Genomic DNA, 61,550 nt, shown 5'->3' with positions numbered 1-61,550 from the left:
CTGCGGCCCCTGCACTGTGGCTGCGCGCGCTGCCCGTGCGGCCTCCAGGAGGTGGGCCGGGGGGCGGGCTTGGGGGGGCAGGTCGTCGTGGGGAGGGGCCCCTGACCGTGCACGGTCCGCTCGGAATGAGGCGCGCTCGCGGGGTGACGTGCGGCCCCGGCGGGCGCGGGCGGGTGGGATGCGAGGTCAGCGAGCGGGGTGACAAGGGGTCTAGGGAAGGGGATGGGAGGTCTTGTGAGGGCAGACAGATGAAAGAGCCTGGCCGGTGAGAGCGTGGGCCGGCGTGCCCTCTTGGCAGTGACCCCGTCCGCCTCCCACTCCAGATGGAAGTCCAGGCTCCCCCCGGCACCACCATTGGCCACGTGCTACAGACCTGGCACCCCTTCCTCCCCAAGTTCTCCATCCAGGATGCGGATCGCCGCACGGTCCTGCGCGTGGTGGGGCCCTGCTGGACCTGTGGCTGCGGCACGGACACCAACTTTGAGGTACCAGGAATAAGGGGAGATTCCTGGGACCGTCATACACCAAGATGGCAGCGTCTGTGAGGCAGGATAGCCCACGCAAAGGTCAAGACCCTGAGCTCCTCCATCCGATTCCACTGTGACTCCTACCACACTTGCAGTGATCCTCCATATTCAGAAAGGGATGCCCCTGTAGTCTTAAGAAACGGAAGCTTGGCAGAGAGGGTCTCATCTTAAGGACCAATGCTGATTGTTGCCTACAGCCCTGTGTGCAAGGGAAAGAGTCTAAGGCCGGGCCTGATTTAGGGCAAGTCCGCTGTGGGCTGGACCCATGTGGCTGCTATGCGTGAGTTTGGGAGCCCAGACCTGGAAGCGAACACCAGTTTAACTTGCTAAGATCCTGCGGCTTGCCCCGCCAACCTAGAAGTCCAAACAGCCTCCCCTCTCCCGCCAAACCTGGAATCCAGGTGCTCTATATCCTTGTCATCATGCACTGCTATCATCAGCCTGGACAACCTAAGTGGTGACACTTGCAGGGGGAGGCTGGGGAAGCACCTCCATTTCTAGAAGACAGAGGCATATCACAGACACTTGAGTTCTTTAAGGGATAATCACCAGGGCAGATGAGGGAGAAATAACAGGTAGAACCCTACAGACCTCCCAAGGCTTTTGATGAAGTGTCTGGACTAAGCCTGCTTTTAAAAAATCGAGTCACCTTGGTAGGTGGGTGGAGGTTCCATGATGGGAAGATCACCAGGTGAGCTCTGGTTGGGAACGTGGAGACTGTGGGGCCCTCCCAGGGCCAAGTCTCCCTTTCCTTTTACGTGATTATGAAGGATCCCTATTTGGGGCTGCCCTTGGGAGAGGCCCTGCCCAGCTTGAGACTGGTCTGCAGGAAGTGCCCCAGCGCTGTTGGGACAGTGGGGGACAGGGATGGGAAGGGCATCGTTCTAGCCACTGAAGATTAAGCCAAGGAAAAGGACCAGGGAATCACCGTGAATTACCACCCACAGCGGCAGGGCCTGTTGCTGCTGGGCCCAGAGAAGTCCGTGGAAATCATGGTCCTCATGGGCCACTTACTGCCGCCCCCGCCTCCCGTAGACGGGCGCGGATCTCCTCTGGATGAAGCTTGCATGCGATGCTGGACAGGGCCCTTCCTACTTTGCAGATTCGAGGAAAGGCACCCCTTTGGGCAACCACAGCCTTCCAGGAACCCGGTTGGCTGATAGCGCACGGCCTCCCTCCCCGGCCCCTCTTGACCAGGTTCCTGCGTTCAGGGCACCCACTGCACCAACCGTAGGTGGCCGGTACTTTGGTAACCAAAACAAGCCCGGCAGGCAGTCCTACGCCGAGAGGAGTAGTACCTCCCGCTTCCACGTCCCCCACCACTGATGTTCCATTCTCATGGGCGGCCTTTCAAGAGCAACACATCAGAGCCCGAATTCTGATTTTTGCTATACACACGCAGCGTGACCGAGGGTGACTCAGTTTCCCCCGATGTCACATGGAAACCCAAGGCTGTTGGAAGGACTCCCTGAGTGGAGAGCCTGCACGGTCCATGCAGGGTGGTGGTGGGGGAGCAGTCACATCCTCCCCAGTTGGGTTCTGCCCCCCCGCCCCAGGTGAAGACCCCGGACGAATCCCGCAGCGTGGGCCGCATCAGCAAGCAGTGGGGGGGGCTGCTCCAAGAGGCCCTCACGGATGCAGATGACTTTGGCCTGCAGTTCCCACTGGATCTGGACGTGAGGGTGAAGGCGGTGCTGCTGGGAGCCACATTCCTCATCGTGAGTTGGCTGCCCCGCCTCCCCTCCTGATCTCTGCTCTCACTCCAGGCTTTGTGCACTGCCTGGCTTCCTGCTCAGACAGGGTTAGGGACACGGACTTTATAGGGGCTTGCGGTGCCTGACCTGGGGTGTGAGAGCTGAGCTAGGCCCGCCCAGCCGGCTCTGTTGACAGTGCCTTCCCCTCAGGACTACATGTTCTTCGAGAAGCGAGGAGGCGCTGGGCCCTCGGCCATCACCAGTTAGAGGCCACCTCGGGGTGAGGAGACCATCACCTCAACGGGGATCCAAGATGGCGGCCTGTCCCGGCCCCTCCTCAGAGGCAGCCCCTTCCCTCGATGTGCACTGCAGGGGACAGACAGGGATGCCCGAGTCTAGGGGCCACGGCGCCCTACCCCTACCCTAATTCCCTGGCCTCCTTCACCTCGGCCCCCAGAGAAAGGTATGTAGGAGAGCCCTTCCCCTGCGACCTCCCACCCCTGTCTCTGGCGAGCCCCCAGCACCCAGGCATATCCGCTTTCAGACTCTCCCTCCCCTCCCCTTGCTCTCACCCCCTACCGGGTCTCTGCTCCACATGTGGTCTGTGGAGTCCAGGGCCCTGGGGTTTGCTGACAGAACTGGGGTGAGACAAGGGACGCAGCACCAAAGATGGCGGGTATGACTGCTGTCCCCCCGCACTGGCTCGGCCGGCGAGTCCAGCCCCAGACAGTGGCACTCCGAGGGGGTCCCCACCTCCCTGCCAACAGCTGTAGGGCCTACCCTCCGGTGCCAACTTCCTTCCCCCCTGGGCCCTGCCTACAGCTGCGGCTTCTGTGCCTTCCGCAAGCACCCCGACCTTTCCTCGCCCTGGGAAGGAGGCTGCATCTTTGTATGTTATGTTCATATAAACTTTGTAACTTTTTGGGTACTGGAAGATGTATGTAATGGGAGAGAGTAGAAGAGCTGGTGCGCGAAGAAACCAAGGGAAACAGGACAGCTGGGCTGGGGTGGGGGCCGGCCCATTTCATCATCCGCGCTGCCAAGATCCAGCGTCCTTGGGTTCAAGAGGGCAATGTCATCCTCCATCATGGCCCTGGACAGAGCCAAGGCAGTTTGGGCCACGCACCCCAAGTCAGTACGGTTGCTTCTACCATCCAAGATGGCTGCACCCCAGAGGCCAGTGTGGTAGCTGACCGCCGTTTGGGATGGCTACTCCCGAGGTCCGCTCTAGCAAGTGGAAGCTTCCCGTGCGTGTGATGTGGGGCAGCTCTGTCCCTCCAAGTTCTCTTGGTTGGGAATATGGTGGGCAGACTGGACTAGATCCTTCTATGAACCAGCCAAGGGAGCTGGAGCCCTCAAGAGGTCAAGGGGCACGGGAGGAGACGCTGGTCAGTGCCCGACGCCGGGCTCCTCCTGTACCTGCCCACCACACGATCTCCCCGGGTGGGAAATTCTGCCCTGGTAGGACCAGGTTCTGGTTCTGCTGGGTCCCGCGGGGCCAGGCCCTTGATCCAGGCTGGTATCTACGCCCAAGGGGGCCGCACTCAGGGCCGGGCCAGGACGTAGCGACTGGCAGCGGAGAGATCCCACTGGTAGCGCTCCAGGATGCGTCGGCAGTCCGCTCTGGACCGGCTACTCAGATGGAAGAGCTGGTCCACCTGCAGGGGCGGGAGGGTGGGCAGTGAGTGCCGAGGGCCGGGGCGGGAGCAGTGCGAACCCAAGAGCAGGGTCTGGCTTTACCTTGAGGTTCCGGATGGCAGAAACCACGTCTCCCCCAGTGGCCCTGAGTGCTGCCTGGCACTCCTGGTGGGTGACTCCATGCACGCTCAGCTCCACCTGCGGGGCATGAAGCCTTGCTCAGGCCACTACCCCTGCCCGGAGACCCCTCTGGACACCAGCCACTTCAGGGACAGCTCACCTCCACAATCCTCCGCTGCAACTCGGGGTCGGGCAAGAGGCCTCCAGCAGGGACGGTGGCTTTGCTAGCCCCAGGCGCCCCCGAGGCATGGCTGTGGGGGGGTTCCCTTTTGGCCCAGGGAGGCCGCTCCCCGGGGGGCTGGCTGGGCTGAGAAGGGCTGGAGGCAAAGGGAGGGCGGGATGGCAGGCCTGGGGGTGTCTGGGGCACAGCTCTGGCATGACGAAGTTCAGGGGGGCTCGAACCACCCCCTGTGGGGCGGGGGCCCAGGGACAGAACAGACTCCAGACTCTTGGAAATGACTACAGTTGAGAAAAAAGGAGCTTGAGAGGAAGCCCAGACGCGGGGCCCTGCCTTCTCCCCACTCTGTGCGCTGCTCTCAGGGTGACCCTTGGTCAGGGGTGCAGCAAGGTGTGCCAAGGCAGCGGAAGGCCCCGAAGAGCCAAGGTGGCAAGGTGGCAGGAACTGCAAGGGGGAGCGGGCAGATCCTAAAGTCCAGCGAGGTTGTCAAGTCACATATGCAAAGGTCCGGACTCGGGGCAGGGGCAGCCTCGGAGGGTCGTTCTTGATCTCCTCAGAGACCCTGGAAGCTGGGTCCCCACCAGCCACACCCACCTTTCATCCTCTGCAGGGGCACGTTCCTTCTCTGGCCCCATGCTGGAGGTAAATCCCGAAGCTTTGCCTTCCCTCTGTCCCTGTTGGAGGGAGTGATCCCGGTCACTCTCCACACCCCCACCCTACCACTGGCCTGGCAGTGTTCCTCCCCACACACACTCTTCCAGGTGCTCACCCATCTACGCTTTCCTGGTGTCGCTCCCCCTGGGCAGGGGAGACCCTGTGGACCGGACGGGTGGCTGGTGAGCCCCCCGCATCTGCCAGCGTCACTGCCGAGGCTGGGAAGCTGCCCACTTTGAATGTGCGGCCGTTCTGGCCCTTCCAGGCTGCAGAGTCGGGGCTGTGGGAAGGGGTGAAGGGGACGGAGTGGGGGCTGGGCTCGCGCCCACATTCAGCTCACAAGCTGGGTGCCGTGGAGCTGCATCTGCCTGGAGGAAGGGAAGCTTTTTTTCTCCCGAACACAAAAGGGCTCTATGGGCTTGGTGGCTCCAGCCGGAGGCCACAATGGTATTGCAGCTCTGGCGGGGGGGGGGGGGGGGGGGGGGGGGGGGGGGGGGGGGGGGGGGGGGGAGGCGGAGGCAGAGGAGCAGGGTTCAGGGAGCTGGGGAGCAGCAGATCGGGACCAGGGTCAGGAAGGTTGGCTGGGAGTCCTCCTGGGGACGTGGGGGAGGCATGAGGCTCTCACCTGCCCTCAATGATGGTGATGGGGTCACCAGTCTGCATCCTTAGGGCACCTGGCTCTGTGACATCCCGCACACAACGTCCCTCAGGAGGCCAGGCCTGCAGAGACAGGAGGAAAGGGAGGCAGGGCTTGTGGCCTGAGTCCGAAGGGTAATTTTGTCGGAGCAGGGAAGAAAGGAGACTCCTCTCTGTTAATGTACCCACCAACGAAACCCATACCAGCTATGTCCTTGGTCCTGGGCCCAGGGTGGGACTGTCCCTGTCCCCCGGTTGTGATCCAGCAGGGGGGGGCAGACCTGGAGTCCGTGCCAAGCTGGACATAGCCCAGGGGTCAGCAAGCAACAAAGGGGGGCCCTGTCTCTACCTAGGAGAACCAAGGGGAGAGTCGTCCCATGCACTGCTTTTACCCCCCCCCCCCCCCAGCTCTGCCTTTCAGGGCTCTGGAAATTGTCTGTTTCTTTTCTGGAAATTTCTCCCTTGACCCTGAACCAGACATCATTTCATTCCTGATTTGCAGCCACTGTCACCTACCTGCTCTTCCCATGTTCAGTGTCCTCCCTGCCATCCCTTCTTGCACCAAGCCAGAGTGATAGAGCATGTAAAGCTGGCTTGTGACTTCTCCCGCTCAAAACCCTTCCATGGCTCCCAGGTGCCCTCAGAGTAAAGACTGAACTTCAACAACAGAGTTCAGTGATTTAGGTCATTTGACTGGTTCAACTGACCTAAGAGGGCTCCTGCGCTTACCATATGAATTTAGGCAAACCACTTCAATGCCTTAACTGCCCCATCGGTAAAGGCCACGAAATAGCGGCCTTCCTGGGTTGTGAGGATGAAGTGGGTGATCGTGCAGATCGTGCAGGAAGATACCGTGTAAATCTCTTTGTACGGGGCCTTCCACAGATCAAGTGCCCTGTGTTAGCTCTGGTTATCTAGCTATCAGTCCTTCCATATCCCTCCGGGGCACACCCCTGAGGTCCCTGCCCTGTCCGCCCCCCCCCCCCCCCCCACTGAACTTCTTCACCTCTGCCTGTAGACCCTCACAGCAGCCTGGAGCTCTGTGCTCCCCCTTTTCTGGCCCAGCTCCAGCCCCCAACCCTTGAGCCTGCATCTGTGTGCCCCGAGCTGCCTCCCCAGGGCTCCGAGCACCCTGCAGGTAGAGCCCGAATCTGTCGGTCTTTCCCAGACCCCAGCCCAGGAATATCTGTTGGTCTTGTGCGTGCAACTCGGGGAGAAAACGGGGAAGTGAGAGGGGGTGTATGTGGGAGGTAGGGGCTCCCACCTCTTGGAGCAGCCCCTCCAGGTAGGAAAAGCTAGGCCGGTCGGCGGGGTGGGGGGCCCAGCAGCGCAAGGCCAGGGCGTAGAGCGCCCTGGAGCAGAGGGGAGGCCGAGGCAGCCGGGCCCGGTCCTGCTCCAGCCGCTGCAGGATGAGGTACGGCGGGACCCCGGCCCACGGCTCCTCGCCCCCGGAGAACATCTCCCACAGCGTCACCCCAAACATCCACACGTCCGACGCAGAAGAGAAGGCCCCCTGGCGCAGGCTCTCTGGCGCACACCTGCGGAAACGCAGCTGAAAGGGGCGCCCGGGGCCCCCTCTCCCCGCCCACTCCCGCGGCGCCGCCACCGTTCTCGGTGACCTCGTTCCCCAGCCTTTCCAGAATCCTCCTCCCGGCCTCCCTGGGGGGACCCGCGCACCCGCCCCGCCCGGAGCCGGACGGGTGCCCTCGCGATCGGCCCCCCCCTCGGCCCCTCACCAGGCGTAGGGGATGGGGCGGGGCCCGCCCATGACGTAGCGGCCCCGGGCGCCGCGCAGTGGCCGCACCAGCCCGAAGTCGGCCACCTTGATGGTGCGCGGGGAGGCGAGCAGCAGGTTGCGCGTGGCGAGGTCTCGATGCACCAGCCCGCGGGCCCCCAGGTACGCCATGGCCCCCGCCAGCTGCCGCAGGAAGAGGCAGAGCCGGGCCACGGGCAGCGGGGGTGTCGGGGGCGGGGCGGTCAGGCGCGCGTGCAGGGAGCCCAGGGGCGCCAGCTCCATCACCTGCGGGAGTGCGGCGCCGCGTGAGCAGGGGTCCGCTTCCCCCCCCCCTCCCCCGCCCCAGCACGGGACCCTGCCCCCGCCCCCTGTCGCGCCCCTGTCCTGGGAACCACTGTCCCGGTCTGCTCACCATCTGCAGGGGTTGGCCCAGTACGAGGCCGTGCAGACGCAGCACGTGTGGGTGCTCCAAGTTCATCATGATGGACACCTCTCGAAGGAAGTCCCCCAGCTCTGTGCCCACGGGGCCTTCAGGACCCACCCGGAGGGATTTGACAGCCACGGGGACCTGGCGAGTGGGGGGAAAGGACACTATCTGGCACCCAGAGCAGAGAGGGCGTGCAGGCCCGAGGGGCAGTGAACAGAAGAGAAAAGAAAAGAAGAAAGGAAGGAAAGAAAGAAACCAGAGGGGCAGCTGGCCCCAGCACCCAGAATGAAGCAGGCTCCTCGGACTCACACTCTGGCCGCCAGGCAGTGTCCACAGCCCTCGGTGAACCACTCCAAAGCAGCCAGAGCCCAGCAGCTCCCCTCTGCACACAGCACCATCCGGGATCAGACACTTGAGTCCCCCCTCCGGCTCAGGGAGGGTCAGGGGGCTGTCTGGAGCTGGAGTGGTCTCCTTCTGCTCAGGTGCAAAACCCCCAAGGATCTGAAGCAGGGGTGGGAAATCAAGTGTGTAGAACCCTGTACCACTCCTCCCTGACACTCAGCCCACCCCATTCCCGGTCCTAAGCTGGCCCTTTTTAAGTCTATCACCCCCACCCCAAAATGCACACCTTGTAGACCCAGTTCTTTGACTTGAACCCGGAACGGTGCTTCTTCAGAGCTTCGGCCAGTCTGCGCTGGGCTGGGGAAGGTCAGAATCAGGGGACATGGGTGGTACACGATGGGCAGTGGGGGGGGTGTGCAGAAGGATTTACAGGCCAGAAGAGGGCTCGTGGGGGGAAGGGAGGGTTTAGAAAGTACCAGGCTGGGGAAGAAGAGAGCATGGGGTCCCTTACCAGGCCGGCCCATGCCAATGCCGTCCAGGTCCTCGGGCCTGACAAAGTCGAAGTGCTCTGGCCGGGTAACATTAAGTTCCTCGAGGATGGGTCGGTAAAACTGTGCCAGCTGGATGTCCCGGAGCAGCCGAAGCAGCCACAGCGAACCCACCTCGGGGAGCATGTCTGCAGAAGGAATCCCTGAGGACGACGCACCCACCTCGACACCTAGCCCAGGGTAAGTCGCTGAGACACGGACACAGCAGAAACGGGGTCTCCAGCGCCACTGCCCCCACCCCTCAGACACACTCAGGTGCAGAGGGAGGGATGGGTCAAAGACAGCCAGGAATCCGGCCACTCACACAAACCCCAGGAAAAATGCTCCCCATACCTGAGACCTACATACGGTCCCCACCTCACACCTGAGATTTCAGTGCTCTGCAGACCTCAGGTATGTTCCTCTGCCAACTCTTGAGATAGAATGGCACCCTGCCCCTGCACCCCTAAGACACCAGGGGACCACATACCTGCCAGCGATGCCCAGATATGCTAACCACACCGTTAGGTGTGGTTCCGCCTCAGCCATGCAGAAGCACCCACACTCACACGGGTATACTACTTCCTACACTTGAAACGCTGCTACCCACGCACACTGAGACCTACAGACATGCTGCAAAAGAAGCCTGAGACACCCAGATACCTGGCCTTTCAAGTCCGAGACATTCCAGAATGCTGCCATGGAACACCCCGGCTTACTGCCGCATAACCTCTCACATACGCCTAGGGGTGACACTGCAGGTCACTACCTCCGAGACATACCGCCCCACGTGTCTGAGACATCAAGGTCCACAGAAACACACAACACACGAGACACCCAGGTGCCGTGTGCACACACACCCGAACTATGGCGGGCATACCGCCCCTCAGCTCAGAGATGTCCAGGGTCACCGCCTTTTTGGCACCCAAGGCAGCAACGCTTGAAATGACATTGGGCATTTGTGATTGGTGGTTAGGTGCAGGCTGAGCTAAGCTCGGGTACTGCCTACGGAGCCAGGTGCTGCCAGGTGCACAGTCCCTTCCACACCCACCTGCGCGCAGCTCCAGGTACAGGAGCCCTGCCAGCACACCTGAGTCACTCAATCTGACTTGGCTTCCAGGCAACTCCACCAATCTTTGTTAACTAAGGCCGGGTGCCCTGGGCGCTGACTGCCTGCACCACACTCTCCCTAACACGCACCTGGACCCCTCCCTCCCCCCCACTTTAGTTAAACCAGGAGGAAGGGCTGGACTAGGGACTGGGCGCCGGGAGGGGCGGGGCGGGGGAGGGAGGCCAGGACCCAGGGAGACCCGGGACCGCCTTGCAAGGGGAGGTAGGGAAAGCACGCGAAGGGGGACGGGAGGAAAGGCGGCCGCAGAAGGGAAGGACCGGGGGAGGGGAGGAAGGGGAGGAGAACAGGGCACCTGCGGACGCACCCCAAGCGGCGGCTGCTCCGCCAGCCCCAGCCCCCGGCGTCCCCGCTCCCCTGGAGCCTCACCTGGCGAAGGCGGAAGCAGCGGCTGCCGAGCCGCCCTGGCCGCCAGCACTAAATCCCGGGGGGGCGGGGCCGCAGGCCGGGGGGCGGGGCCGCCCGCACCACGCCCCTCGCCCCCCTCGCGCCGGCCCGGACCGCCTGCGGGGGCGCCCCCACCCAGGCCGGCGGGCCCTCCTCCGCCCTGCCGACCCCGAGAAACCCTTCCCCAGTCTCTTCCCTCTCCCCTCCTCCACATCCTCTTTCCCGCCTCTTTCAAAGACCTTTTCACCCCTCCGAGACTTCCTCCTGGGGGCCGTGTCCCCCATGAAATCTTTCACCTCTCCCAGCCAGAGCCCCACCCCTTACACGAATAAGCACCAGATGGAGAAATGTTGCCCATGGCCTGGGAATATAAGGCTAAACAGGACCTCGTCCCTGCCCCCCAGCCGGGGAGAGAGCGTCCCTAGCCCCCATATGGAGGAAGGCAGGGTGGCACGGGGCGCTTTGAAGTGGAACCAGGGCAGACAGGAACCATTGCTGGTGCAGGAAGTCAGCCCCCAGTCTACACAGAGTCTAAGATTGGAGGCATTGTCGGTGTCGCAGCTCCGAACGTCGGTCCAACGTGCTGCCCGCCAAAGGGACCTTTTGGGAGCTCCCCAGGGTAGAACATGTGGGAGGTCTTCTGTGTGGGTGGGCTCCTGACCCCCATCCCAGCTTGGTCCCTGGTCTCCGTGGTCAAGGGAAGCACCCCATGCTTCAGGGCACCCCTCCCCATCACTGGCATTTAACTGGCCTCATTCTGGCTCAACCCTCCTTCCCCCATGTAGTCTCTGTACACCCGCTGCCTGGATGGTGGCCACAGGACAAAGTCTAGAACCTCGGAGAAGGCTCTGAGGAGGAGCATCCCTCCTCTCCCTTTCCCTCAGGGGTCCCAGGGAGGAAGTCACAAGTCTCAGGACATCTGGCCTGTCTCCTTCTGTCCTGAGGAAGGATGTGTGAACTATCCTCAGAGTCCCTTGGAGGGAAATCTCCCCCATCTTGGTAAGCACACAGGATATTCCAGCACTGGTGGGAAAATTTTCATAGTTCACGGTGGAACCTGTTTGCTTTCCTTGCCTTTTCTTGCCCTCTAGTGAGGCCAGCTCATCACACTATAATTGCTCACTCCACAGCTGATATACTGTGGGTTCCACACAGTAGGGGCTGGATCTGTCTTGTTCATCCTTGTGTTCTTAATACCTAGAACAATGTAGGCATGTAATAGGTACAGTACATATTGATTTTGAAGAAATCTGCTCAGTCTAATTGTCATTCCTCTGTCAGTGATCTGTTCTTTCTCCCTGTTTTTAAGACATCATTGGTATTTTGTAGTTCCATCACAAAGTATCTAGGTATGGATTATTTTTTACTCATTCTGATTAGTGTCTTGTATTTCCTGTATCAATGAATTCGTATCTTTCATCGGTTTTAGAAAATTCTCAGCTAGTATCTCCTCAAATATTGTGTTTCCTCCATTCTTTGGTTCTCCCTTTGGGGACTCTGATTAGAAGTATGCTAGACTTTTTCACTCTGTTCTTCATGTCATTTAAACTCTCTTTGGGCGCCTGGGTGGCTCAGATGGTTAAGCGTCTGCCTTCGGCTCAGGTCATGATCCCAGGGTCCTGAGATTGAGCCCCGCATAGGGCTCCCTGCTCCTTGGGAGCCTGCTTCTCCCTCTGCCTCTCTCTCTCTCTCTCTCTCTGTCTCTCATGCATAAATAAATAAAATCTTTAAAAAAATTAAAAATGAAAAAAATAAACTCTCTTCTATATCTTCCAATCTTTGTGTTACTGTGATGCAATCCAGGTAATCTCCTTAGGTCTGTGTTCCAGTTCACCGATTCTCTCTTTGGTTATGTCTGATGTGCTGTTTAATCCATACTCTGAGGGTTTTTTGTCATTGTTATATTCATATGAACATTAGTATACTTTGCTGACAGTACTTTATTGAGGTATAACTTACATTCAGTAACGTGCCCAGATTTAACTGTATAGCTCAATGCGTTTCTTTTTTTTTTTTTAAGATTTTTGTTTAAGAGAGAGAGAATGAGGGACAAGTGGGCTCCCCACTGAGCATGAAGCCCTGATGCAGGGCCCAATCCCAAGACCCCAAGACCCCAAGACCATGACCTGAGCTGAAGTCAGATGCCTGACTGACTGAGCCACCCAGGCACCCCAGCTCAATACATTTCAATCGATAAACACGTGTATTAATGCAGATAAAGACCCCGAACATTTCAACGATCCCAGAAACTTGCCTTGTGTCCACTTTCAGTCGATTCCATTGTCCGGAGGCAATGACTATTCTGATTTCTAAAACCCATAGATCACTTTTGCTTGCTCCCAACCTTCTTATCAATGGAGTCACATGCTGTAATTGCATTTGACTTCTTGGACTCGACACGTTTTGTTTTTTAATTTTTTTTAAAAAGATTTTATTTATTTATTTGACAGAGACACAGCGAGAGAGGGAACACAAGCAGGGGCAGAGGGAGAGGGAGAAGCAGGCTTCTTGCTGAGCAGGGAGCCTGACATGGGGCTTGATCCCAGGACCCTGGGATCATGACCTGAGCTGAAGGCAGACGCTTAATGACTGAGCCTCCCAGGAGCCCCTCAACACGTTTTTGAGATTCGTCTTGGTGTTGTCCAAGTTCTTGGTGGGAATCACATAGCCCTGTGAGCTTCGTCAGGGAAGAGCACGTGACACCTGATTTTTCTCTGAATGTCCAGCGTCTTCACAGATCTGGGTGCACCGGAGGTCCTCTGGGAGTTGAACACATACGTGTAGAGGACGTGGGGCTATATGAAGGCAGCTGCCGCCAGAGAGGTTGGCAAAAGACAGGCCAGGCATCAATTCCTCCTTCAGCAAGCCTTCACTGTGCCAGGTTCTGGGGACCCGGGCGAACAAGCAGACATGATCCCTGGCTTGGTTAGATTCACTCTACAGGGCCTTGGAGGACACGGTCAGGAGCTTGGGCCTTACCTGAGGGCTCTGATAACCACTGAACGGTTTCAGCAGAGGAGTGACAGAACCAACCTGCTGCGTAAGCTGGACTCTGGGCCTAGGTCCTCTATACTCCGGCAGGAAACCAGACAGATTTTCCAGCAGGAAACCGGACACAGAGGCTCAGCCCCACCTTTGTCTTTAGCTTGGAAAAAACCCAGGGAATCAGAGGCCTCTTTATTCCTCCGCCTTCTCCCTATTCATGTCTTACTTCTGGAGTTAAGCTTCTCTCAACCCCACCTGTGTGGGGAGCACTGCCGGACCACCCTTGGGGAGCGCCCCTTCTAAGCTGAGATGGGGCGTCCTGCTAAACCTGGAGGCCCAGATCGGGCACCAGTCCCACTCTGAGTGCCTTTCCCCAACCCTGGCCCTGCCCCGCAGGCTCTACATCCGAGAAGGATGAGCACATTCACACCACCCGCCAAGTCTTTCCCCAAAGGGGCAGGGAACAAGAAGTGTAAGCAGAGAGGTCCCCTGTTATCTTCCGCACCTACTGCCTTGGGTTTGGGTGGGGGGTAGGGCCCATCCTTCTGCAGAAAACTCTCCTCTCCTATTGGTAGCCATATTAATGCCCCCTTAGCTCCTCCCTTCGTGCTCTGATCCCTGAGATCACAGGGCTCTCCCCTGCCATCTTAGCTACAGGGGAAAGTACCTCACTCTCTTTGGGGCCTTTGTGTGGCTGTTCCCTTGCTTGGAAGTCCTCCCGCCCTTATCCTGATCTGGCTAAGTGCAGGAAGCCTATCCCTCCCTGGTCAGGTCCCTTGCCCTGAACCCCAAGATCCCTGTGCCTTCCTGTTGTTGCAGTCATTGCTTTTCTGACCTTGCCAGTGTCTTGTCTGTCTACCCTGCTGGATTCCAAGCTCCAGGCAGAACAAGACGTGATCTTGTCTGGGTATTGCTGTATCCCTCCTGCCCAGTCTAGTCCCTGCCCACAGGATAAGTGCTCAGTAACCTTTGTTGAGCAAATGGGTGAGGCAGCGTCATCTGGGTCGGGTGATGCCAAGGAGACTTTTTTGACATCAGGAGCTCCTGTGCTGGGAGTGATGTGTATGGGAGTGTTCCGAACCCCCCCATAAGCATTCTCTGGCGAACCTGTCCCTGCCCCTCTCCCTGTTTGGCCCCAAGTGGTTGGCTCTTCCTAGACCCTGGGGTGAAACCCTCCCATTCCATCACCTCATCTCCATCCCCCAACTCCTGGAGCCCATCCTTTCCCAGTTTGGATTTGCCTTGTGGTTTTTAGAGTCACCATCCAGCCCACCACCCTGTTCGTACCTGCTGGTTTGCTTTCCGAAGTGGAAAGTGCTCCTAAATCCACCCCATTCTTTCAGGCTCACCAAGGAGCCGAGGGCCTTTCCAGCAGAGTAGCTTAGAGCGCACCTCCCGGGTCTCACTGCCTGAGTTGGAATCCCCCCCCCCCGCCGCCCCATCGCTTGCCATCCTGTGACTCTGAGCAAGTGACTTCCCATTTCTGTGCCTGTGTCCTCCTCTTCAAGATGAATCTACTAGGAGTATTTACCTTTGGAGAAGTAAGTGTGTCCACGTGTGTGTGTGGTAGCCCGAGTGGAGACTGGTGAAGCCCCCGCTCGGCATTAACGCTGGTGTACGCGGCGCCTTCCCCGGTGAACAGGGCTGATCTGGGTCCTCAGAGGGATATTGCAGAAAGGATGGTGTGTGGCCTCCAAGCGAGCTCGTCCAAGACAGCGTGGCTTCTGCCTTCCTCTCTTGAACCCCCCACTCCGGGGAAACCCAGCCACTGGGTCATGAGGACATGCAAGTGGGCCTATGGAGAGGCTCCCCACGCCAAGGGAACGGAGGCCTCTTGCCAACAGCCAACACCAACCTGCCAGGCATGCGAGTGAGCCATCCTGAAAGATGATCCTCCAGCCCTGGTCAAACCTTGGATTTCCGAGACCTTGACCGACATCTGGACAGCACCCTCGTGGGAAATCGTGAGCCAGAACCACCCAGTTAAGCTGCTCCCGAATTTCTGATCCACAGAAACTCTGAGATCATGTTTATTGTTTTAGACAATTAAGCTTTGGAATAATTTGGTACAGGGCTGTAGGTTAACTAATACGGTGCACGAAATGCTTGGAATCATGTCTGACACGTCGTTGCCATATGGGGTAGCCAGCGTTAACATTCGTTTTACAGGGAAGGAGACTGAGTCTGAGGCTGGTGAGTGACACGTAGCTGGGAAGGGCATGACGAGTTATGTCGTGAACACAGGGCCCTTCGGTGCCAAGTCTTAGGCTCCTTTATTGGTCCCACTGTTCCCGTGGCCTGCTGCCAAGTAGTAAGACCTGGTGGCAAAGAGCAACCGTTTTATCATGCTCCTGGAGTTCAAGAATCTGGAGTGCCACCAGGACAAAGTGGGGATAGATTTTCTCTGCTCGTCCTGAGGTGAGTTGACAGCTGGGGGCTCTGTTATCGCTCACATGGGGACAGTAGATGCTGCCTTTTGATGGAACCCCTCAATGTGGACTCTCCATGTCACCTGGGCCTCCTCACAGCATGGCGACTGGGTTTCAGAGTGGATGTCCCAGGAAGCCGAGGGCAGAGTCGCCAGTTTCTTTAGGACTTGGCCCAGGAAGTGGCCCAGTGTCCCTCCCAACATGTTCAGTTGGTCAGCCAGTGATAGAGGGAGGCACGCATAGACCCCACTTCTTGACAGGAGACATGTCAAAGAATTTAGGGGCCATTGTTTTAACCTGCCAGACCCCGAGTAGCCTCTCCTGTTGGGGGAGGGGCTCAGGAGAACCACACTCCGGTGGGTCGGCCTTACGAGCACAGGAGAGAGACACAAACACCACCAGCCTCCTCTGCCGCGTCCTCATGGAGAGCTCACGTGGGGAGCGCGTCACAGAGCTCCAGGGATGGGGCCGCGATTGTCAGGGATGATTCCTGGTGTCACCCTGTGCCAGGCTCTGGCGGACCGAGGACAAGACCTTAGGGAGTGGCTTTAGAAGGGAACGCATGGTCTAGAGGGAAGATTTTTTTTTTAAGATTTTATTTATTTATTTGTTTGACACAGAGAGAGTGAGCACGAGCGGGAAGGGCAGAGGGAGAGGGAGAAGCAGGCTCCCTGCTAAGCAGCGAGCCCGATTTGGGACTTGACCCCAGGACCCTGGGATCATGACCTGAGCCGAAGGCAGAGGCTTAACGACTGAGCCACCCAGGCGCCGCTAGAGGGAAGATTTTTAAGGAAACACCACCAACCTGATGTAACAGGTACCACATGAGAGATGTCTTGGGAAGGGACACCCCACGCTGCCTCAGGAGTTCAGAGCAGGCTTCTCGGAAGAGGTGACGTCTGTGCCGCGGGAGAAGGGCATCGGGGTATGCGAAGAAGCCTAGGCAAAGGCAAGGAGCCAGGAGCAAACAAAGGGTTTGGGCAACTACGAGTGATTCAAGTGTGGCTGTGAGGTGGGCAGAGCTGAGATACAAAGCTCGGGGGACGTGGCGGGGTGGGGGGCAGATTCCAGCAAGGATCACAAAGGTAGATCACTTATGGCTGAGAAGTACGCATGCGGCATGAGAGCAAGGGAATGTCCATAGACTCTTGGCACTGCCATTAACCCCGGCAGCCCGACTACAAAGCCCAAGTTCTGAAGAACCATCATTTGACGCCGGACGGGAAATCGTCCACAGCGTGGAGTTTCGCGAAGACTGCAGAGGGTGGGGCAGAGGAGAGGGGAGTAGGCAGTCGGGTGGCACCCTTGGGAGACTGGAGTCCACAGCCAGAGGGGTCGAGAGTGGGCTGGGAGCCACAGGGCAGGAGGAGGGCACAGATAGGCTAGAGTCCTTCAAGAAGGGGCAGAATCCGTTGATCCACTGGGTGTTGGGTGTGGAAACAAGGACAACTCCAACATGTTGAGCCTGGCAAGAGGGTACAGGGGGAGGGTACGAGGCAGCTGCCGCAGACCGGAGGGGAGCCGTGGGGCCTGGCTGGCCAGCAGCTGTGGCTTCTCATCCCAGCTTGGGCAGTAACGCCTTCTGGGCGCTCACTAGGCCTCTGTCAAAGGAATGGATGAATGAGTTGTATGATCTTGGGCAAGTTGTAGGAACTTGATATATGATCTCTGGGTCTCTCGCTCTCTTTTTTTGGGGGGGTGTAAAATGAACAGACTGGACTCGACTGTGTAAAATAAAATGGAAGGTACTTCCTAGAAGAAGTAGGCGTTCCTCTCTCCATCCCCAGGACCTTTATGGGCACCCCAAAACAGTGGTTCTAGCCTCGGCTGGCTGTAAGTTAGATGAACTGAGGCCCCATTTGATATCACCAAATTCAGAATCTCTGGATATAAGGCCCAGGGATGGATAGTTGGTGGGTTTTTTTTTTTTTTAAAGATTTTATTTGTTTATTTGAGAGAGAGCGAGAGCACAAACGGTGGGGAGTGGCAGAGGGAGAGGGAGAAGCAGACTCCCTGCTGAGCAGGGACCCGATGTGGGGCTCGATCCCAGGACCCCGAGATCATGACCTGAGCCGGAGTCAGACGCTCAGCTGACTGAGCTACCCAGGCGCCCCAGGATGGATGACTACGATGTGCAACTGGATGAGAACTTTTGCCCTGGAGCCTCTAGGTACCCGGTTTGAAAACCACTGGGCTAGGTGCAGGCCAGGATCCCTTCCAGGCCCAAGCCCTTGGACTGAGACTTGTGGCTGGTGACAGGTTAACTCTTTTTATGTTTCATCTTCCACCTACCCAACCCAAACCTCCTGACAGCCAGGGGACCACACGCCAGGGTTTCTCAGCCACACACAGCTGAGGTCCTGGCACAGGAGAATTGTTGGGGAGGACTCCCCTGTGCATCGTGAAGGCCAGGGAGGCCATGGAGGCCAGCACCCCCGGCTTCCACCCACCAAATGCCAGGAGCACATCCCCCAATTGAAGCAATCAAAAACGTCTCCAGATGTCACCAAATGTCTCCTGGGGTGGAAAATCCCCCCGTCCCCCCAGCTGAGAACCACTGTGCCACCCCGAGTCTCCCGTCCCCACTCTGCCCTCCCCAGTTGCAGACAGAGGCCAGGCAGGGGTGGAGGCCATTTGACAACAGGTTTACTTGGCCTTGGCAGGAGGGACGCCTCTGTGGGAGGCCAAGGCTTCACAATGTTAAATGGAGGGATAGCCTGCCAGCAGGCTGACTGATGTGGTCTCAACTCTAAAGGGAGGGAGTTTTCCAAAACACTCATTCCCGGATTCCCAATCAGTCACAAGAGGGCCTAGAGGAGTTTGTGGGGCAGGCGCCCCCGCTTTCCGAGAACAGGAGGGAGGGGGTGCGGAGGGGATTCTTTCCTTCTGTAGATATTTTCCTGGAACCAGTGACTACTCCTGTCTGATTAGTTGAAGGCTGGGGGCGGGGCGGGGGGGGGGAGAGGAGCTTCCCAGCTGCTGGAACCTGGGTCCCTGGCAGCTCTCTGACACTGGGACCGTGGGGACGTCTGGGCTTCTGGGTCTGGAAGGCTGAACCTTGGGGATTGGAACTAAGGGGCTGGCTGATCCTCTCCGAGGGAAGTGGATTCATCGTGGTCTTTAGAACTGGAGGAGGCTGGGAGGCTGTCCGGGTCTTCACTTGTCCTTTCTGCTTCGATGTAACTGGACCTGAGCAGGGAGACAGAGAATGGGAGGCCTGGGAAGGGCAGGACAGTGCGGAGACGGGGGGAGGGACGCTGTTGGAAGGTACTGGGGGGTCAGAAGTGGTGAGGCCCACCCCCTTCCCCCGCCCAGACTCACTCCACCACGAGGCTCATAACACCCAGCAGCAGGGCAGCTACCAAGACAGAGAGGAGCAGAATCTTGGCTTCCCAAAGATCGTGACTTCCTGCAGGGAACCCAGGAAGCAGTGAGTGATCCCGAGGACCTCACTAGTCGTTGCGGTAGGGGGCCGGGGGTGGCTGAGAGCTCAGAGACCTGAGCAAGGGGAGGCCAAGCCGAGGGGTAGAACCTGGGAGGCAGCGCTTTCGGGGCCAGCAGCGCACCTTGAATTCCTGGCAGGTGGAACAGTTATACAGGATGGTGCTGCCCCCTGCAGGAGACAGCGGGACCAGCGCTGGGGAGGGGGAAGCCGCTGTTCCCGCCTTCCAGGAACCACTCTCCTCCCCCAACCCCCGCCCCCCCCCCGCCGGCCTCCGCCACCACTGCCAGGCTCTCCTCGGGTACCCCAGGTGCCCCTGTCCTCACTACTCTTTACTTTTCTACTCACGGCAGGCGGGCGCGCAGAGAGCTGAAACCGAAGACAAGGGGGGTGGGGGAGGGGAGCCGCTCAGCCACGCCCCCTTTGCCGAGAGCCCAGGCACCCCCTCCCCGCCGGCATCAGTACCTTCCCTGGTGTAAGCGGGGAGCTTGGTGTTTTGCAGCCAACGCCAATACAAGGGGAGAGAGGAGAGAGACCCTTTGATCTCTGGGGAGACAGAGGGCAGCGATATTGCCCGGCGCCTGGCCAGGGCAGGCTCACCTCCACCCTTCTCCCAGCACCTCCCGGATCACGGATCACACCTTCCCCGCTCCACCTGCCCGCCCTGCCCCTGCCCCCCTCCCCCTCCCCGCTGCCCCTCCAAGCCCCTGGGTCGTGCCTTGCCCCTTGACCTCACCCATGACCCTCAGGACTCTGTGAGTCTTCTCTATGACTTTGTTCATGGATGCCTCATCTGTGGAGACGGGCAGGGACCTGTGATTCTCTCCCCACAGGGAGAGGCCCGCGTGTCCAGAGAGGGCTGTGGACTCCGGGGGCGGCTGAGGGGCCCAGCTGGGAAGCCACAGGCTGCCCCACTCGGGGTGTGGTGGCCACTGTTGCCCGGCCTGTCTCTGGATGTCTGAGCTTACCTAAGGCAAAGGCCGGGAAGCTCCAGGAGGTCCCACAATCCTTCCACAGAACCTCCACTCGGCTGCAGAGTTGAGCCAGGCGGGCCGACAAGTCACGGGCCGAGAGGTGGCAGAGGACACAGGCCTGGGCAGTGGCCAGGAAAACCCCACCTAACGCCAGCGTCCACATGAGGCCTGCTGGCGAGTGGCCGACAGGGGCCAGCCCCACTGATGCCGCGAAGGCCTCCGAATGCTACGATACTGGTTCTGACTCTTTGCCTGGAGATTCTAGCGTGTTCCAGAATAATTGGGGATTCTAGAACATTCTGGAACGGTGCCACTGTGCCCTCCCTAGCTGGGGCAAAGGTGGGGCCCAAGGAACTGACGGCCGGAAGGGGACTGGGGCAGAGAAAGCAGGGCTTCTGCTGCAAAGGGGACAGCACCCCCCAACCTGGCCCTCAGCAGCCTTGACAAGTTTGAGGTTCCACAAAGCGATTTTATTTTTCTTCTTGTAAATCATGACCAGTGATGAGTGAGCGAGCGCCAGTGAAGTTGTGCATGAGTACCCCGTTCCTCGGCGACCCAGAAATCCCACCCCTTCCCTTATCCTCCCCCCACTCTCTCCACCTCTTCTGTTCGTCCCCCCTCTGCCCTGGGCAGCCTCGGGCCTTCCCAGCCATCTCCTAGCAACGTGGCCTTGGTTGCCTTAGCCACCGAGAGCTCTCTACCAGCCTCCCAGGCCCGACCGGGCCCACTGACTTCTGTTACCTTTTGTCAGGAAGATCCTAGTGACTCAAACCTCAACGGGCCCCTCCTGCCTACATGGTGATGTGAACGTACACGCGTGTACGTACACACACACCCCTTCTGATGAAACTACTAATTCTCAGTCTACTCACGCCCGTACCACAAACATACCCGGTGCCAAAAGAGTTGCTGGGCAACCCCAAACAGGCCTGGACACGCAGGGACCACAGAAAGACCGGCACACACGTACTGTCTCTGGCAGTGCAGACGGCAGAGACCCAGCGTCGGTCAGACACGCTGGCTGACACACACTGTCAATGTGAACGAAGTAAGGCCAAGACCCGAGAAGATGCTACCCTCTTCCCTGAGGCCAACTCCATCAATATGGGGCCCTTGAAAACACTTGGCTCTCTAGAGTATGGGACTCCAGCCCCATAGTAAATGAGGATTCTCCTAGCTCCCTTATGCCAACCTAGGGTAGGGTGTAGCCTTTCTGTCTCCCTCACTAGGTGACCTGAGACACAGCAAAGAAATCCCCTTTCCCATATTCCAGAATATTCTGGCCTCTCTTTGGTCAGGCCAGGCCAGGCCCATCCAGCGGCAGGAGGAGCAACGGTCCAGGAGACCACATTACAGCAATCCAAAGTCCTTCTCTCACACTTGTGTCCCTCCAGGGTCCTGCTAGGCCTAGTCTGGGCAGAGAGGTGTCCCTACTTTTCTAGAACATTGAATACTGAGCTCCAACAAGGAGACGCTAGAGGCCGCCAGCCTCAGGCTGGAACAAGCCTGGGAACCTTCCCCACCCCTCCCAGGATTAGCACCAGTCCAGACCCTTCACGTGGCTTGTGAGCCCTCAGCAGGCTCAGACTTGGGAATTGCTGCCCACACCTGGGCTCCAGTCAGGAGCAGGGGGACCCCTGACTCTCACAGTTCCAGAGGCAGAGCTAAGAAGAGGCTTCAGGGGGGCCTTCATTCCCTTTGCTGTCCATCCTCTCCCCCCACCCCAGTCAGACGAGAGGGCCGCGGGCTCAGTGACGCACGAAGCGCAGAGATCGCGAATTGAGCAGGTCTTCGGGGTCAGGGAAGACGGAGTCTAGACGGAAGCCGTGCTCCAGAGCCACCCGCAGCACCTCCTCCAGGAAGCCTGGCGTGCCCACCACCTCCCGTAGCTCTCCAGGCCCCCCAGTCCACAGAGGCTGCAGCCCCAGTCTCCTGTACTCCACCTCCGGGAGTCCTGCGGGACAGGGAGCCCACTCCAGACGAAAGTGTGGGCCTCCCTCTGCCCTGTCCTCACTGGCCACCCCAAATCGGGCCTGCATGGCACCCAGGCACTCGGGGTCGGTGCAGAAGATGTTGGCTCGGAAGGTATCCACTTGCACAGAGCTCAGCTCATAGTGGTGTGGGCCCCGGCGAGCAGAGAAATGCACCAGGCGGGGGCTGGCATCTACATCTGCGTGGAGCAGGGCAGCTGTGGGTACAGGGGCCCCCCGAGAGGCCTCCAGTTCCCGCAGGGCATCCAGGAGGGGCTGGATCTGGTAAAAGTCGGCCTCTGCTCTGAGAAGTGCTGTCTCCCCATACCCGCGGGGCAGGTCCAGGCGGCCCAGCCGCAGGAAATTGAGGATGTGCCGGAAGGCCTTGCCATCTCTGTCAATGAAGTAGTGGCCGCCTCCCTGGGGGTTGAGGTTGGGGGATATGGGGGTGCCGGCCCTAAACATGGCCCCCAGCATGGAATCTGGGAAGCGAGTCAGGGTCTCCAAAGTGGTGGAATATAGTGTGCCCCCCACATTCAGGGTCACAGGGCCCCCAAAAGAGGGGGGCGAAGAGGGCACAGGAGGAGGCGAAATTTTGGGGACTACAGGAGACACCGAAAGAGAAGAAAAGGCAGAACTCCCTGGGTGTGGGCAGAATTGGGTCATAAAGTTCAGACTGTGTCTCTGTTGGATGCACAGGTTGGAGCACAAGGCGGTAAGATCTGGGGCTCACCCCAGCTACCTGGGTAGTGGGGGACGGTTTCCGGGCACAGACACGGCCAAAAGCTTGAGAGAACGGTTGAAATGCACAGAAGCCAGGCAAGGAGGGAAGGGAGATTTCGGTCCAGACGCATTCGATTCTGGGCGGAGGGTCAGCGACTCCTCTCTGAGGTCCTCAGACAGCGGGTTTCCGGAATCCAACCAGCAGATGACGGCGGCGAGCACAGGCCGACCCTTGGAAGGACCCCGCTTCCGAGTTCTCGGGTAGATCGCTGTCGCCGCGGCCGAGTCCACGCAGGGCCCCAGGGGCCAGTCGCAGGCCTGGCCTGGCTCCCGCGCGGGTCTCAGGAGACGGAGGCGGGGCTGACGCGAGCGGGCGGCGCAGGTACCGCCCTGTCCGCCGGGGAGCGGGGATGCGCGCTCGGCGCCAGCCGGGAGCGCCGGAGGACTCTGATGGAAGCAGCCGGGAGTCTCGGGACCCGGGCGCCGCCGCCTCTCCGGGTGTCGCCGCAGCCGCTGCAGTTCCTCTCCGCCCCCAGGAAGTGGCCTAAGGGCAGCGGCCGGGGGGCCCTTTAAGGGACAGCCCCGCCCCCTGGCGCCCCGCCCCCCGCCCCCGCGAGGCTCGCGCGGCCGGGGTGGAGGTGGGAGCCGAGAGTCTGGAACCGGAGAGACGGGGCGGACGGGCCGGACTGGGGGACGCGGGCGGGGGTAGGGTCCGGAGGGTGACTCAGGCGCGTCGCTGCGGATGTGGCCGCGACTGCCCCGCAGGCCCCCAGGTGTGCCCGACCTCACGTCCGCAGCTCGGCGCATGGCCCGAGGCCCGGCCGTCCCGGGCTTGGGGGCGGTGCCCTCCCGGTCGCTCCCGTCGGGAATTCCCGAGGGGGCGGGTGCTGAGCCGCCGCATTCCGGGGATGCCTCCGGGCCGAGGTGGCCGGAGCCAGCCTCTCCGTCCCGGCGCCAGCTGCCCCCTGCGGGAGGCCGGCCCCCCAGCCCACGCGGGCAGCCTCTCCCCGGCCGGACGCGTCTGGCCAAGTCGCCCGAGCCCGAGAGCCCCGCCCCAGGGCCGCCCGGCGCTAGGGCCCCGGCCGACGCGTTCACCTAGCTGTCCGGGAGCTGCCCCTCGCGTGACTCGAGCTCGCAAACCCTCACCGCTCCCGCCGCCCGGCCCGGCCCGGCCCGGCCCGAGAGTGGCGCCCTGCAGAGGAACCACGATGGGAAGCGCACAGCACAGAGGCTTTAATGGCCCAGGGGCCGGCGGGGGTGGGGGAGAGGGGGCCGGGGGCGCGGGACCGCGGAGGCCTGGGATCAGAGCGTGTGGAGGTCGTGACTGCGCCGGCTCAGCTTCTCCGGGTCGTCCGACGCCATGAGCGAGAAGTCGCGGAAGATGTCCAGATACGTCTCGTCTCCTGAGCGGGGAGGGAGGCAGGGCTGGGCTGGCGCCCTGCGGGCCGGGTCGGAGCGCGCTGGCTCGCCCGTTCCTCGCGGGGTTCCGAGGACGTGCGCCCTCACGTGCGCCCAGTGCATATTTGTGGAATAAGTAATGGAATTAATCAATGAAGCCGGGCGCCACCGGGCGAGTTTGCAGGGGCCAGAAACCCAGAAGTACAGTGTGGGGCGGGGCGGGGGGAACTTTACCTGCCTGGCCCTGGGCCGCTTCGACCTCTCTCATCTTTGCCAAGCGTAGCCTGAAGGGGAAGGAATTAAGGCCCGAATGACTTTGTCTTGACTGCCCCCACCCCAACCTCCCATCCTCTGAGCTGGGGTGGTTAAATTCACCTGCCCCCACCCCAACCTCCCATCCTCTGAGCTGGGGTGGTTAAATTCACCTGCTCCCCTGGGATCCAGTGCTTAAAGACGCTCACGAGCCACGAAGCCCCTCACTCGGGACGAACTCACCATCCGTGGACGCTACCCGCCCCCCTTCCTACTCCACGCCCCAGTCTGCACTCGGAACAGCCTTTCTCCGGCCAGGTCCCAGAGCAGGCCCGGGGCTCTCCAAGCTCCGCCCACACGCGGGTCCCGGCGTTTGGCTCCGCCCCAGGTGGGTAGGGCAAGCGCTAGCCCCAACCCCCAGGCATCCTCACAGGGTGACGATGTCAGCGTTGGCCGTTTCCATGGCGATCGTCAGAGGGTCTTTGCCTTCAGAGTCCCGAGCTCCCAGATCGGCCCCCCGTTTCAGGAACAGGCAGGCCAGCCTGAAAAGGATAGCCAGGTTCAGCCGGCCACTCACTCCATCCGCGCCCTTCTTTCCCGCAGCGATCCTCCCTGCCCGCCCCTACCCTACCCCGTGTGGCCCAGAATGGTTGCATGGTGGAGCGGCCCCCGGCCGTGGTTGTCCGCTTGGTTCACGTTCGCCCCGTTCTGGAGGAGAAACTCACAGGCCAGAAGAGAATTCTGCACGGAGGGGTTGAGAACGGGAGAGAAAGTGGCATCTTTAGAAGGAGACCAAAGATGTTTTAGGATGGGGTCAGGCCAGGGGCTGGGGTATGGCCGCGTCAGGCTCTGCTCCAGCCCTTTAGCTGTATTCTCACGTTAGGTCCACAGTACAACCTCATGGGGTGTGTTATCCCTATTTTACAGATGAGCAAACTGACGCACGCAGAGAGGTTCACAACCGTGAGTGGTGAGAGCTTGGATTCAAACCCAGGCCGCCTGCTTCCAAATCACACACACCCTTAGCAACCAGTCTCTCTCGGGTATCATTCCTAACAGGGTAGGAGGAGGGGTAAGAGCTGGGCCCCAAATCAGAGTAGGAATCAGAGGGAAGGAGCCCAAGGGTGGGGTGGGGGGGTCAGCAAGACTCACAGCAGCTGTGGCCTGGATCAGCGGAGTGGCGTTCTCCTGACCGCCGTTGACCCAGTTGACATCGGCTCCGTGGGCGAGGGCATCGGCCATGGTGGGGAGGGATGGAGGGTGCCCGGCAGCTCGAAACAGCAGGGCCCCGGGGTGGAGGCTGCCCAGGTCATCGGAGGGGGGCTCTGGTGGAGGGAATCGGCTGTGAGTCTGGTACGAAATCCTCAGCCCAGTCCCCAGATGCTCTAATAGGCTAGGCCATTACTCAGTTGCAGGGAGGCCTTCGGGACTCCGGGGGCTGCAGTGGGAGGCAGAGGTGCGGGTGTGTGTGCAGGGCCCCTAAGGCATGGGGCATGGATAACATCATTCACCTCTTCCTGTTCAACTACCTGGACTGCCCAGAACGTCACAAGTGAGCGGACACTCAGCCGCAGCCACCTGGTTCCCTGGGCTCCAGCCAAGCTCACACCCTCCACAGGCCTCTAGGGTGGCGAGCTCCTTCTCACTCCTGACTTTTCTCATGCTGTTGAGACCCTCCCTGCCTATCCCCAGCCCTGCTACGCTCCCTCCCATTCTTCACTGAACCCCTGAAACTCTTGCCTTGTCAAAAATACCAGCGCTGGTGTGGTCCGCCTCCCGCCCCCTGACACTGGCAAGGGGAAGGCTGGGGCCTCGTGCTCTGTGCCTCCTCACCGGGCCTGGCAGAGTGCTGGGCACACAGCCGGGCTCCGTGAATGTCCGAGCAATGCTATACCTGGCCTGGCTCTGAGGCTCCCTGGCCGGGGCCTGACGGAAGGCTTGGGGGGCAGAGGAGGCTGACCCCTGGGGGGCCCCCGGCCACCTCTTCGCCCTCGAACCTCAGGAAGCTTGGTCAGGAACTTCTTCTCCACGTACTTGGCATGAATCCAGGCCTCCTTCTCCTGCCTGGCGGAGTATGGCGGGGAAGTGGGGGGCCGTCTTCCCTCCTCCGGTCCCAGACCCTCTTCCTTCCCCACAAGTAGGCAGCCCCCGCACCTCTACCCCAACCTCACCGGGAGCAGCTGGGCCCTGGCTTCTTCACGGCCATGGCCTCCACGCGGGCCTCATAGATCTGGTTGATGACGACATTCCCCAGCTCGCACATAAGCTTCAGGCGGCCCAGGCAGGGACAGACAGGTGGGAGGGAGGTGAGGGTCTGAGCCCTCGGGGCCCTGCAGCTCTGGACTCACCCCCCTTCCCCTGCTTCTCATCGCAGCACCCCAAGTCACCTTCACCAGTTCCGGCTCCCACGAGTCAAGGGTCAGAGACCGGACTTTGGAAAAGTGAACCCCGAGGCTCCTGGCGGGCCAGAGTGGGAGTCAGGCCCTCCGTGGGGCAGCAGGCGGGTGAGCGTGGCAGCCACAGGCCGCGAGGCCTGGCTCTGCTCCCTGTTCCCTCCTCCCCTTCCTCTCCAGCCACCTCCCTTCTCTGGCCCTGCCATTCCCCTCGGGGTGGAGGGCCTCCCTCCTCTCTCTGCTCTTCGTGGGCTCCCCTGCCCTCAAGAGCCCAGACCCCACACCTCCAGTCAAGCCCAGACTCCTCCGGCCAGACCAGGACATGGTGCCCAGTGCCAGCCAGGGCAGGGTGGGAGGGAGGAGCCTGTGCGATGGGCTCTAGCCGCCCCCTTCCCACCCCCAGCAGGAAGGAGCGGGGCCCCTGTGCGGGTGGCGGGTGGCGGGGAGTGACCTGTGGATGCCGGAGCATTGGATGCAGAGGGTGACGCCCAGGTTGATGCTGGCCCACTCCGGGGCTGGCTCCCGGCAGTCACAGCACTGTGCATTGCCGTGCACGCCCTGCACCTGGGCTACCACATGCCCAGCTCCACCGGGCTCCTTGCCCCGGGCCATGCCACCACAGCCCAGGGTAGCCGAGGAGCTTGTGGCCGGGTATCCTGAGCCCTGGGGGCAACAGAGGAAGACAGAGAGTGGCCATGAGGCCCGGGGAAGGGGTACCTCCCCTCCCTGGGCCGCCTGGCCCTGCACCCTCCTCAAGGAGGCACCTGGCCGGGTCCCCGGGGGCTGTCATCGAGGCGAGCCTGGCTGAAGGCCGTGGCGATGCTGCTCTGTACGGCGCTGACCCACAGCTGGAGGAGGCGCTCGGAGTCAGCCTGCAGGAGGCAGGACCTGGGCGGGAGCAGGGAGCAGGGCTGGGGATGGGGGGGTTCTGAGGCCTGGGCAGCCACGTGGCAGGGTAGGCTGGCTGACATGCCGTTCAACTGGTACCAGTTGTCCTGACATATGAAACACCAGTTGAAGAGAGATTTGGCAACAATTGGTCCGATCTTTCTAAATATCTCCCATTGCCCTATCCCCTCCCTCCAGGACACCCCCTAATACTGCCCCCTCCCCCAATCCAGCCACAGAAGGGATAATGCCTGGTGCTACATGGGGGCCTCCAAGATGCCTTCGTGATCGGCCGTGCCTTCCCGTTGGTAAAGATTCAGACACGTCGTCGGATGTCTGCACTCACTTGCTGGGGGACACGACCTCAAAGCAAAACCGCCTCTCTGAGTCCGGGCAGAGCTTCACTGTGCAGAGGCGAAGGTCATCCACCACCACGGTCACGGGGTCCTGGAAAGGGAAGGTGGCGAGGGGCAGCCATCCACCCGGTTGCAGCAAGGGCTCCGTGTCCCTGGGCCCCGGCATCTGGGACCCGGCCTGCCTACCTTGTACTTCTTCTGATAAACCAGTTGGTTGCTCTGAATGGTGAACCAGCGTCTGGAGGAGGCAGAAACAGAGGTGTGGACATGGGTGGCATCGGGACAGGCTTGGGACAGGGACAGCGGAGAGGCTGTGCCCTCTGCCCCATAAGGATGGCGCTGAGAGAGCCGGGCTGACCCTCCCACCCCGTCCGGAGGGCACAGGGCTGTGGCGGGGCCAGGACACGGAAGGCGGGACTACTCACACCTCGGGAAACCCAGATTTGATCATTTGTGAAGACAGCTTTCCAGCAGATGGCAGTAAAATGCTTTTTCCAATAAAATTAATCTCCTGCTATAATTTTTTTTAAATTTTGTTTTGTTTTTTTTCCTAAAGTAATCGCTACACCCACGTGGGGCTCAAACCCACAACCCGGAGATCAAGAGTCCCAGGTTCCACCGATGGGGCCAGCCAGACGCCCCGAGTCTCTTGCCACAATTTTTTTTTGACAGGTGGAAGTACCTTACGGAAGGGGCTCAGTTTTCCAATTTGTGCAAATATCCCCTATGGGAAGGAACACAGTCAGAGCAGATGACCCCCCTGCTCCACCCCTGCAACGGCTCCTAAGTCCCTACGGAAGCCTGGAAGCCGACAAGGCCCTCTTGTGTGTGGTGCACAGCCCCGTTGGCTCCAACTTCATCTGCCCCTATGTCCTCCTACCTCCCTCCGTCCACACCCATGTGCCCCTCTCTGTCCCTCTGACCCTCCGGGCTTTGGCGCTGGCTCTTCCTCCTGCCTAGAACATTCTCCCCCCAGATGTCCTTCAAGTCTTCACTCAGAAGGCATCACCTTCCCCTGAAGCCTGCCCCGATCACCCTATCTAGAACTGCAGCTCCTCCCCAGCTCTCTGCTCCCCTGCTTTCTCCTGTTTCTCCTGCATCACTCGCCCCTTCCAACATAACAGAATTTACTGGGCGTCTTTGCTGATAGGATGTAAGTTCTCTGGAGGCAGCAGATTTTGTCTGTTTTTCTCACTGCTTAGCGCACTGTCACCGCTCAAAACACGTTGACCTGAACGGGTTTGGGGGATTGGTGTCCCCCCTCACCTGCTCCAGGTCTTAAATGCATTGCTGGCCCGCTTGAAGAGATGGCCTTCCATGAGCAGCCCACCAGGCCCCTCCTTCAGGCTTGGCTGTGGCTCTTCCCCACCAAGCTCCTGGGGGCACAAGAGGGTCAAAGGGCAGCTGAAGTGGGCAGAGGCCAAGGCGCCAGGCCCCGCGGCATCCTGAGGCCCTCCCTCACCTTCTGCTTCAGCAGCACGTGTCTCTGCTCCATGTCCCTCCTCTCGCGCGCCGAATTCAGGACCAGCTGGTGCAACTGGGTATTGGAGGGGGCATTTCAGATGTCCCCCGGCCTCCCCCAACCGGGCCAGGCCAGACATCCCAGAGCCCCCTCCCCTCCCTCCATCACTGGCCTGCCCCCCCCCCACCACCGGGGCCCCACCTGGGCGCCCAGCTCCCTGCGATACTGGGCTAGCCTGTCCAGCTCCTCGTGGCCCTGCTGGAAATGGGTAGCCTGGGCCTCCACCAGACGCAGCACCTGGGCAACAAGTGGGCAGGAGGCAGAGCTGACAGGGACCCTTCTGTCTCCCTCTTCCCTCCTGCCCCCCATCAGCAGGCTCCTCTCCACCCCGCCCTCACCACCACTGCAACTCACAAACTCCATGACGTCAAACTTTCTCTTGTCCTCAATCACGTTGATCTGAGGGCCCCCAAAAGACCTCAGGTCAGTCTTGAAAACACAGCGCCCCCTCCCACTGCACACAGGGGCCTCTCCAGGCTCGAGGAGCCAGAGGCCCTGGGATTGGGCGGGGAGGGGTACAGGTCAGGGCGGGCACCTGCAGTGCATAATCCAGGGCTCGCCCCTGGTACCCCGCCCGCGCAATCTTCAAGGCAGCTCCAGCCTCTTCGGCCTCCTGTGCCCGGCGCCTGGGGACCTCTGCGTTGTGGATGAGAGCAGCCTCCAGGCTCTCGGCCCCCCTCCAGAAATCCCGGCGAGCTTCTCGGAAACCCCGGAGACCCCTGTGGTGGAGGGGTAACTCAGAACCAGATACCCCCACCTGCCCCCTGCAGAGAAGTCCCAGGCGGAGGTCCACGCATGGCCTTCCAGTTGGGACTCTGAGGGCGTGCGGGGATGGGCGACAGCAGTCGGGCCACCAGAAACCCCCACCACCTCACAGGTGCTCCGTTCCGGGGGCCCCTATGGGGACGGGAACAGGGACAGAGGACTGGTTCCCCTCCCGACTCACTCCTTGACCAGCGTTTGGATTTGCTGTTGCAGCATGTGCTGGGTGGCATCTAGAAGCTCCTGGAGGGGGGCAGGGGGAGCAGAAATGGGCAGGTGAAGGTCAGGCCACAGACAGCCCTGCTCCCCACCACCAGTCCCTCCTGCTCCCCCTTACCGCGTGGCTGTCCAGCTTGTGGTTGAGGCTCTCGGTGAATTTGTCCAGACACTCCTGGGCACGGAGAGGCAGAGAGAGTACCAGGCGTGGGCCAGCCGGGCCCGCCGCCCCTGCCCCCGGCCTGCCAGGCCTGTCTCAGGCCACAGCCCCAGGCCTGCTCCCACCTGGAGACCCCAGGCCGACCCTCCCCTTCCAGAGGATCCCTGCATTCCAGACCCCAGCCCACTCTACATACCACCATCATGGGCTCTGGTGGACCCAGGCGGGCCAGGTCACAAATGCCAGCAACAAAGGTGCGGCTAGCAGCAACGTAATGGCGCCCGCTTTCCAGGAGGCCGTTCCCCAGCTTCAGGAGCTAAGAAGCAACGGGACAATGGGGAGTTATGCTGCGTACCATGTACGTGCTGGCACCCCCACACTGGTCCCCCCCACTCTCCCTTCCACACCTGCTTTCTCATCTCTGCGTCTCTGCTCCCACTGCTCTGTGCCCGGCAGAAAATCCCTCCCGGCCTCTCACCAAAGCCCATGTCAGCTTCCCCTCCCAAACGTCTTTGTCTGTCTCCCTGCCCCAACTGCCTGGATCCAGCGCTCCCCGGACACCCCATCCTCGGGCAGTCTGGCTCTCGGCACGAATGCGCCACCCGGCTGCTGGTAGGTTCGACAGTGCTTCCCTGTCTGGAGTCATCCCATTCCATGCTCACTGAGCATCCCCCTCACAAAGATTACTTAGCCATCTGGCCACAGGGCCAGGGCAAAGATGGCACGTTAGGGTGCTCCGGGGGCCCATTCCATCTGGCCCGAGGAGGGTCCTTCTGGAAGAGCCAGGAACTGAAGTGAGGTCTCCTGACCTCGGGCCCTAGTTTGGGAACCGCTGCCCCTGAGGTGACACCACTTGGCTCTAGCCTGAGTCAACACCGGGAAGTTGTGTGGGGAAATCCCGGGGCAGCAAGGGCCCAGAAAGCTGGGGCCGTGCATCGTCAGTGAACTTCTGTTGAACTGAAAGACACTTTCGAGGGCTGGTGAAGGCCGCAGGACACTAGAGCTGGACTTGGAGATGGTCGACAGGGTCAGTAATGGTCAGGAAACTGGCCACGATCCAGCCTCATCAGATGTCACCACAAGCTGTCTGTGATCAGGCACAAGGACCCAGACGCTCGCAACTTCACTGGGTGCAGCTAGGGCCCTGAGTGTCTGGTTTTTTCCCTACCCACCACCCTTTCCCCATATGTGAGCTTTCTTAAGACAGAACTAGGGATAAACTGGTCCATCCATGCAATGGAATAGCGCTCAGCAACGCAAAGGAACAGACTATCTACATAGGAACTGCTCATATTGATACGTAACAACCCGAACAGACGTCAAGGGCATATTCTGAGAGAAGAAAAAGAAAGAGCCAATTTTGAGAGCTCACATACTGTATGGTTTCACTTATGTAACATTCTAGAAACGGCGAAAGTCTGGAGAAGAACAGATGAGTGCTTGCCATGGGTTAGAGAAGTCGGGGGAGGGTATCAGGATAAAGCGTCTCACAGAAGAGTTACTTGGGGTGATAGAGGAGTTTTGTGCTTTTTTTCTTTTTCTTTCTTTCCTTTTTTTTTTTTTTTTGATAGAGTGTGGGCATGAGTGGTGGAAGGTGGAAGGGCAGAGGGAGAGGGAGCGAGAGAATCCTAAGCAGACTCCACACTCAGCGCAGAGGTAGACGCGGGGCTTGATCTCACAAGCCTGAGATCATGACCTGAGCCAAAATCAAGAGTTGGACACTTAGGGGCGCCTGGGTGGCTCAGTCGTTAAGCGTCTGCCTTCGGCTCAGGTCCTGACCCCGGGGTCCTGGGATCGAGCCCCGCATCGGGCTCCCTGCTCTGAGGGAAGCCTGCTTCTCCCTCTGCCACTCCCCCTGCTTGTGTTCCCTCTCTCGCTGTGTCTCTCTCTGTCAAAAAAAAAAAAAAAAGAGTTGGACACTTAGTTGATTGAGCCACCCAGGCACCCCAGGATTTGTGTGTTTTGAATGTGATGCTGGTTACAAGAACCTATGCATGTGATTAAGTGCCACCGAACTATATACAAAGATTTTTTGAAAAAAAGAGTACAGTTGACCTTGAACATGGGTTTGAACTGCACTGATCCACTTCTTAGTGGACATTTTTTTGATAAATACAGTACAGTACTGTACTGTATATAAATGTATTTTTTCTTCCTTACGATTGTTTTCAAAATTTTGTTTATTATTTTTTTAAGTAAGCTCTACATCCAACATGTGGTTGTTTTATTTTTAAGATTTTATTTATTGGGGCGCCTGGGTGGCTCAGTCGTTAAGCGTCTGCCTTTGGCTCAGGTCATGATCCCGGGGTCCTGGGATCGAGCCCCGCATCAGGCTCCCTGCTCCGCGGGAAGCCTGCTTCTCCTCCCACTCCCCCTGCTTGTGTTCCCTCTCTCACTGTGTCTCTCTCTGTCAAATAAATAAATAAAATCTTAAAAAAAAACAAACACAAAAGATTTTATTTATTTATTTGAGAGAAAGACCCCCGTGGTGGAGGGGTAACTCCAGAAAGAGAAAGAGAGTGAGAACACGAGTGGGGGTGGGGAGGAGGAGCAGAAGGAGAAGCAGACTCCCCTCTGAGCAGGGAGCCCACCATGGGGCTTGATCCCAGGACCCTGACATCGTGGCCTGAGCTGAGGGCAGATGCTTCACTGACTGAGCCACCCAGGCGCCCCACACATGTGGCTTGAATTCACGACCCTGAGGCAAGAGTTGCATGTTCTACCGACTGACCCAGCCCGGTGTCCCTCTTCCCTACGATTTTCTTAATAACTTTCTTCTAGCTCCCTTTCTTGTATGAACAGTATATAATACATATACCACACGAAATATGTGTTCACCAACTGTTTACGTTATTGGTCAATGGTGGGCTCTCAGTAAAGTTTTGGGGGAGTCAGGAATTACATGTAAATTTTCAACAGTATGGAGGATCAGTGCCGCTAACCCTCACGTTGTTCAAAGGTCAAATGTATATGCAAAACAAATAAAATCCAAGTAAGTCCTGCACACAGTTCGTTGTATTGTGCCAATGTCAATTTCCTGGTTTTGGTAATGTACTAGTGTTATATAAGAGGCCACCGTTGGGGGAAGCTGGCTGATGGGTACATGGGACCTCCCTGCACCATCTCTGCAACTTCTCACAAGTCTGTAATTAACTCAAAATAAAAAGGCTTAGGGGTGCCTGGGTGGCTCAGTCACTTAAATGTCCAATTCTTGATTTCGGCTTAGGTCATGATCTCAGGGTTGAGGGATCGAGTCCCATGTTGGGGGCGTGGAGAGGAGAGGGACCATGCTCAGCGGGGAGTCTGCTTGAGATTCTCTCTCCCTTTCCCCTGCTTGCATGTGCTCTCTTTCTAAAATAAATCAATCTTTAAAAAGAAATTTGGGGCGCCTGGGTGGCTCAGTCGTTAAGCATCTGCCTTGGGCTCAGGTCATGGTCTCAGGGTCCTGGGATCAAGCTCCACATCAGGCTCTCTGCTCTGCGGGAAGCCTGCTTCTCCCTCTCCCACTCCCCTCCTTGTGTTCCCTCTCTCGCTGTGTAGGGAGCACAAGCAGGAGGAGTGGGAGAGGGAGAAGCAGGCTTCTGAGAGACTGAGCCACCCAGGCGCCCCAAAGTCTTTAATTTTTTATAGGCATTTTAGTTTATTTATTTTTAAAGATTTTATTTATTTATTTGAGAGAGTGAGAATGAGAGAGAGAGAGAGCACATGAGAGGGGGGAGAGTCAGAGGGAGAAGCAGACTCCCCGCCGAGCAGGGAGCCCGATGCGGGACTCGATCCCGGGACTCCAGGATCATGACCTGAGCCGAAGGCAGTCGCTTAACCAACTGAGCCACCCAGGCGCCCTAAATAAAGTCTTAAAAAAAAATAAAATAAAAAGAGGGCGCCTGGGTGGCTCAGATGGTTAGGCGTCTGCCTTCAGCTCAGGTCATGATCCTGGAGTCCCAGGATCGAGTCCCGCATCGGGCTCCCTGCTCCTTGGGAGCCTGCTTCTCCCTCTGCCTCTCTCTCTCTCTCTGTCTCTCATGAGTAAATAAATAAAATTCTTAAAAAAAAAATCTCAATACATAAAAAAAGAAATTTAAAGAATAAAAAAGTTCATATAAAAAATATGTATCTATTAATTGGCCGTCTGCTAACTTTCAGACTTGGCGTAGGCACTGGGGACTGAGCAAAAACAGAACATAAAAGTCCTTCATGGCACTTAGGTTCTAGCGGGGGAAAAACAAACAAGAATAAAAATTGGCAAGTGTGACAGACACACTCTCAGGTGACCCTGGACGGTCCCCTCCCTTGCATCACCCTTCTCCCCAGCGTAAGACACGTGACTTGATCCTACCCAACAGAATATGGCCAAGGCCACAAGACGGTGCTCCCCACGATCAGGGGGACATGCCATGGGGCAGAGGGGACAGCCATACGGCTCCTGTAGCCACGTTTTGATGTAATTAGATGCCACGTTGGCAGCACTTGCTAGAAAGACCCTCCTGCGGGCCTTGAAGAAGCAAGCCGCCATGAAGTAAGCTGCTCAGGGCCAGTCGGCAGGGGACCGTGGGCAGCCGTGAGCAGATGGAGGTCTCAGTGCTGCCACAGCAAGGAGCTGGAGAGTCTGCCAACGCCCCCACGAGCTTGGAGGGGAGCCCTGAGCCTCGGGTGGGACTGCAACCCGTGAGCCTGTGAGCAGAGGACCAGCGGGGCAGCACCTGCCTCCTGAGCCTCACATACTGTGCTAACAGGCATGTGCTGGGTTCAGTCACTATGTTTGCAGTAACTCCTTAGACGGCAGCAGAAAGAATGTGGCAAATAAAGACATGCCACGTGAGCGGGGGGGTGAACGCTGCAGAGAAAAATCAAGCCGAGGGGGGGCAGGGAGTGTGCACATTTCATGAAGAGGGCGAGGGAGGGCCTTCCTGTCTCGGGTTTAAGTGTCTCACTGGTTTATCTCCCCAAGGCCGTCTGTGGGCTCCCTGGGGGCAGAACCGTCCTGCTGTCCCTGGAGGCCCAGGGCCCAGCATAAGGCTGGGCTCATAGCTGACCCAGGAAGCCCACAGCGAGTCTGGTCTTCCAAGACCCTGTGCTCCTGGAGGGTACGGAGCCCCCACTTCCTTCTCTGTAGCCCCCAAAGTATTCACCCCACATGGTTGGCATTCCACAACGCGTGGAACTCATTCGAGGTCTCCAATGTTCTCCCTGGCCCTGCCCCTCTCATCTTAATGCCATCCTGGGTCACCTCTCCATGTCACCTTTTCCAGCCGGGTCTCCAGCTCCGACACCTCGGCTTCCACCAGCTCGATGGAGGCTCTGGGAAGAGAGGGATGGGGTGACGGGAACAGAGCTTGGGTCCATCCAGTCCACCCGCCCCAGGAGAGTTGGGGTTGGGGTTAGTGGGTAAGGGGACAGACAGCAAAAGCTGATGGGTGAAGAGGACCTGACCACCCGCCTTCTTCTGCTCGCTCCCTCTGCGCAGCGGGAGCTAGCAGGGCCCAGGCCCCAGCGCAGGAAGGGTAAAGGGAGGGTGGATGTGGTGAGGGCAGGAAGTTACTAACCGCCCCAGCAGGTGCTGGGGGAGGGGCAGGGGTCCCCAGGAGCGGGAGAAGGGAGTGCTAGCTCAGGGTGGGTGAGAGGGGCTGGAGCGGCCCCCTCTGCCGGGGAAGGGGGTGGAGAGCATCAGAGCCTGGGGTTGCATAGCAGAGGTTCTGGCCCACAAGCTTGATCTTGCCCCTTTGTGAACTTACTCCCCGGGAGGACATCTGGCCTGGGGAAGGTTGCACATTGTGTGTGTGTGTGTGTGTGTGTGTGTGTGTGTGTTGGGGCGGGGGGGGTCGGACCTCATACCCTGTGCCCCCCAGGCCCGTGCACACTTACCGGAAGCGGGGTGAGTCCTTGAGACACTCCTCGAAATCCAGCTTGATGGTCATCTCAGCTTGTCTGTCTCGGGGGCCAGACGGGGGCGGGGCTGCGGATGGAGGTGCTCCCTGCCCCAGGAGGGGTTGATGAGGAAGGAGGAGGGGGTCCTCTCCCGGGGAAGAGCCTGGGGGGGCTCAATTCCTTCCCCAAGGGTAAGGGGTGTCCCAGGAGGAGCTCTCACCCCACACTTGCTGGCAGTGCTGGGAGGGGCAGAGGCGGGGCCAGGCCCAGAAGCCACAGCCCCACCCACTGAGACTCAACTGTCCCCTTCCTCCTGGGAGCCCTAGTCCCTCTGCTTCTTTCTCCTTCAGGCGCAGGGGGTGGCAGATATAGGCTCAAGTCCTGATTCTGTCTCTCGGAGATTATGGGACCCTGGGCAAGCTCCCAGATTCCTCAGGTACTTCGTCTGGAAGGCGGGCATGATGACCGCCCCCCATCCCCAGGGTGGGGAGAACCAAAGATGCTACTGGTACATTTAGGGTTGGTCGAGCCATGCCAATCGCTGTCACCCTGCTGCAGCCGGGCCTTCTGGGCCTCAGAGGCCCTTGCTGAGTCCAGTCCCCCAGGCTGCTCCAACCTTTTTTCTCTGCTCTGCCCACTGTGGTTTCCTGTGTGCAGAGGTCCCTTCCTCCTCCCCGTCCTCAGTGACTGAGCAGGCCCATCCTCCGCGAACGATTCAGAGCACCCAGACTCCTGCACTTCTCTTTATTGTCCACCTCGAGGGTGGTGAGGGCTGGGAGAGGCTGGTCCCCACCCCATCCCTGGCTGGCTCCATTTTCCATTGTCTGCTTCCCTCCTCTTGTGTCCATCGAAGCCGCAGGGTTTCGTCTGGAAGAAGAAAGGACTGGGTCGACTGGGTCACTGGCTTTCTTGTGACAGCTGGGAGATCTGGCCCATGTCCCCCTGAAACTCCCTAGAACCTACCCACTCAGGACCTCTCCCTCCCTGGCCAGCGCAGGAAGCCACTCGCCCCTGCCTGGGCTCACGTCTACATTGGTTTTGGTGTGGGGAGTGTGGGCTGCTTCCAGGTTTCTTCTCCAAGCTTTCTGGGCTTCGCCAGTTGAGCCCCTTGGATACCAGCCACTGACACCAGCCCGACTGTGCTCTGTCTTTGGAGGACAGGGCAGCACCTGGAGTGGGGTGGGTGGCAGAGAAGAGTCAGGGAGGAGGTGTGGGGCCAGAGGGTATCCCAAGCTGGAGTGGGTCCCAGCCCCTTCTGAGCCTCCCCAGTTCCTCTCTGTACAATAGGGGCCTTGCACACCAGGATGCTTGGGGCCGCTCTTGGCATCTCTTGGTGATCTACCCTGGTTTGCAAAGAAGGGGGGCTGGGGGGCTGGGAGCTGGCCAAGAGCCAGCCATTGCGGCCTGGTGCCCTCACCAGGCTGCGATGTTGTCCCTGCCAGGGACTCTTCGGGGGTCCGGGGATCCCGAACGGGGCTTCCTGTGTGGTCCAGCAGACGGACTTCAGTGCTTATGGGATTCTCACTCACCCAGTTAAAATTTGCGGAGGCTGGAAGGATCAGGGGATTAAGGTTGGGGCACCCATCAGTCTGTTGGTTGTCAGCACCCCCTGCCCCAGGCTGACCCAGCCCAGCTCTCACTGTCCTGCTGCTCAGGCTCATCTTCTGTGTCCTCCTCGAGCTCTGGGTGGGGAGAGCACCTGAGGTACCTCCCTTTGCTATAATACTCCTTGCGTTGCAGATCAATCTCCTGGTCCGACACAATGGTGGCTGAAGGTGGGGACCGATTTCTGAAGGTAGGGGAATCTGAAGAGTCACCCCAATCACTCTGAGTCTTACAGCCACCTAGGGCATCCAGGATCCCCAGGTGTCCATAACGGTGCCCCCAGCACAGAGGAGAAGCTCAGGCCCCGGGTTCTCATCTCCATTCTATGCCCTCCTCCCGTATTAGGAAACCCCCACGACCTCTCCATCCCCCACGCCTCTCTTGGGCTTCCCGAGGACAGCTGTGTTGAGGACCCCACCCCAGCTGCCCTCTGTCTTCCCTGGGCTCACCTCCCATTGCCCCCCCCCCCCACCAAGCACCATGGCTAACCCTTGATTTTTGGGATGTGGTTCCTGGTCACCAGGCCAATCTCATCTTTGACTCCTCTGGCCAGTCCTCCCGTCCAGCCTTTCTCCACAGGCCTGGGCTCTGGGTCCAGCATCACGCCCAGACTGCCACCGCCCATACTGGCACTGGCCTCGTTGCTGTGCTTGTTATTACTGAAGGGAAGATTTCTCTGAGCCTTGAGGAACTTTCCTTCATCATAGTGTGACTTTCGGTGCTTGTCAAAATCACTGGAGTCTGCGGGCCATTGTAAGAGCTTGGCTTTCCCTCCAGGCAGCTGCCGAGGGTTCACTCTGCCTCCCCTTTCCACTCAGCCCCTACCCCTCATCTCACGTGTCTTGGAAAAGCTGGCTGAAGACCCTGAGCTTCTGTTATCACTGTACTGCAGGACCTTGGGGTAGAAATTGTCCATTGTTGCAAACCTGAAGGGGAGGGAGACTAGTTGGGGGCGCCAAAGGGGAGAAGACAAGAGGCCCAGGTGGTAGATGGCGCCTAGAGGGCTAACTCCCCCACCTTGGCCTTGGTTACTCCTGATGGGAATTGAAGTACCTCCCATTGTGGTGGCCAAGAAGCAGAACAGGCTCTGACCCCAGGGGTGGAGGAAGGAAGAGGCCCCAGATCTCTACTGATCTCTGGCGGGCCTCTCACCTTTCCGCCAGTGCCTGGGGAGTTGCCCAGCCAGAGGATGCCCCAAGCAGGTCCTCGTCACTGTCCTGCAGCCTGCATCAGAGGGAGGGAGCAGTGCTGAGAGGCGGGCAGCAGGCAGTATCCAGGCCCTGAGACCGCTCTGCCTCCCCCCCACCCTCTTTGAATAGGGAGGGGTCTGGACTGAGGGCTCAGCACCTGTGGTAGGGAGTGCTGGGCTCATCCACCTTCGTAGATCCATAATCCTTGCCAGCGGGGTGGTAGGTAGCCAGGATATTCATTTCATCCCACCGCTGGGACTTCTTCCTGGAGTAGGGGGAAGGACACAAGAAAGGGGGAGGAAACCTCCCAGCGACCTCCTCGTCACAGCCCTTCCTCATTCTTTCAATCACTCAAAACCTTTTTCTTTCTTTCTTTCTTTATTTCTTTATTTGACAGCGAGAGAGGGAACACAAGCAGGGGGAGTGGAGGGAGAAGCAGGCTTCCCGCCGAGCAGAGAGCCCGATGCGGGGCTTGATCCCAGGACCCTCGGACCATGACCTGAGCTGAAGGCAGAACCTTAACGGCTGAGCCAGCCAGGCGCCCCTCAAAACCTTTTTCTTGTACCCTCTCGTCGTGTCAGGGGCAGAGGAGCCTGAGGATGGGGGTTACACCTAATGATTATCACGCACTGTGGAACCAGCATTTACCTGGTACCTGCTACTCTCCCCCAAGGCCTGGGACCTCAGATTTCCCACCCAATTGTCCTCAGCCGCTCACACTTCACAGTTCTTAAGACTCCGCCCCTTTCCCCTAGCTCCGCCCCCGCCAGTGTCCGGAACCTCTCCCGCCCCGCTCCGCGCCGGCTCCCCGCTGAGCCGGACTCCTTACTTCTCTGCACTGGGGGATTTCTGCATAAAGATGGAGGCGCTGGTTTTTAGGATGCTGCGGGGCCGGTCCTCACAAGGTTTGTGGGAGTGCAAGAGAGTTGACCCGGAGCGCGGTGGACTGCATTCCGAGTTGAACACCCCAGAACACCCGGACCGGGACCGGCAGGTCCCGCATACACTGGTTCCAGGGAAGGAGGCATTTAATCCGTCAGGGTATGTGCGGGACCCAGCGCTGCGGTCCGCAACCCTCCCAGGGTGCTGGTTGGGCCCGGAACCGAGGACTGTTCCCCCCCCGGAGGGCCGGCTCGAACCAGGACAGCAAGTTACGGCTCCCCCGGAGTGCAGGGAGGTCCCAGAACCGTGAAACAGGACAACACCGGAGGGCGGCCCGGCGTCTGCCTCGACTCCTCCGATTCCTCCTGGCACACCCTTGGTTGCCCCTCCCGGGGATTCGCCGCTGAGGCCGCCAGCAGCCCCCGGAGCCTCCTGCTTTTCCATGGCCCCACCCGGGGGCCACTCTCAGCTGCCCCGCCCCGCCTCCTGGTGGCACATAGCCCCGCCCCGAAGCCTCGCCCCCACCGCGGCGGGCTGGGGGCGCTCGGGCGGAGGCCCGGCTACCCTTCCGCTCCGCTCCCTAGAGCCGCGGCCCCGGAATCAAGCTTTATATAGGGACCTCGGGCTGGGGTCCCCTCCGGTCGCCCCTCCCTTTCTTTCCCACCCGAAGGCCAGCTTTCTTTGTCTCTGGGATTTGTTCCCGCCCTTCTTCCCCATCACCGCCTTCATCCGAGTTATCCAATCACAATCAGGGGTCCTGGTCACGGGGCGAGAAGCCCCATTTGTGACGTCACAGTCCTCCCACCTCGGCGCGAGCTCGGGAGAGTTGGGCTGGGAGCTTGTTCACAGCTCGGGGGTTTTGGGGGGAGACCGTCAGCGCCGTTACTGGAAACACCTGCCAGGGTTTCACTGGGCCTCTATCCGTGGCGTTAAGATTTAAGGGTTTGTCTGGATTGGAGTTCAAGGTGGGCTTATTTAGAAATATCGCGAGCCCTTTTATCCCATCCCCCACCCCCCCCAAAAGTCGGCCCGCTTTGCCTCTCACGAGAGGTGTGATACAAAGTGGAGGGGTTACGACAGTGTCGCGAAACATAGCCGATCTCGGTGGTGCGCAGGGCAAAGGTTTTCATTTTTAAAGCTACCAGGTCCCTTCTCGGAATCCTACGGACGCCGCTCGGGGTACCCGCTCCAAAGCGTGCAGGCTCGAAGGGAGGAACCCCCCCTACTCCTCCTCTTGCCGTAAAGCGAATACTTCGAGGTGTCGCCTGCCTCGGCGAGGGCGGGGTGGTCGGTGCGGCTGTCGCAAAGCTGAAGTGGGGGGCCAGCACCCCCTGCGTCGTAAAGATGCCTGCGGCGGTCGTTTCTTCCACTGTCGCAAAAGCTCCCTGCCCAAGTCGGCACGGCTGTCGGAGCCACTCTGTCACCCCGCCATGCCGTAAAGCAAGCCTGCCCGACCCCGTCGTCCTTCCGTTCCCACCGTGGTGGTCATTAGTTCCCTAGCTCGGGATGCTTCATCGCCCGGCAGTGCCGTAAAGCATACCCGGCCCCAGCCCCGAGTCCTACTCCCTCCGGGTGTCTGTGCACCGCGGTTGCCACGGTGCCGCCAAGCGCGGCTGTCGCGCGGCCCCGGTGTCAGCGGCGATGGCGGCGGGGTCGGGTGGGAGTGGGGGCTCTGGGGGAGGCCCCGGGCCGGGGCCGGGTGGGGGGGGTGGCCCCGGCGGGAGCGGCGCAGGGCCGGGGTCCGGCGGGGGTCTGGGCAGCGGCGGGGAGCTGCACCCGCGCACTGGGCGCCTGGTGAGCCTGTCGGCCTGTGGGCGGACGGCGCGGCGGCAGCAGCCGGGCCAAGAGTTTAACCACGGGCTGGTGTTGAGCCGGGAACCCTTGCGCGATGGACGCGTCTTCACCGTCCGCATCGACCGCAAGGTGCGGAGCGGGGCCCGCGGAACCGAGATGTGGAGGGTGGTGGGAGGGGGCGAGCGGGAGACACGGGGTAGGAGGTCCAGACTAGTCCCCATCGCCGGCTGCCGACAGACCTTCGGGGCACCGGGCGACGGGCAGGAGGGGCGCATGGAGCAGAAACGTTCGCTCGTCATGACGGGGCGAGGGATGAGGAGAGCTGGAGTTTCCTGCACACCCGGGAGCTGGGCAGGGACACGGGGCTGCATCCCCAGGAATGGTTAGGGACCAGATCTCCCGGAATCGTTTCTGGGAAGTAGAGGATGGAAGGATGTCAGGGATGTGACAGGAGGAGAGGGGAGAACCGAGGAAAGAACCAACCCCTGGAGGATGAACTCGGGCGGAAAGATGGGCGAGGAGAGACCCTCGGGGAGAGGGAGGTGTGCGTGCTTTGGGGTGTGATTTGGTGAAGAGGCTAGGTGCACGGAGGTGGAATGTGGGAAGAGAGGGAATGTGAGCCAGAGCCTAGGAGTGAATCAGGCCAGGGGGAGGAGAAGAGTGTATAGGAGAGGTAGGGGCGTGGGCATGGAGAGCTGTGAACCCGGGGTGGTGGAGGAGTCACAGGGACCACTGCCTCTCTGGAGTAGCGTTTCACGTCTCAGGAGAGAAAAGCCAGTTAGCTGTCGGAGATGTGGGAAGAAGGGGACACGGTGGTCTGTGAAACGTGGGTTCCTAGTGGTGGGAGACCCATGGTGGCCCATCCTGAGCCTCTGTCCACCACCCTTATCACAGGTCAACTCCTGGAGTGGCTCCATTGAGATTGGGGTGACGGCACTGGACCCCAGTGTGCTGGACTTCCCAAGCAGCGCCACGGGACTGAAGGGGGGCTCATGGGTAGTGTCAGGCTGCTCGGTATTGAGGGATGGACGTTCTGTGCTGGAGGAGTACGGTCAGGACCTGGACCAGCTTGGTGAAGGGGACCGTGTGGGCGTGGAGCGCACAGTTGCCGGGGAGCTGCGGCTCTGGGTGAACGGGCGGGATTGCGGGGTGGCCGCCACGGGCCTCCCCGCTCGTGTCTGGGCCGTCGTGGACCTTTACGGCAAGTGCACCCAGATTACCGTGCTTCCCCCGGAGCCGGGTTTCAGCCCCCCTGCTCCCATCCCCACACCTCCCCTCGAGCCCTCCGCGCCCCCTGAAGATTCCGCCTTGACTGAACAGGGGACCTCTGGGGATGAAGGTGAGAACACAGGGCAGTGGTGGAGGGGTGGGGCAGAGGGAGCGGCTGAAGGCCTGGGTGAGAACAAGTGACAAACAAGGCTGGGTGTGAACAGGGTCACTCAGACCCCCCCCCCCCCCCCCCGGAGTCTGTTGAAGGGGAAAGAAAGGACTAGAGCAGGGGGTTCTCCTGTCTGTGGGCCCTGCAGCAGTGGCTGAACCCTTATTCCCCTTCCATCCCGCCTGGTCCCCAGCCTTCATGGTGTCCCCAGCGCAGTCCCGGCCGGAGACGTTTCCTAACAGCCTTGAGTCGCATCATGGTGAGGGCTTCTGGGAGGCTTTGGGGAGTGGGAAGTGAGGTGGACGAGGCGAGGGGAGGGGCCTCAGGAGAGGGCTAGGGGGAGAGTGGTGAGCCCGAGGGCGTAGAACCTCATTCCAGCTTCCCTCCCCCGTCCCGCTGCTGTAGACTTTGCCAGCATGGAGCTCTCCGAGGTGGTGGGCAACGCCATCCTGTCTGCCTACAACGGGGGGCTCCTAAATGTGAACCTGAGCTCCCCGCCAACAGGGGAAGGACTGGGGTCTGGCGGTACCGCCACCTCGCCCATCCTCACTTCCAACGATGCCCTGCTCTTTCACGAGAAGTGCGGGACGCTCATCAAACTCAGCAACAACAATAAGACCGCCGAGCGCCGCCGGCCCCTGGATGAATTCAACAACGGGGTTGTCATGACCAATCGCCCGCTCCGGGACAATGAGATGTTTGAGGTGTGCGAGCTCCCGGGCGCTGGCTGGCCCCTCACCCTCCGGGAACCAAAGATGGGGCTCCATCCTTGACGGTGGAAGGGTAGGGCTCAGGGAACAGCTGAGGGCCGAGGGTCCTTTCTCAGCCTTTACACACCCCGCCTCGCCCTTCTGCTGTTGCTCCCCCCAAGATCCGCATCGACAAGCTCGTAGACAAGTGGTCGGGCTCCATTGAGATCGGTGTCACCACCCACAACCCCAACAACCTGGAGTACCCAGCCACCATGACCAACCTGCAGTCAGGTACCAGCCCCTGACAGGGCGGAGGCGCCTTCCTAAGGCGAGGGAGGCCCAGGCCCTAGCCGGGTGTCTACCTTCCCCCAGGCACCATCATGATGAGTGGCTGCGGGATCCTGACCAATGGCAAGGGCACTCGCCGGGAGTACTGTGAATTCAGTCTGGACGAGCTGCAGGTGAGGGGGGGCGGGGTGCAAGAGTCCGGGCCACTGTCCGGGGCAGCCCCGTCCCCCTGCATCTCTGCCGGGGCACCACAGTCTCTGCTGCGATCTAGAGCAAGGCCTCTGCTCTCTCGCTTGAAGGTTCCTTCTGAGAAGGCAGGGTTGTGCGATAGTTAGGCTCTCAGATTTTGGAATCAGAGGGTCACTTTCTCTTACTGTGTGGCCGTGTGGGGTCGTGGCCAGAGGCAAGCAGCTCACTCGTTGTCTCTGGTAGGTGGTATTTTTTTTTTCCCTTTTAAAATTTTTTTCTAACGTCTGAACCGAGCCTGTTAATACTTTATATATTGCTCAGAGAGGCGGGTAAGGGGATGTTTGTAAGGGGGCGTCACGCTGTGACTGACTTTCCGGGAGCATTCGGGGGCTCAAGACTCCGGCGCCTTTGGAGCCGTTCCCTGGCGGCCTGGGCTGGTGGGAAGGCTTTAGAACCAACCCCTCTGTTCTCAGGGGCCCCAGGACAAGTCTGGAGCCTGATGGGGGGATGGGTTCTGGATCTTTGTTTTTCTGCTTTGGCTAGGAAGGTGACCACATTGGTCTCATGAGGAAGTCCAACTCTGCCCTACACTTCTTCATTAACGGCATCGACCAGGGTAAAGGGACGCCCAGAGCGGGCTGCTGGGTCAGGGCTTTCGGGAGTGGGGGGTCTGTACCTCCTCGTCCTGCCTGTCTTTGATGCTGGTCCCCCCCACACTCCCCCCAGGCGTGGCTACCCCACTGACACCCCCAGTGGTGTACGGTGTGGTGGACTTGTACGGGATGGCGGTGAAGGTGACCATCGTGCACGATAACAACCATAGTGACCGTCTGCGCCGGAACAATGCCATCCTGCGGGCGCTGTCTCCGGAGGGGGCCCTCCGGCGCGCTGCCCCTGCTGCTCAGGCAGAGCCCGAGCGCCTGCTTTTCCACCCCAACTGCGGGCAGAAGGCAGCTATCACCCACGAGGGACGCACTGCCCTGAGGCCCCAGTATGGCCCATGGGGTGGGGAGAAGCCTGCAGAAGGGGCTCTGATGGGATGGGGGGCTGGAGAGCAGGAGGCAGAGGGATTCTGATCTGGGGAGCTCTGGACAGGAAAGGGGGGGAGCCTCGCGTAGAGTGAAGCTCCTCTGGTTGGCTCGGGGCAGCGGGTGTCGGGCAGGCATCGCCGGGCGAAGCTTTGGCGTGCGCAGAGCGTGTGTTCACGCCTGAGTCCCTGTTCCCTGTCCTCAGTGCCACCGATGACTTCAACCATGGCGTGGTGCTGAGCAGCAGGGCCCTGCGGGACGGAGAGGTGTTTCAGGTGCGCATTGACAAAATGGTGGACAAGTGGGCTGGCTCCATTGAGATCGGAGTCACCACCCACGACCCTGCCTACCTCCAGCTGCCGTCCACCATGACCAACTTGCGCTCCGGTGAGCTCCCCGGGAGGGCGGGGCCCAGAAAGGGCCTGTGCGAGGAAGCTGCCCCCGGAGCCCTGATGCTTGGTCCCCCCCTCTGTCTTTACCGGTCCTGCTTATGACGACTCATTCAGGCGCCAAGCGCTGGTGCGTGGACAGTGCTCGTGGCGGGGGGGTACCTGCAGAGTTTTCTGCCCGGCCCTGGGAAGAAAGCTGACCATCAGGGCAGGCTGGGCCAGCGGCTCTGGGGAGGGACATGGAGACTGCCGTATAACGGAGTGGAGCCCTGGCTCCTGCTCATGTCCTCTGTCACTCCCTGTCCCCGTAGGGACCTGGATGATGACTGGGAACGGGGTGATGCACAACGGGACGACCATCTTGGATGAATATGGGCACAACCTGGACCGCCTCAAGGTGGGAGAGCGGGGGTACCGCCGGGGCTCGGCGAGCGGGGGGTGGGCAAGGCGGGGCTGCCGTAGGACCAGCCCTCGCGGGAACTCTGCCTGACTCCTCACTCCAGCCCCCCTTCTTCCAAGGCAGGGGACACGGTGGGCGTGGTGCGGCGGGAGGACGGGACTCTGCACTTCTTTGTCAATGGGATGACTCAGGGCCCTGCGGCCTGGAACGTGCCCCCAGGTGTCTACGCTGTCGTGGACTTGTACGGCCAGGCAGCCCAGGCCACCATTGTGGACGACGTGGGTGAGGGCTGGGGCCGGGGCTTGGGGCGGCCTCGGCAGGGCGGGGGGGGGGGAGAGGGGCTTCGGAGACCACCGGCAACCTCATGGGTGACGTCCCCTCTCCCAGAGGTGCCCCCAGTGCCCGAGCCGCTCCCTGAAGGGAACAACCAGGTGTCCCCCAGCTCCCCATCGTCGGGGGCCGGGGGCTCCGACCTGCGCTTCCACCAGCTGCACGGTAGTAACGCTATCATCACCAACGGGGGCCGCACGGCGCTTCGTCACAACTGCCGCAGCGAGTTCAACGACGCCATCGTCATCTCCAACCGGTCAGTGTGGGCGTGGCCTCCTGCGGCCTCGGCCTTCCGCGCAGGGCCTCTCTGACTGCCGCTGTCCCTGGCAGGGCCCTGCGGGACGGAGAGCTGTTTGAGATCGTCATTCAGAAGATGGTGGACCGCTGGTCAGGCTCCATCGAGGCTGGTGAGGGGCGTGGGCGTGGGCGTGCGCAAGCGTCGCGCGCGTGTGTGGTTGTGTGTGCCGGGGGTGGTGCGGGCTGCCTGTTGTGGGGGCTTGGCTCTCACCTACCCCTGCCTCCTAGGGGTGACCGCTATTCGGCCGGAGGACCTCGAGTTCCCCAACACGATGACGGACATCGACTACGACACGTGGATGCTGAGGTTCGGCTGCCTGCTTTGACGGCCGGCCCGGTAGGGCTGCGTGGAGCTGGCCAGGATGAGGGAAGCCGGCTTTGGGGCCTGTCGTGGCCCTGGCAGGCCTGAGGGATCTGGTTACCCCTTCCCTTCGATTCTGGGAGGCCCACCCACGTCACCACGCACCCTCCAGCGGCCCAGCCTCTTCTCTGCGGGGAGCTCCTGCTTTTTCCTGGGGGGATCCCAGAGACGTAGGAGACAGAGGAAGATCCCAGTCCAAGGCACTGGAAGGTTCTGATGAGCAGGGACCGCGCAGAGGCCTGCGTGGGGAGGAGCTGGGAGGCTTACCGGCCTCGCCTGTCGTCCCTCCAGTGGCACGGCCATCATGCAAGACGGGAACACCATGCGCAACAACTACGGCTGCGACCTGGATGCGCTGGGCACGGGCGCGCGCATCGGCATGATGCGCACCGCCAAGGGCGACCTGCACTACTTCATCAACGGCCAGGACCAAGGCGCTGCCTGCTCAGGCTTGCCTCCGGGTAAAGGTGACTGGTCTGTGGCTTTCGGCCTGCCAGCCTCACGCCAGCCCAGCCCGGGCCATCTGGCCTCTGACCCCTTCCTTCTCCACCCAGAGGTGTACGCGGTGGTGGATCTCTACGGCCAGTGTGTCCAGGTGTCCATCACCAGTGCCACCGGCCCCATGGATAACAGCCTGGCGACCAGCAACACCGCCACCGAGAAGTCCTTCCCTCTGCACTCCCCAGGTCCAGCTGGCTGTTAGTGCGCTGTGGGCCGAGGGCGGGGTGGGGGAGGTGATGTTCAAGGCCAGGGCAGCTGCAGACTGAGGGCAGGGAACAAGCCAGGGGCCCCGGGTAGGACACGCCCCACGAAGGGGGCGGGGTCCCGGCCGGAGCGTGGGCTGGGCGTCCCCCCTGCCAGCTGGGGGATGGGGGGGGCGGGCTGCCGGAAGCCGGTCGAGAGGGGCCTTTAGGGCAGCTTCCTGTTTGACCCGAAAGCTCTGCTCCGTGCCCTTTCTGAAACCCGCGGCCCCAACGCCGCGCCTTCCTGTGGCACCATGTCCCCGCAGTGGCCGGCGTGGCTCACCGATTCCACAGCACCTGTGGCAAGAACGTCGCTCTGGAGGAAGATGGCACAAGGGCGGTGCGCGCGGCCGGCTACGCTCACGGCCTCGTCTTCAGCACCAAGGAGCTCAGGACGGAGGAGGTGTTCGAGGTGGGCGCCGGGCCGTCCGCCGCGGGGCCAGGCTGTTGCCCGAGCTCGCGCCCCGCGCCCGTGGCAGCCGTCGTGCTCTCTCGCCCTCAGGTGAAGGTGCAGGAGCTGGACGAGAGGTGGGCGGGCTCCCTCCGGCTGGGGCTGACCACGCTCGCGCCCGGGGAGACGGGGCCCGGCGCAGGCGGGGGCCCCGGGCTGCCTCCCTCCCTCCCAGAGCTCCGCACGAAGACCACCTGGATGGTGTCCAGCTGCGAAGTGAGGCGCGACGGGCAGCTCCAGAGGATGAACTATGGCCGGAACCTAGAGAGGCTGGGGGTGAAGCTGCGGGCCCCCGGGCCCGGGGTGGGGGGGAGGGGGGAGCGGGGGTGGGGGAGACGTGGCCTGAGGCTCTGTGCTTGTGTCCCCTCGGGCCTAGGTGGGGAGCCGCGTGGGCATCCGCCGGGGCGCGGATGACACGATGCACATCCTGGTGGACGGAGAGGACATGGGGCCCGCGGCCACCGGCGTCGCCAAGGTAGGTCCGAGACGGTTCTTGGGTTTGGCGAGCGGGCTCGAGGCCCCGGATCTCTGACTCCTGCGTCGTGTGTGCCCCGCAGAACGTGTGGGCGGTGCTGGATCTCTACGGGCCGGTCCGGAGCGTGTCTGTGGTCAGCTCCACGAGGCTGGAGGAGCCAGAGAGCACCCAGCCGCCTTCTCCCAACTCGGACACTGGGAGCGAGGGCGAGGAAGACGACGAAGGGGAGGAGCAGGGCCTGAGGGTGAGGGGCCGCAGCGGGGCACACGGGGCCAGTGGACAGCGGGGTGCCCTGGGCTTCTCAGAGGCTGCCCTTGGCGGGGGGGGGGGGGGGGGGGAGAGGCGTAGACGCAAGCCTTGTGTAAACGCTGGGGGCGGGGTGGGTGGCTCGGGCCTCGCAGGGGCAACCCTGGCAGCTCCATCTCTCCTCCATGCCATGGCCAGAGTCAAGTGGCCGTGATGCCCACGGCCCTCGAGTTCCTGGAGAACCACGGGAAGAACATTCTCCTGTCCAACGGGAACCGTACGGCTACGCGGGTGGCCAGCTACAATCAGGGCATCGTCGTCATCAACCAGCCCCTGGTGCCCCAGCTGCTGGTCCAGGTGCGCCTCACCTCCTCATCCGCAGCTCCTCTTACGCAGGGTCATCCAGGGCCAGTCCTCCTGGAGAAACCCCTCTCCACTGGGGGACAGAGTGGAGGCAAGCCCCCGGGATGAGCTTCCCAGGCTTCGGTTCGTACCCCACGGTGGGATTGGTAGATCGATCCTGGGGAAGGCCCCCCCGCCGCCTTGGCGACTGGTGTGGGGAGCAGTAACGAGAGGCTGGGGGACACGAGAAAGACCCCTGGTCCTACATGTGGGCGCCGGGAGGGCCCGCCGAGGAGGAGGCCTTTCTGCCACAGACGGAAGATTCAGTTAGCCAGCTGAAAGCAGCCGCGGGGGGCAGGAACCCTTAGCCAGGCAACAACAGGACCAAGGCTGACCCAGGGAAGGAAACACATGAATTGACAGTTTGCGGTCCCTCCAGCCTCAGAAGGGGCAGCATCCCTCCCTGGCTGAGGGGGGGGTGGGTGGCACTGCTGGGTAGTCTCTCCCCGGAGGGGCCGTGACTGCGGAGTAGTGGTCACCTCTCCCCCCAGGTGCGGATCGATTTCCTGAACCGACAGTGGACGTCTTCCCTGGTCCTGGGAGTCCTCACCTGCCCCCCCGAGAGGCTCAACTTCCCTGCTTCTGCCTGCGCCCTCAAGCGGGCGGCCTGGCTGCTACGGGGCCGAGGCATCTTCCACAATGGTCTCAAGGTGGGTGGGGGCAGATGGAAGGGACAGGGCCACGCTCAAGTCGGGAGGGGCTGGCCCAAAGGGAGAAGAGGGGCACCCAGCCCTCGTTGTGGGTCTCGTGTATCAAGGGGCCCCGTGTGGGTAGACCCTCTAGCGGGTGAGCAAGAGCGTGTCATTGTCTACTCTCAGGCTTATCACGGCCTCCTGCGTCCTTGCCGTTGAGCATGTGGCCGTGGGGGGGAAGGGGGCCAGCGCGGAGGGAAAGCCCGGGCACTGGCACCGGCGGCAGAGTGAAGGGCGGGCGCGGCCGCTGCCGGGGGGAGTCTGATCTCTGGGAACAGCGTAGGTCTCTCCTCCCAGATCTGTGAGAAGTTTGGGCCAAATCTGGACACGTGTCCTGAAGGCACCATCCTGGGACTGCGGCTAGACAGCTCTGGCGGGCTGCATCTGCACGTCAACGGGATGGACCAGGGCGTGGCTGTGCCGGACGTCCCCCAGCCCTGCCACGCACTCGTGGACCTCTACGGGCAGTGTGAGCAGGTGAGCCGACTGGAGGCAGGGTGGCGGCGGGTCAGCAGGCCCTGGGGGCCGGGTCAGCCTCACCATGCCCTGCCCTGCAGGTGACAATCGTGAGTCCGGAACCAGGCGCTACCAGTGGGAAGAGTGCTGGAACCCAGGGGGACATGGAAAAAGCGGACATGGTGGACGGTGAGCCAACCCCCAGCCCCCAGGGGCCCGGCCCCGCAGCCCCAGCTCCTGTGACCCTGCCCCCCTTCTGCCGTCCCAGGCATCAAGGAGAGTGTGTGCTGGGGCCCACTGCCTGCTGCTAGCCCTCTCAAGAGCTGCGAGTACCATGCCCTCTGCTCCCGATTCCAAGAACTGCTCTTGCTTCCTGGTGAGTCCCCAGCGCTACAGAGCCCACTGCACTCCCTGGACCGGTGCGGGGCTGTGCCCAGAGCCCCGGGGACCAGCTGGAAGGGGCCGCATGGTGGAGACCCGGGGCCGGAGCCACCGCACCCAGACTACCCCTCGCTTTCCCACAGAGGATTATTTCATGCCCCCGCCCAAGCGGAGCCTGTGCTACTGTGAGTCTTGCCGGAAGCTTCGAGGGGATGAGGCCCACAGGCGCCGTGGGGAGCCCCCCCGGGAATACGCTCTGCCCTTCGGCTGGTGCAGGTTCAACCTCAGGTACATGGGGGGCCGGGTGGCGCTCCTCCCTTAGCGCGCTTACGCCCTGGATGGGGGAGGCTCTCCAGAGGGTGCGTGGAAGAAGTGACCGGACTCGTAGGCCAGGGGATGGTGTCAGGGAGCCAGCGACCTGTGTCCAGTGTGCCGGGTCCGTCGTAGGGTGAATCCCCGCCTGGAAGCTGGGACGCTGACCAAGAAGTGGCACATGGCGTATCACGGGAGCAACGTGGCAGCCGTCCGGAGGGTGCTGGACCGTGGGGAGCTGGGAGCAGGTACCTCGGCGCTGGCAGAGGCAGGGCCGTGGGGCCCCGGCCCCGGTCCCGGAGGGCGGCCCTGACCCGGCTCTCCCACAGGCACCGCCTCCATCCTGAGCTGCCGGCCCTTGAAAGGCGAGCCCGGGGTAGGGTTTGAGGAGCCTGGCGAGAACTGCGCACCCCCGCGGGAGGGGCAGCCCCCTCCGGCGCTGCTTTCCCCCTCCCTCCTGTATGCTGGGGCCGAGACCCTGGCATCCAAAGTGCAGTGAGTACGCCTGGGGCGGGGGCGGGGGGGGGGCGGTGGTCTCCGTGGCTTGCCCTCCGGGTTCCCACCGTGACACTCTAGAACGTTTAGCTTTGAAGATGACTAGTACTATGGAAATAAAAAGTAGAGCGGGGCGCAGTGGGTCACACGTGCGGCTTGAGCGTGAGGTTGGAGGGTGATCAGGATGGACGTCGTGAAGAAGGTTTGAGCAGAGGCCTGGAGAAGGGAGGGGGCGCACGGGCGTCCGGGCAGAGGGCGGCAAGCTGGGAGGGCCGCCCGAGCCCGGCCACCCCTGTAAGGCCGGGGTGACCCCGAAGACCGGTGCCAGTCGTGCAGGTAGCAGGGGGAGGAGGGAGCCCGAGTTCCTCATGGACGGCTTTCTGCTTCTTGCCTGACAGATTCCGGGACCCCAAGTCCCAGCGGACGCACCAGGCCCAGGTGGCGTTCCAGGTGTGCGTGCGCCCCGGCTCCTACACCCCCGGGCCCCCTTCGGCCGCCCTCCGAGAACCTCCCGACCCCCACTTCAGCCCAGCCGAACTCGAGTGGGTAACCAAGGAGAAGGGGGCCACGCTCCTCTATGCCCTGCTGGTGCGCGTGGAGTGAGGGCCGGCCTCTCGACGACAAGCACAGAGGGGCCCCGGCTCAGCCCCCCCCCCCCCCCCGCGACCCCGCCCGCCCCCGGCGGCTCAGCGACCCCAGCGCCAGCGGATGCGCCCGGAGCCCGTGGCCCGCCGCGCCGCCGGCAGGGGAGCGCATCTCCGCGCGCACGGCGCACGCCCCCGGCGTGGCAACCCCCTTCATGCACTGACTTGGGGAACACGACTCCCTGGACTCCCTCCCCCGTGTCACTTAATTTATTTCCGTTTTCGTTCCTGTTACTGTGAATCCCGAGGAGCCTCCCCGGACCCGCCGCTTCCCGGGCCGCCGGGCGGAGAGGCGAGGGCGGGCGCGGGGAAGGTGGGCGGCTGTACAGTTGTGACGGACGCGGGTTTCCAAGGAGCCAATAAACGCCGTCCCGGAGCGCTCGCCTCGGCCTCTCTCTCGCGCCGCCCCAGACGAGCCCTGGGCCCGCCCAGCTTGGGGGCGCCGGGCGAGCCGACGGGGTTTGGCCGCCCCCGGCACCCGTCGCGGCCGCTTCCGCCCTTCCCTGCGCCCGACCCACGAGGCCGCCGGCCGCCCCGGCTCCGGAAGGAGTCGGCGCGGCGGCCGGAAGTGACGCGCGGCCGAGGCGCTCAGGAGCCGCGGAGAAAGCGCAGCGAAGGCCGGTAGGGAGGGGGCGGGGGGCGGGCAGCGCCGAGGCCGGAGACCCCTGCCCGGCCGCGCACGCGGAGCACCGGGGTCCGGCTGGGGGGGGCAGGGAGGGGAAGGGAGGGGAGGGGAGGGGGGGAACGGGCGCCGGGCACGTGACCGGGGCGGCGGCGGCGGCGGCGGCGGCGGGCGGGCTCCCGCCTCGGCCCGGCCGGCGCGACCCCCCTGAGCGCCCGCCTCCCGGTAGGCCCGGTCCGAGGTCTGGCAGTCCGTGGCAGAGCCGGGCGCCCACGGCCCGAGCGCCCCCGGCAGCACCATGCCCGCGCTCCTGGAGCGCCCCAAGCTTTCCAACGCCATGGCCCGGGCGTTGCACCGGCACATCATGATGGAGCGGGAGCGCAAGCGGCAGGGTGAGCTGGGCCCGAGCGGGAGGACACCCCGGGCGGCAGCGCTCCGCCGGGGGCCCGGCGCCCACCACGCGCGGAGCAGCGCGCCGCGGCCGCTCGGGGGAGGGATGGGGGCGGCCCCGCCGGTGGTGGGAACCGGAGGCCGGGTCCGAGCTCCAGAACCCTTGGGTCGGGAAGGACCTTGGAGAGCACCTAGTCAAGTCTCCCTCCCTGTCCCCTCCGGAAGGGAAAGAGCCCTTGCCGACGGGGCAGAGGGTGCATTGTGATCACCGGGTTTTGAAGGTCCTCGATGCCTGCCACTCTCGTATTCTAACCACCCTGCCGTCTTCCCGTTCTGCCTGACTCTTTCTCCAGAGGAGGAAGAGGTGGACAAGATGATGGAACAGAAGATGAAGGAGGAGCAAGAGAGGAGGAAGAAAAAGGAGATGGAAGAGAGAATGTCACTAGAGGAGACCAAGGAACAAGTAAGCGGCCCCTTGATCTGTCCCAGCTTTTTTCCCCCCGTGGCTCTCCTGCCTTCAGCTCCAATCCCCGCCCTCCGCAGATCCTGAAGTTGCAGGAGAAGCTGTTGGCCCTACAGGAGGAGAAGCACCAGCTCTTCCTGCAACTCAAGAAAGTTTTACACGAGGAAGAGAAACGGAGGCGAAAGGAGCAGAGGTGGGACTGGAGAGCTAAAACTTGGGGCAGAGTGTAACTGGGATCTGGTAACACCGGATCGGTGTCTAATGGCAGAAGAGGGGGCACTTGTCCTCGCCCTCGAGTTTGACCTGCCCGCCTCCCCCTCGCAGTGACCTGACCACTCTGACATCAGCCGCGTACCCGCAGAGCCTGACAGTTCACACGGGAACTCACCTCCTCAGCATGCAGGGTGAGGAAGGCCCCGCGGGGTGCAACGTGCCCTCCTGGGGCTTGCGGCCACCCACCTCGGCCTCACGAAGCCCCTCTCCCTGTCTAGGGAGCCCTGGAGGACACAGTCGCCCAGGAACCCTCATGGCAGCCGACAGGGCCAAACAGATGTTCGGACCCCAAGTGCTCACGGTAAGCAGCAGGACTGAGTGTGGAGCGCACTGGTTTTCTCGGCTACTTCCACGCAGACCCAGGCGCCTCCGTGAACCGAGGGTCCAAGTCGTGAGCATCGTGTGACGCTTTCCCGTGTTGTGGAGCGTGGGGCGTAGGCGAGGCGCGTGGGGTTCTGCTTTGCAGTGCACAGCACCAGTGAGCGCTCCTGCTCCCTCCGCAGACGCGGCACTACGTGGGCTCGGCAGCTGCTTTCGCGGGGACCCCGGAGCACGGTCAATTCCAAGGCAGCCCTGGCGGTGCCTATGGGACCGCTCAGCCCCCCCCCCACTACGGACCCACGCAGCCGGCCTACAGCCCCAGTCAGCAGCTCAGAGGTGAGTGGCGGGGAGAGAGGGAGGCGGCCGGTCGCCAAGCGGCCGGAAGGAGGCCCGACCGCCTGCGCCCCTGCCGCCCTCAGCACCTTCGGCGTTCCCGGCGGTGCAGTACCTGTCGCAGCCGCAGCCCCAGCCCTACGCGGTGCACGGCCACTTCCAGCCCACCCAGACAGGTGAGGCTGCCCGGCGCCGCGGCGCTGGCCCCCTGCGTCCTCCTTGCCTCCCCTTTCCGGGTCCTGCTCATCCCGCCCACCCCTCCCTCCCTCCCTAGGCTTCCTCCAGCCCGGCGGTGCCCTGTCCTTACAGAAGCAGATGGAACACGCCAATCAGCAGACCGGCTTCTCGGACTCTGTGAGTACGGAGTCTTGGGAGGTCAAGGGCAGCGCTCTGCCAAGGGGCGCCCCAGGCTGCCTCAGGTCCTGACTCTCTTCTCCGCAGTCCTCCCTGCGCCCCATGCATCCCCAAGCTCTGCATCCAGCCCCTGGACTCCTTGCCTCTCCCCAGCTCCCTGTGCAGATGCAACCGGCAGGAAAGGTAAGGATGGCAATCCCACCCGCCGGAAGCCCTGCGCTTCCAGGGAAAGCAGGACTGGGTAGGAGGAGAGGCAGCCCCCACTCCTCCTTTTCGCTCTCTGGGGGGGGGGCGGCTGGGAGTGCGGGGGTGCGTTGAGGGGGAGGGCCACACCGACAGAGCCCCCCCCCCTCCACCACCACCAGTCGGGCTTTGCAGCGACCAGCCAGCCTGGCCCTCGGCTCCCCTTCATCCAGCACAGCCAGAATCCGCGATTCTACCACAAGTGATCGTCAGATTTTATCTTCAAGCTCACCCCCAACCCCCGCCACGGGGGAGGGCCCCTGGTGTGTCCCAGTCCAATAAAATCTACCTGCCACCGCCCCTGGCTGCTGTGTTGCCTCTCTCTGGGCCCAGGCCAGGGCCGCATGGAGGGTGAGGGGTGGCAGGCAGGTCACAGGAGGACAGTGGGTGGGTAACGAACTCAGCAAGAGTTCAGGGTCGTGGTTTCCGACACCCATTTAATTCAAAGAAGCAACTGAGTTGGGGCCTTCATATTAAACTTGTAGTTTTATTCAGGTTTGATTTTAACAAATGTGTCGGGGAGAGAGCCCACAGGAAAGGGTGAAGCCCATGGGGGCAGGGCCCTCCCAGATGCCTGAGGAGGGGGCAGGTCCCCTCCCCTCTCCTCCTCTTCCCTCCCCAGCTAAAGGTATTTGGGGAGAGACATAGGCAGGGGAGGGGGCTGGTCCCCAGTCTGTGGGGTGGTGCTTGGGGTAAAGGGCCACGGGGAAACAAGGAACCAGTGCAGGGGCGATGAGTGGGGGGAGGGCACAAGGACCATTTGCCAGAATCCACAGCTTTCTGATTCCAGATTGAATTAAAAAAAAAAAAAAAAAAAAAAACCAAAACCAAAACAAACCCACTAAACCACAAGCAGCACCCACCCCCCTCTCCCCTACCAGGGCTGTAGTGCGGGGGGAGAGAACAGGAGGGCAGCTTCGCCAAGGCCGGGGGTCACTCGCTCCTGGCCAAGGGAGCAGGAGGAAGGGCAGGGGCTCCCCGACAGATTGAGGGCGTGTGGGGGAAACCAAAATAAAACGTCAAATAAATTGTGGAGGAGGAGGAGTCCAGCCAAGGGCCCAGCCGCAGCTGGGCCAGGCTGGGGGAGGGGGCCTCTGCAGGCTCGAGGATCACTGCTGCCACCACGGCCACCCTGGGGAGGAGAGAGAGACCAGGTGAGGCAGGACAGCACCCGTCCCCAGGAAGGAAGCCCGCGACGGTTAGGGGCCAGAGCAGGTTTGCCGTGGGGACGACAAACCGTGGGCCAGGCCAGGGGAGTGGGTCACATTCACCTGGGAGCCAGTTATTTTGCCATGGCCTTGATTGCAACAGCTGCCTCCTCTGTCATGGCAGACAGCACCGTGATCTGCGGGTGCAAAGGGGAGAGTCAGAAGGGAGCTCTGAGGACGAGGCACAGGGACTGCAGCTGGGCCCAAGGTGGGGGGCAGCGTACCAGGATCTCTTCTCCACAGTCATACTTCTGCTCAATCTCCTTGCCGAGGTCTCCCTCGGGCAGACGAAGGTCCTCTCGCACCTCCCCGCTATCCTGGAGCAGTGATAGATACCCATCCTGGATGCCAATCAGCTGGGGGCAAAGAGGGAAGGAAGTGCAAGGTTGGCCCACGAAGGTGGAGGGTAAAGGGTCTGAGGACAAACGGGGGCGGCCAACTCCCCGGTGGCCTGCTTCCCCCTCCCCCGGCACAAGCCCCTCTGGTCAATCTGTACTCCCCCCTCCCCCCCGCAACAAACCACCAACCCACCTACGTACCTGGAAATCATTCCTTTTGATGTTGGGAACATCCATATTATGAGTTGACGGGCAGATATCTTCATATTTCTTGCCAGTGAAGATGTCAATACCAACCAGGTGAACCTGTATGTATGCATCACGTGAGAGAGAAGCCCAACCAAACTGTAAGGTGGAGAGAAAGGCACGTGCTACCCCGTCGGGGGAAGTCAGACTAGGTTGTCAGAGCAAAATCAGGGGAGGGGGGATCGAGCCCATGGACTCAAAGAAACACTAGATAAAGCCTCTGCCAAGAACGGGAGGCAGACTCCCATTGAGGTTGGGGGTGACTGACCAGGGAAACCACGGGGCAGGCTTGGGGCGGCCAGTTACCCTGAGCTACGGGAACACTGACCCAGGAACCGGGGGGCGAGTCTAGGTAAAACCTTCGAAAGAGCGTCTGGACATCCGCATGAAAGGCGCAGAACTTGGGAAAACAAGAATGAATGAAACAGGAAGTGGGCGCGCAGGAGGACTTCGGGGAGAACGATCCCGCAGGAAATCAGAAAACCAGGCGGGGACCCAGGGTGGACGCTAAGCCGACGGAAGACAAACCAACTGGGGACCAAAACCCTAGGACATCCAACAAGGACACACCAGGTCAGGTTTCCGAAGGGAGAAAAACCTTACTGACACAGAAAGCACCAGCAAGAATGTTAGGACCCAAGAAAACCGGGGGGCGGCTCAGGGAACTCAAGGGGAGGGGGCGGAAGAGACTCGGCTGACACCGCTTCAGGGACCAAAGGGAAAGCTGGCGTGGAGTGCGGGCCAGCAAGGTGGCCCGGAGGCTCAGAGGTCTGCTGGCACCCTCCAAGAAAGGCTGCCTCCGGTATTAGGCCTGGAGAAGCCCCAGGAACGAAGACTCGAGAGAAAAGAGACGAAAAGTGAAAGCCACGAAGGAAGGAGCAGCTGGAAAGAGCACCTAGAGAAGTTAAGAGACTCACACGAGGCTGGGGAAAAGAAGGGTCACCAAGGAAGAGCCGAAGGCCTCACAAAGGTACAGGTGAAAGGTATCCAGGGCTGAGTGCTGAACGCAAGGACACGGACGGTAAGCCAGGGCTAGAGGAATGGAGAGGGCTGGGACTAAGGACAGCTTGTGCCGGGAGCCCCGTGGGTATGGGAAGTGCAGAGAGGTCAAGGTCTAACCTTGGCATGGCCGTGCTTGCCGGTCTTGGAGGTAGACATCTCCACGATCTTACATGGCCGGCCTTTGAGCACCACAAAGCCGTTCTTACGTAATGCTGAGCACTGCATTGGGAAGGTGGCTGAGGCCCCTGCATCTCCTGTCTCGAAGTCCAAGTCATCTGCCATTTTAAGAGGCTTCGATTCCAACTAGAGTCAAAAAGAAAACCCGAGCCAGTCAGGATGGAGGTCAACAGAGGTCTCAATCTACCTCACTCCTCCCTGGAAACACGGCTTCCTTCTTCCCACAGCCCTTTTCTTCCATCATCCACCTACAAGAGAATCGACGTGCCCAGGTTAAACACTGACTGGGACCACAAATACTTAAGAACTGGTGCGTGTCTGGGAGCGGAGGGGGCAGAAGTTGGACCCCCAGCCCAACCGAAAGCTAAAGTGGTGGGGCTTGGGAAAGGAAGGCTCCAGGCAGTTAGGGTGTCCAACCTGGGAAATGGACAAAGGCCTGATTCCTGGGAGGGGGAAGACTCAGGTGTTGCTTGCCACTGAAACCAACCACCCCTCTTCCCCACTCACAACCAGGGCTATAATTAGGTGAGCAGCCATGAGCCAGCAAAAGGGCGGGGCTATCGTGGGGGGGGCGGCCGAGGGGAGGGTGGAGACCGGAGGACAGGGCCCCACCCGTCTGTTACACCCCCCACCCTATCCACACACAAGCCAGTCATTGGTACAGGAAACCACAAGGCCTCTTTGGGGGATTCCCGCCTCTCCAACATGCATTTGCAGACACAGCCGAGGGAGAAAAAGTAAACTTGTTTCTAACTTTCCCCCCTGCCAAACACCTCCATCTCGTTTCCCAAAGGGAACCCAGGAACCCGGCCTCTCCGCGAGGGCCCTCCCCCTTTTCCCAGGATGCACCAGTCCTGTCGGCTTTTCAGGCCGGGCCTGTAGGCTCAGCGGAAAGTGGAGGACTGGGGAGTGGTGAATGACAATAAAATGAAAGCAAAAGGCTGGTGGGAGTGAGTAGTGTAAGTTCTGTTGGGCTGGCGGCGTCAGCGCTCCCAAACCCGACACCGCGGCGCAGGAAGTGACAAGGTGAAGAGCACCGATCTCGGCGGGGAACTCTCCGCCCGGGACGTGAAGGCGCTGTCGGCACGACCCCCAAGAGTTGGGCTGCCGTCCAATCGCCCGGGCTCTCCCCGTTCCTCCGGCCACCCAGCAAAAGGGAGAGCGCTGCTTACACCTGGCGGGCCGCCTCACTTCACGTCGGAGTTGGGGGAAGAGCTCCAGGAGCCCACGGGGCGGGGGAGCGCTAACATATGCCCGCAGCGGGCTCTCCGGGGTGATCAGGATCCGCGGCTCGGGCTTCTCCCCCCCTCCCCAAAATTCCAAGGTCCCCTGGGCGCCCGCGAGGACCACCTCTCCCCGCGCTGGGGGGTGGCCGGCTCCCGCCCACCATGTGGCCTCCTGGGGCTTCCGGTGGCCGGGATCTGGGGGGGGAGGGGTCCCCGCGCTACCATGCGGCCCCCGTCCACGTTCGGCCATGAGGCCTCCGACCCCGAGGGCAGCCTCCGGTAGGGGACACTTCCGGTGCCGCCGGCACCCCCTCCTCAAAGGCCGCGCCAAGCCGGAGCCACGCCGCCTCCCCTCCCCCCCCGGCCGGCCGCCAACCCCCCCCCACATGCCCTCTCACCGAATAGCCCCCTCCCCCACCTCACGTGGCCGCGCAGCGCCCGGTTCTCAACGGCCCAGGTCCCCTTGCCCCGGCGGGCCGATCTGGCCCCCGGCCCTCGCCCCGGCGTGGCCGCCCGGCGGCCTCTCCCGCGTGGCGGCCTCGCGGCTCGCCGTCCCCCGCCCTGCGTCGCTCCAACGTCACCCGGCCGGCCCCAACCGTCACCCCGCGCGCCAACCGGGGCGCGCGCCCGCGCCTCTCCGTACCTCGCGCGGCTCGCGGACCGAACCCTGTGCGGCGGCGGCGGCCGCCGCTCCCCTCTGCCCCCTCCCCGACCCTCGCGCAGTTCCATCTCTACTCCCAGGCCCACGCCAGGGTTCCGCGCACGCGCGCCCTGCCCGCTCTCACCTCGCGCGAACGCACTGACTCGACCCCGTCCGCTCGCCGCGAGCCCAACCGCTGCCCCCGAGCCCGCTGCCGCCGCCGCCGCCGCCGCCTCTACCGCCGCCGCCGCTGCTGCACACGGGTCTTAGTACGCAGGCGCCGACTCCCCACTGACCAACCAAGCAGCCCTGTGACAGCCGCGCAAGCGTGCTATCTTATCCCCTCCGCCCTCCACCCCCGCACTGCGCAAGCGCACAAACCCTCCCCGAGCTCCACCCTCCCTCCCACCTACCCATCCAATGACGCGTATGCGTGACCCCGCCCCTTACAAATCCCGAGCTCTTCCCACCCGTAGGCAGTGCGCAGGCGCACCCGGTTTTTTAAGCCCTTCAACCTCCTCTTCCCTTCCCGTGATAGACCACTAGCCCTACCGGACGGGAGTTGCGCCTGCGCAAAGAAGAGCCCTGCACTCCACACCCTCTGAAGGAAACGCCTCGGCCTCGATGCGCATGCGTGATGGGAATCCTGACCGCCCCTTCCACCTCAGACGTCGGCTGTACGCCGGGCGTTGAAAAGACCACGCTACTGTCTCGCTGGTCTCGGCTAGGACGCATGCGTCTGGGGAACGCCCCACCTCGGCTTTAACTGGACTTAAACGACTCACACGTTTCAGAAAACTTGCACGGCGGGGTGGGCCCCTCGTCTCAAAGCCCATCCCCCCCTTTCCACACATGCGCGGGAGGGCTCTTTCCGCTCACACTTCCTAGCGCGCTAGTGTGGTCGCGTTACCGCCCCTCTCAGCTTCACCGCCTTGCGCGGCCGGCCGCGGCTCGGCCATAGAGTTCCAGCCGCGAGCTAGAGCGGCCGCGTGGCGGCCACCATCTTGTGGCAGCCCTGGGGCGGCCGGGGAGCTCCAGGGCGGCTTCCGTGGCCTTTCTCCCTTCCTCTGCCCCCAGCTGCTCCCTGCCGTGGCCAAAGCAGGTGTCTGCGAGCGCCCTCAGAAAGAACTCTGTGCAAAGACGCGTGGCGCGTTAAGTTCCACTGACGTTCCCTAAGCCATGGCAGAGGCCCGTGAAGCGGGAGACAACATGTCTCTCGGTCTGCACTTCCCCGGCCCTCCTCGTAGGGAAGGCGGCGGCCGCCT

General features: G+C 61.4%; 9 protein-coding genes and 1 long non-coding RNA gene across 30 annotated transcripts in view; 4 read left to right on the top strand and 6 right to left on the bottom strand.

Annotated features, from left to right (window-relative positions):
* The window catches only part of PLSCR3 (phospholipid scramblase 3), a 4,878-nt gene extending 1,729 nt beyond the window's left edge, over positions 1 to 3,149 (top strand). For 3 of the 4 annotated variants that reach the window (XM_025864209.2, XM_025864210.2, XM_025864208.2), the window contains 4 exons: positions 1 to 51; positions 324 to 485; positions 2,084 to 2,245; positions 2,432 to 3,149. The exon at positions 1 to 51 is cut by the window's left edge and continues 170 nt beyond it. In XM_025864209.2, coding sequence (XP_025719994.1) covers positions 1 to 51; positions 324 to 485; positions 2,084 to 2,245; positions 2,432 to 2,488 — 432 coding nt within the window. In that variant the 3' untranslated portion in view covers positions 2,489 to 3,149. The remainder of the gene's footprint in view (positions 52 to 323; positions 486 to 2,083; positions 2,246 to 2,431) is intronic. The other variant, XM_025864211.2, reaches the window with a different exon arrangement.
* On the bottom strand, positions 3,140 to 10,011 carry TNK1 (tyrosine kinase non receptor 1). Of its 6 annotated transcripts, none has more exons than XM_025864203.2 (13): positions 9,977 to 10,011; positions 8,463 to 8,627; positions 8,238 to 8,308; positions 7,919 to 8,110; positions 7,595 to 7,750; positions 7,184 to 7,467; positions 6,712 to 6,985; positions 5,437 to 5,531; positions 4,927 to 5,091; positions 4,752 to 4,831; positions 4,140 to 4,438; positions 3,962 to 4,057; positions 3,140 to 3,879 (listed from the first exon to the last, which is right to left on the bottom strand). In XM_025864203.2, exons 2-13 carry the CDS (start codon positions 8,623 to 8,625, stop codon positions 3,766 to 3,768), a joined length of 1,989 nt encoding a protein of 662 aa, XP_025719988.1. In that variant the 5' UTR covers positions 8,626 to 8,627; positions 9,977 to 10,011; the 3' UTR covers positions 3,140 to 3,765. The 6 variants fall into 6 exon arrangements, 5 of the variants coding, with proteins under 5 accessions (XP_025719988.1, XP_073737730.1, XP_073737731.1 ...); XM_073881629.1 differs by having other exon boundaries at positions 8,463 to 8,669; positions 9,977 to 9,981; XM_073881630.1 differs by lacking the exon at positions 9,977 to 10,011 and adding an exon at positions 9,915 to 9,958.
* A 7,729-nt stretch (positions 10,012 to 17,740) lies between these two features.
* TMEM95 (transmembrane protein 95) lies at positions 17,741 to 20,135 on the bottom strand. 3 transcript variants are annotated; one of them, XM_025864371.2, is made up of 7 exons: positions 19,819 to 20,135; positions 19,587 to 19,643; positions 19,316 to 19,396; positions 19,199 to 19,219; positions 18,941 to 19,021; positions 18,730 to 18,817; positions 17,749 to 18,597 (listed from the first exon to the last, which is right to left on the bottom strand). In XM_025864371.2, exons 1-7 carry the CDS (start codon positions 19,985 to 19,987, stop codon positions 18,480 to 18,482), a joined length of 615 nt encoding a protein of 204 aa, XP_025720156.1. In that variant the 5' UTR covers positions 19,988 to 20,135; the 3' UTR covers positions 17,749 to 18,479. The 3 variants fall into 3 exon arrangements, with proteins under 3 accessions (XP_073737724.1, XP_073737726.1, XP_025720156.1); XM_073881623.1 differs by lacking the exon at positions 19,587 to 19,643 and having other exon boundaries at positions 17,741 to 18,597; XM_073881625.1 differs by lacking the exon at positions 18,941 to 19,021 and having other exon boundaries at positions 17,747 to 18,597.
* Positions 20,136 to 20,272: 137 nt separating this feature from the next.
* KCTD11 (potassium channel tetramerization domain containing 11) lies at positions 20,273 to 23,084 on the bottom strand. The gene has a single exon (XM_025864367.2). It carries the CDS (start codon positions 22,458 to 22,460, stop codon positions 21,573 to 21,575), a length of 888 nt encoding a protein of 295 aa, XP_025720152.1. The 5' UTR covers positions 22,461 to 23,084; the 3' UTR covers positions 20,273 to 21,572.
* Positions 23,085 to 23,726: 642 nt separating this feature from the next.
* On the bottom strand, positions 23,727 to 36,567 carry ACAP1 (ArfGAP with coiled-coil, ankyrin repeat and PH domains 1). Its single transcript, XM_025864360.2, has 22 exons — positions 36,327 to 36,567; positions 35,705 to 35,762; positions 30,661 to 30,780; positions 30,426 to 30,479; positions 30,273 to 30,331; positions 29,862 to 30,045; positions 29,681 to 29,725; positions 29,468 to 29,563; positions 29,267 to 29,341; positions 29,071 to 29,180; positions 27,991 to 28,042; positions 27,795 to 27,895; positions 27,325 to 27,448; positions 27,012 to 27,223; positions 26,555 to 26,624; positions 26,339 to 26,433; positions 26,062 to 26,231; positions 25,320 to 25,492; positions 24,799 to 24,908; positions 24,599 to 24,709; positions 24,150 to 24,199; positions 23,727 to 23,920 (listed from the first exon to the last, which is right to left on the bottom strand). Exons 1-22 carry the CDS (start codon positions 36,377 to 36,379, stop codon positions 23,820 to 23,822), a joined length of 2,223 nt encoding a protein of 740 aa, XP_025720145.1. The 5' UTR covers positions 36,380 to 36,567; the 3' UTR covers positions 23,727 to 23,819.
* On the top strand, positions 24,416 to 27,787 carry LOC141370720 (uncharacterized). The gene is made up of 3 exons (XR_012375008.1): positions 24,416 to 24,555; positions 25,095 to 25,130; positions 27,647 to 27,787. It is a non-coding gene; the product is annotated as an uncharacterized lncRNA (long non-coding RNA).
* A 171-nt stretch (positions 36,568 to 36,738) lies between the features above and the next one.
* LOC112817280 (uncharacterized) lies at positions 36,739 to 40,750 on the bottom strand. Of its 3 annotated transcripts, XM_025864362.2 has the most exons (9): positions 39,954 to 40,742; positions 39,282 to 39,389; positions 39,087 to 39,158; positions 38,772 to 38,860; positions 38,424 to 38,675; positions 37,970 to 38,134; positions 37,747 to 37,878; positions 37,293 to 37,498; positions 36,739 to 37,196 (listed from the first exon to the last, which is right to left on the bottom strand). In XM_025864362.2, the coding sequence occupies exons 1-9, from the start codon at positions 40,448 to 40,450 to the stop codon at positions 37,074 to 37,076; spliced, it is 1,644 nt and encodes a 547-aa protein (XP_025720147.2). In that variant the 5' UTR covers positions 40,451 to 40,742; the 3' UTR covers positions 36,739 to 37,073. The 3 variants fall into 3 exon arrangements, with proteins under 3 accessions (XP_025720147.2, XP_073737721.1, XP_073737720.1); XM_073881620.1 differs by lacking the exon at positions 37,970 to 38,134 and having other exon boundaries at positions 39,954 to 40,750; XM_073881619.1 differs by lacking the exon at positions 39,087 to 39,158 and having other exon boundaries at positions 39,954 to 40,743.
* Positions 40,751 to 41,115: 365 nt separating this feature from the next.
* NEURL4 (neuralized E3 ubiquitin protein ligase 4) lies at positions 41,116 to 52,825 on the top strand. Of its 6 annotated transcripts, none has more exons than XM_073881616.1 (29): positions 41,116 to 41,929; positions 42,695 to 43,139; positions 43,372 to 43,437; positions 43,584 to 43,882; positions 44,050 to 44,161; positions 44,243 to 44,331; positions 44,891 to 44,963; positions 45,074 to 45,338; positions 45,581 to 45,762; positions 46,076 to 46,161; positions 46,284 to 46,446; positions 46,552 to 46,750; positions 46,825 to 46,901; positions 47,020 to 47,098; positions 47,444 to 47,613; positions 47,707 to 47,850; positions 48,162 to 48,307; positions 48,398 to 48,622; positions 48,723 to 48,821; positions 48,904 to 49,065; positions 49,266 to 49,424; positions 49,961 to 50,119; positions 50,459 to 50,638; positions 50,719 to 50,806; positions 50,886 to 50,993; positions 51,142 to 51,286; positions 51,446 to 51,558; positions 51,640 to 51,805; positions 52,204 to 52,825. In XM_073881616.1, exons 1-29 carry the CDS (start codon positions 41,648 to 41,650, stop codon positions 52,406 to 52,408), a joined length of 4,686 nt encoding a protein of 1,561 aa, XP_073737717.1. In that variant the 5' UTR covers positions 41,116 to 41,647; the 3' UTR covers positions 52,409 to 52,825. The 6 variants fall into 6 exon arrangements, with proteins under 6 accessions (XP_073737717.1, XP_025720139.2, XP_073737718.1 ...); XM_025864354.2 differs by having other exon boundaries at positions 47,444 to 47,619; XM_025864358.2 differs by having other exon boundaries at positions 41,118 to 41,929; positions 47,707 to 47,838.
* Positions 52,826 to 52,951: 126 nt separating this feature from the next.
* On the top strand, positions 52,952 to 55,747 carry GPS2 (G protein pathway suppressor 2). Its single transcript, XM_025864137.2, has 11 exons — positions 52,952 to 53,070; positions 53,301 to 53,463; positions 53,815 to 53,924; positions 54,005 to 54,117; positions 54,249 to 54,328; positions 54,416 to 54,498; positions 54,701 to 54,854; positions 54,938 to 55,027; positions 55,126 to 55,205; positions 55,293 to 55,388; positions 55,571 to 55,747. Exons 2-11 carry the CDS (start codon positions 53,370 to 53,372, stop codon positions 55,652 to 55,654), a joined length of 984 nt encoding a protein of 327 aa, XP_025719922.1. The 5' UTR covers positions 52,952 to 53,070; positions 53,301 to 53,369; the 3' UTR covers positions 55,655 to 55,747.
* Positions 55,748 to 55,915: 168 nt separating this feature from the next.
* On the bottom strand, positions 55,916 to 61,154 carry EIF5A (eukaryotic translation initiation factor 5A). Of its 4 annotated transcripts, none has more exons than XM_073881622.1 (6): positions 61,071 to 61,154; positions 58,360 to 58,545; positions 57,196 to 57,300; positions 56,881 to 57,012; positions 56,720 to 56,793; positions 55,916 to 56,580 (listed from the first exon to the last, which is right to left on the bottom strand). In XM_073881622.1, exons 1-5 carry the CDS (start codon positions 61,137 to 61,139, stop codon positions 56,731 to 56,733), a joined length of 555 nt encoding a protein of 184 aa, XP_073737723.1. In that variant the 5' UTR covers positions 61,140 to 61,154; the 3' UTR covers positions 55,916 to 56,580; positions 56,720 to 56,730. The 4 variants fall into 4 exon arrangements, with proteins under 4 accessions (XP_073737723.1, XP_025719923.1, XP_025719924.1 ...); XM_025864138.2 differs by lacking the exon at positions 61,071 to 61,154 and adding an exon at positions 60,838 to 60,860; XM_025864139.2 differs by lacking the exon at positions 61,071 to 61,154 and adding an exon at positions 60,431 to 60,598.
* Between the last annotated feature and the right edge of the window lie 396 nt (positions 61,155 to 61,550).

The sequence above is a fragment of the Callorhinus ursinus genome, unplaced genomic scaffold (genome assembly GCF_003265705.2).
Source record: "Callorhinus ursinus isolate GAN/ISIS: 27379988/994484 unplaced genomic scaffold, GSC_fseal_2.0 scaffold43, whole genome shotgun sequence".
In the NCBI taxonomy this organism is placed as follows: domain Eukaryota; kingdom Metazoa; phylum Chordata; class Mammalia; order Carnivora; family Otariidae; genus Callorhinus; species Callorhinus ursinus.
The sequence above is the reverse complement of the archived record's forward strand: the minus strand, read 5'-3'. Positions and strand labels throughout refer to the sequence as shown.

Coding starts and splice junctions, on each gene's coding strand:
- TNK1 (XM_025864203.2), bottom strand. CDS start 8,625: ATGCTCCCCGAGGTGGGTTCGCTGTGGCTGCTTCGGCTGCTCCGGGAC. Junction 8,111..8,237: donor CAAAGAACTGGGTCTACAAG/GTGTGCATTTTG, acceptor CCCCTGCTTCAG/ATCCTTGGGGGTTTTGCACC. Junction 3,880..3,961: donor CTGCCATCCGGAACCTCAAG/GTAAAGCCAGAC, acceptor CCGCCCCTGCAG/GTGGACCAGCTCTTCCATCT.
- TMEM95 (XM_025864371.2), bottom strand. CDS start 19,987: ATGTGGACGCTGGCGTTAGGTGGGGTTTTCCTGGCCACTGCCCAGGCC. Junction 19,397..19,586: donor CAGAGTCCTGAGGGTCATGG/GTGAGGTCAAGG, acceptor CTGTCTCCCCAG/AGATCAAAGGGTCTCTCTCC. Junction 18,818..18,940: donor CCGAAAGCGCTGCCTCCCAG/GTTCTACCCCTC, acceptor GGTTCCCTGCAG/GAAGTCACGATCTTTGGGAA.
- KCTD11 (XM_025864367.2), bottom strand. CDS start 22,460: ATGACCCAATTCTGCCCACACCCAGGGAGTTCTGCCTTTTCTTCTCTT.
- ACAP1 (XM_025864360.2), bottom strand. CDS start 36,379: ATGACCATCAAGCTGGATTTCGAGGAGTGTCTCAAGGACTCACCCCGC. Junction 30,480..30,660: donor CACCAGAGCCCATGATGGTG/GTATGTAGAGTG, acceptor CTCCGTGCCCAG/GAGTGTCTGGACAAATTCAC. Junction 25,493..26,061: donor GAGCCTCAGAGCCAGGCCAG/GTATAGCATTGC, acceptor TCCCTCCACCAG/AGCCCCCCTCCGATGACCTG.
- LOC112817280 (XM_025864362.2), bottom strand. CDS start 40,450: ATGGAAAAGCAGGAGGCTCCGGGGGCTGCTGGCGGCCTCAGCGGCGAA. Junction 38,861..39,086: donor CCCCAGGCACTGGCGGAAAG/GTGAGAGGCCCG, acceptor CCTCCCCTTCAG/GTTTGCAACAATGGACAATT. Junction 37,499..37,746: donor AGGGACAACATCGCAGCCTG/GTGAGGGCACCA, acceptor ACCCCACTCCAG/GTGCTGCCCTGTCCTCCAAA.
- NEURL4 (XM_025864354.2), top strand. CDS start 41,648: ATGGCGGCGGGGTCGGGTGGGAGTGGGGGCTCTGGGGGAGGCCCCGGG. Junction 47,620..47,706: donor AGGCTTGCCTCCGGGTAAAG/GTGACTGGTCTG, acceptor TTCTCCACCCAG/AGGTGTACGCGGTGGTGGAT. Junction 50,120..50,458: donor TCTTCCACAATGGTCTCAAG/GTGGGTGGGGGC, acceptor CTCTCCTCCCAG/ATCTGTGAGAAGTTTGGGCC.
- GPS2 (XM_025864137.2), top strand. CDS start 53,370: ATGCCCGCGCTCCTGGAGCGCCCCAAGCTTTCCAACGCCATGGCCCGG. Junction 55,028..55,125: donor CTTCCAGCCCACCCAGACAG/GTGAGGCTGCCC, acceptor CTCCCTCCCTAG/GCTTCCTCCAGCCCGGCGGT. Junction 55,389..55,570: donor AGATGCAACCGGCAGGAAAG/GTAAGGATGGCA, acceptor CACCACCACCAG/TCGGGCTTTGCAGCGACCAG.
- EIF5A (XM_073881622.1), bottom strand. CDS start 61,139: ATGTGTGGAAAGGGGGGGATGGGCTTTGAGACGAGGGGCCCACCCCGC. Junction 57,013..57,195: donor TCAAAAGGAATGATTTCCAG/GTACGTAGGTGG, acceptor CTTTGCCCCCAG/CTGATTGGCATCCAGGATGG. Junction 56,794..56,880: donor ACTGTGGAGAAGAGATCCTG/GTACGCTGCCCC, acceptor TTGCACCCGCAG/ATCACGGTGCTGTCTGCCAT.